Raw genomic sequence first — 72,089 nt, 5'->3', positions numbered from 1 at the left:
AGTTTGTTTGGATAGAATAATTTGAAAATGTATTATATTTTACATACAATGTTTAATTTCAGAGCGTACTTGGACGTTTTGAAAAAAATAGTTTTCAATAATTCTATGTGGTTAATATTATTTTTCATATTTTGGATTGGTACAAGTAATGTTAACATATTTTCTCTTGGCTATTTATGTGCTGGCACTTTATTCTTTTGGAAAGGTACATACTATTTTCTAATGCCATTGAACATGATACTTAAACAGTAAGTAAAACTATTAACATTTTCAATTTATTTAAAAATATAATAATTGTAAGTTAGCATAATTATTCACAAATAAAGAATAAAATTTCAAGCATAAACAAATGTGTTATAAAAAATATGTAACTAGATATTTATACAATTATACACATAGCTCTAGTGTTCTATAAAACAATAATAATGAAAAATTATCAACTATTAAATTTAAGAGTTATAGGTACCTACCGGATAGGTATTGTATTTTTTATATTAATTTTCAGTTGGAATGGTTTATTGAAATACACTATTACAGTGATGTTGAGTAAAGTACTATTTCATTTATTAGGATGTTGGCTTTTAAACTATTTCGAATGGCATTCATGTATTTTTATGCGTGTTTTTTCAATATTTTGTCCAGTACAAAATTCAAACGAACGTAAATATGATTCGTTAAAAATTTGTTTATTTACTTACTTTTTTTTTCTATTTTTTTAAATTAGAAATTTGTGGACCATTAAAAAATGATATTTGTTTATATATGGATGTGTTTATATTTATGTTGGTATTGTTTCAAAGACGGTTTTTTGAAAGTGGATACTTTCTTCAACTAATTGATGATACAAAAATAGTAGCCGTAGTCGCTGCCAAAATGTGTCATATAGTCAATGCATGGGAGCAATCTAAGAAAGATATGAGTCGTCAAATAGATTTAGATTCGCTGGAAAAAATCAAAGTAAAAGTTAATAAAATTAGAGAGTCAAAAAATCGACTAAGTAAAATGCAATCGAAACACGCCAGTGGTATTTTTAATCTTCTTATTTAAAAATGTACAGAATCATTAATATTCCTTTAAAATGGATATTTCACAGCTTGTTTAGATGGTGAATTTATGTTTGAGAAAATTTATGATGATGTATATTTAGTTGTAAAATATGACTCTAATATATTTTCTAAATACCATGGAGATTCTGTAAATGGCTCATGGCTATATCGACAGTTTGTTTACTTTGTGTATCATTTAATAGAAAAAATGAATAGATATTCTGAAGAACATAGGCAAATAATGGAAACATTAAACGCAGAAAAAAAATTACTTATGGTAGGTTTGTACCATTATTAGGTTTATAAGCATATTATACTGCCATCTATTACTATACCTACTTATTTTTTTCTGTTTCGACTGTGAATATATATTTGGTCTCACATTGTTTATTTAATATAAAATGTTCATCGAATTAGTCTCTCAGAGTTGACAGCACTATAGTCATTACCACAAATTTTAAGTGGGGGAATGTAGAGCATAACGTGGATTTATGGCGAAAAGCATTGGCGTTCCAATATTTATATCTCATACTGGTAACAATGTTTTAAAAACTGGATTTCGTCATAGACTTAAAAAACCTCCTATGTGCCAAATTTACGATTTTGAGGTGGGAGTGTCCCTAGATTAAGAAAAAGAAAATTATAATTTTATAATATCACTTATGGGTTATTGCCCATCTTCGTTGTAGAATAATGAAAAATAATAAATAAATCCTTCCATGTGTTACCTACTTTAAATCGTTTATGAAATACATCCCATGTAATTAAAAATGTATAATATAACACCAACTATATTCAAAATATTGTGTGATATTAAAAAAACAACCTATGGTACCTAAAGTTGGTAAAAAATATACTATGATAAAACATACAATATGTCATAATACAAACAATAAAATATTATTGTTCTATTTATTCTACTTTAGCGAATATAGAATGTTTACTCCAATTTTCAAATCAAGTATTTAAACAGACTTAAAGTTTTCTAGTTTCTGTAAATATTTGTCAATTTGTTTTTATATTTTAAACTTTTTTGTCTCTTTGACAAAATCAGGTTGTAGAATATTTTTGCATGTGGATAGTGATAGATAGAATCGTATAAGATTAGTAGGTGCAGAGTAGGACCGTGGATATATTCTTGTGTATTATATTACCTATGTATATAATATTAATTATATGCATAAAATGTGGATAAAAACAAGTTAAAAGTTTATAATTTTATTTATCAAAATAAATATTTTAACTTTGCAAGCATTTATTTTTCTTTATTATTTTACAATTATCGCATGAATACAATTATTTATATACAATAAAAGTAAGTAGGCACAACTTTATTAATTTAATTTCATCTACTATTTGACCCATATATGAAGCAAAATGGGGTAAAAATGACTTGTTATTTCTCTGAGACTAAAATTAATGGTTTTTCAATAATTCAATTGACTTGTGAGCTATGATAATATTAATTTACATATTATTAAAATCATATTGTACTTGTATTTATAGAAGTAGGTTTATCAAAAAAATTAAGGATTTAGACACATGCAAACCTTTACATCTCTGTTTCCCCCATGTTCCACTATTACTTTAAGCATATAAATTAAACTTATGAAAGAAAAACTGTGATGGCATTTTTTTCTGAATAGTAAAACTACCTAAGGAAAAACGAATGTAATTTTTTACATATCAGTTGAATTATTCTCCTATTGATGTTTTAATATAGAAAGATTCAGAACTGTTTAAATTGGGTCAACACAAAGGATCTTCAATGTTATGGACTCCGATACAAAATGTTTTAAACATTTCAAACTATGAGTATTTATATTTATTTATTAAATATATAGGTAGTATTTATGTTGGTTTTGTTTTGTATTTGTCACCATGTGTTCACTTTGTAGCATGCCCTATTACGAAGATATTAACAAACATAAGCACTGGTCAGTACAACTTATTTTGGCAATTTGGAATGTAATACAATCGTCTACACATGTGTTATGTTACTTCTCTATATTTTACAACGCAATTCAAAACTCAAACGATCTAATATCATTGATACCTGTCACAATGGTATTGTTGTGGGGACAGTTATCGGTACCCAGACCAACGAAAACATTTTGGATTGTTTTAATCACGTACATTCAAGTAAATGAAACAAATGCATCATAAACCATAAATGTGTACTACCTATATATTTTATTTTACCAGATCACAGGCTTAGTGAAGTATATTTGTTCTTTTCAAGAAATTCCGTGGATAAAAGAGGAAGAAGCATTACAGAAAATAAGTTTAGCAGAGTTTTATTTGTATCCAACCTTGCGCATCGGGATTGGAAACTACTCAAATACAATACTAAAAGATGTAGTTGTTTTATTACTATTGTTTTTACATAGGTAAATTGATATTATTTCATAATTATTCACAATAATACTGACAAAGTAAACTTATAGACGGACATTGGTAACATTAGGCCTTTGGACATGTAATGACCAGCATAAAGGATGGATTGTCAATAAGAAAATGTTAAAATATAAAAATGCAAAAATAGCATCATTAAGGATGATGATATTTAAGTAAATATAAGTTACATCAGCCATGTTTAGAATTGGAATGTTTTACGAAATTCTCGAAATTTAAATTTAAAATGTCTAATGTTGAATTAACCTTGCAAGTATCAAAACCCATTTAAGACCTGTAATTGAATTTTATCAAAACCTTCGGAAAAATCACACTGAAGGAACTGTGAATGTGTATCCAACTATGCTCTTATTACTAGCCATACAATTACCTCTATCGCTTATGAAATCAAGTGTAAGTCAATTATTTAAAAACCGCAGAAATTAGTAATAATTATTAGAAGTTTAAAAAATAATTACTAACAAAAGATTTTGACGTAATCAATTTAATAATTCATTCAGTCTTGTAATTTTGCAGGGAGTCGCGGAATCATTTGCTTTTGATCGAATAACTGCATCGTTTATACGTTCATCAGTTTTTGATTACCCAATAATCATAATCATAGATCGATGGTTCTATGCCAAACGTTTTGTCCAAGGGAAACTAATTTTTCACATACTATATATAACATTTTTATTATTTGATTTAAATAATTATGAGTAAGTGCCCAGATATTAAGTACTGATTAATTTTTATTAAATTGCAACAGTTGTTTCTTATTTATAGTTATAGAAACGTGGGATCTAATACATTTATAGAACAATTAATTCTATACATCAAATATTTGTACATCTTAGTTTCAGCCTATCAGATAAGGAACGGTTACTTGTATCGGCATGCAAGTTCATTTCTTTGGTCACGATATACAATATTCAACTTGATGGCTTACAAACTGTAAGATAATTTTAAATTGATATTAAAATAAATTATAAACAATTTAATATTTTAAAAGATATTACTATTGTCCATTTGTACACGAAATCCGCACAGTATTGGATTGGATATGGACGGATTCGTCGTTAACAATTATGGAATGGTTCAAAATGGATGAGCTTTTCACCCATGTGTGTTGTGTTAAGGTAGAAGAAGAATTATTATAAATTACCTAATTATGTAACTGGTCTCACTTAAATTGTAATTTATATTTAAATCATTTTAAATTTTAATGAAAATGTTGTTACTTTATTTATGTTTATAGTGCGTTTATAATTTTCGTCAGTTAGTAGACAATAAACGAGGTCAAAATGTACCCTGGAAATTTAAGCTATTTGTTGGTGGAGGGATTATAATAGCAATATTGTCAGTAATAATATTTCCATTAGTATGGTTTTCTATGTTTAAAAGTGAACCAGACACGCCGTCTTCAATGGAATTAACTGTAACATTTGGAGAAGATTCAACTGTGTTCTCCACCAAGTCAGATGACATACATAGGTATTCTAAGTTAAGCATTCTCTTTAATATAATAGATTACTAATAAATTATACAAAATAATGTAGTAACCATTATAATTGTTAAATTTTAAAATGTAGGTATTTGATCCATAAAATGAATCACTGTAAATAATCCATACAATAATTTTAATGTACAATATTTATAAAAAAAATAAAATGCATAATTAGTACTTAAACAAACCAATGAAAGTCAAATAACAGAAAATTTGCAGTTTTTACAAAACTTATTGATTTTCAGACTAGATAGATCAGATGTTAAATTAATGAATGACATTTACGATGAGTCGTCGAAAATAAATGAAGTCAACATCCGAGAATTTTCAGAACAATATGAATTTGACGAAATAAGCTCAATTAATGTAATACCCCAGTCGATAAATACATGGCCCATTACCGCTTATGAGTTCAAAAAGTTTCAAAAGCTTATTCATACAAGTAATTAAGTTTTTTTTCGTATACAAATATAACAAAGATAGTTATAACAATATTAATCTTAAATATTCTTTTACGGGAAAAATGTTAAATTATATTAATTTCGAAAAAAAGTATTTAATTATTTTGATTAGGAATAATTTTCAATTACATTTCCATATAATTAACTTTATCGCATATATATTTAAATCTTATGATAGGTGTTTGAATTTGTATTTATTGCTACAGGTTCCAGCATTAAAATTTCAGTAGAATGGGCATTGACACACCACGATGGTGTTAAGATAAGCCGCGGAAAAAACACAGTTATGATGGAAACTTATGTACATTCCATATTCACCGAGTGCCTGAAAGCATTAATTAAAAGTTCTAATACAGTACCGGGTTCTTGTAAGCAAGTGGTCATACCCAATCTAATACCGAAGTTTTTGATACTACATTTAAAATCTACTGAAACGTTAGTGAAATCAGAATTGATGATACATAACCCATGCAAGTCTATAATATTTATATAAGTTTCCTATTTATTTGAATTCGCTGGAGTGATTTATAGCTAAATAGTATGTAAGCTAATTGTTGAAATACGCCTTCTATTGTATATCTTGAGGGTGGTACATTTTCAACCATTTTTAAAAGTTTTTGATTTTCATGATTTAAAACAGAAATGACATCTAAAATCATTTTTTTTATATAGGTACTCGCCATCTGTATAGGTATGGGAGTTTTGCTCGAGCAATATTAAAGGAAATTACAAAACTTGCTTCTATAACACCATCTGCTTGGTTAGTTAGGTAGCATTTTCATAACATTAGTTTGTTTACCAAATTTTATTTTCATAGAACATACCCTATTTTGCCTCAAATCAAAACAGATAGGAAATTCTTTAGTTCTTTACTAAATATTCTGTGATTGTTTCGTAATGACGTTTTAAATCACTGACCTTAAACGGCGATAATGTAAGTTCTCATATGAGATAAAATGGTTAATCGTTTTTCTGTATGAAAAAGAAAGTACAGCTCTTCCCAATTCCCATTGTAATTTGAATTCCCGGTTTTTTTCTTCATATTTCAGTTTAACCGCTTTTTTTGAAATTGACATCGTAACTAACTTTCGCCATAATATGTATCGGTAAAATTTTACAAATATTTTACAAACAAATTAAGGTGTTTGGATCAGAAATATGCAACGCAGACTATTTTTACAACGATATAATTTCATAATGTACCTATTGGAATTCGTTAGAAAACTAGTAGGTAATCTAATAAAAACAAAATAATATTGAACTAATTCGTAATTTGATATGTTTATCCGGCTGCTAGCTATCTTTATTATTTTGTGTCTGAAGAGTACATATTCCATCAAATTATATAAATGTATTTACAAATATTTTGGCTTTTGATATCATTACATATTTGAATGTATATAAATGGCTCGTGAACATAATATTCATGTTGGCCGCCCCCGCTATGTACCATATCCATAATACATCTAAAAATAGATAAGTATGAACTATATGGTTGTGTCATAATGTCATATCTCCCCCTACCATGACAAAATCATTTGACCGCCACTGAACAACATCTATACAAAATTTTAATCATAAACATGGATCGTTACTGAAATCAGTGTCTTACACTTTGCAAATAGCAACTCTTAAAAACAAATACGTCATAGATCGTTTTGATTGAAGCTTTTTCAAACTTCATTATTATTTTAAGTTTTTCATTACTTTCGAAATTTTATTTTCAATTTCAAAATTATTAAACACAGTTAGCACTGTTTTATAATTATCTTCAGTTTTGCTGATTAACAGTATGTATCAAGGGTACACAAGTGCTGTTATTAATACCTCATAAAATTGACTCATTTATCGTAAATATTTGATTAAAAAATACCAGGACAGTCATTGAATCAGCAAGCCAACAATTTGGTTCCCTCAAGTAAATTCAATTCTAAACTGTTTTGAAATCATAGATGAAATTATCTTATTTGATTAAGCTTTTCAAAAGAAAAAAATGTATTGACATTTATGTTGAAGTGCCGATGGAGGTTTTTCCTTTTATATGTATTTTCACTTGGAAACTATACTGTACGAGTAGCACTGTAGGTCAAATGACAACCAATTAAACTGAACGATTAGACATTGAATGGAGTTAGACGTCCCGTTCAGCAGTGCGCTCTTTATTGGAATGGGGTATTACAATATTATAGTCGAAGAAAAGAAATACCTAAGGGGAGTGTGCGTATCTATTAAGCCATTTGGTACCTTTGCCATGGGTATCTTTTTATTTTGTCACGATATATGAGTAACCTTGGACGGAATTTTTTCTTCGATAAATTAAGTTTCGCCGACAAAGGCTTAAGCTTTTATTTCCGACCGGCCAAAAATCGCATTTCGGTGTTAATCTTTGCTTAACACGAGACGGGTTTTTTTTAATAATCAAAAGATGATCTTGAGAGCGTGGCAATCGGCTGAGTGTTACTCTTATATTATGAAATAGAGTATATTATTTGTACACAACCAATCCGAAAAAACAAATAGATTTATTATAAGTACCGCTGAAAAACAAAATAATAATTAAGTAAATATTATAATTACCTATAGCTAAACCATACATGGACGTCGGTTTAACATTTCATTACGACGATGTATCTAAACTTACGTACTGGTGGGACTTGGTAGAAATATGTCCGAACGACGATGAAAAGACCAGTTATTTGAGAAAGTTGCCGTATTCATCGTGCGCTGATATTGATATCAATATGATCCCAACTAATAACAGTCATAATACGAATAATATATATAATTTATATGTGTTTAGTGATAGATACTCGAGCACAATACGGTTTTTAGACGACAAAGGGTAATTGTTCTATTCTATATTTATAAAATATAATAATTTAATTATTCTATCATTATTGTTATTAAATAATCAAACTGCGAAACTGACCCTGTATCGTGCACTTATAATAATTCGAAAATAAACTAATTAAACTAATTTCAGAATATCCGGCTTGTACACGATAATTGTAGTCTATATTGGATATAAGTTGGCATTTGATATATTTCGATCTTTCAAATTCAAATTAGGATTCACCGAAACACCTTATCCTGACCGTATACTACAAGTAACACAAAGAATGCTAATTTGGAAATGCGTTTATTTATACTATGCATTATTTGTAGCTTTGTTACGAAATTTATATGGTAAGATTCTTCAAAGAATATGAAATGGAAGAAGATTTATACGCAATGTTAATATATTTGTTTCGATCACCAGAAACGTTGATTCGTTATACAAGACTACCAGAAGAGGATATACAAGAAACAATTGTTGAATAAATATAAATAATAAAATGAAATGTATTTTTTTGATAAGTTTAATTAAATTAAAGTAATTTTTTCAGACAATTACAGATTTCAAATTCTAATTTGTCGTTTTGAAAAAAATATTTTTTATGAATATTGTTATGAATTTTCATAAAAAATATTTGTATAAATATTTAAAATATTTTTTTTAATATTGTTATGAATTAAGGGAAAATATTACTGGGGATATTTTGTACATTAGATATTTTTAGTTGAGATATTTGTAGCGGGGATATTTTAAGGGCGAACCCGTCAGAATCTGCTACTCTATTCGGATTAAGACTTATCAAGAGTTGAATAAAAGTAACTAGACTTTCTCAACAACCTCACTAAAGTTAAAGGTGTTACTCAATGGCAGATCGTTACTCTTCAATGGGAACGTCCAACGTTTTTTGCTTCGAGCATCATTATTCTTATACATTTATCACAATGTAACTACCTGGCGATAGATTGTTTAACTGAGGTCTGAGAACGTTATCGCCAAGTGGTGTTGGCCGATCCGGAGTTTTGTGTACCCGGGCTAATCAACATGTTGATAGGGAATGACTTGTACCTACACGTTACAGTCTAAGACATTATTCACATTACGGGTTAAACAGTGATTACGGGTTAAACGATGATCTTCGTACACTTAGCAATCTCCTTGAACAAATAGCTATACCTGTACCCACCAATCTTAAGCTAATACGCCTAGGCAATAGTAATGCGAAGAAATCGAGACCTTTGAAGGTAATCTGCCAATCCAAGGCCGATGCTTCTAATCTTATTTTAAATTTTAATTCACAAACGCGGAATGGATTATTACCAGAACCTGGTTTTCGTATTGTTCGGGACAAAACCACGCTTGAACGGGAACTTTTGCGTAAAGCTCACTCCGATCTGCAACGTAAAATTGAAAGTGGCTCTTCAGATTTTACTATTTCATACGTCAATGGTGTACCTTCAGTGATTAAAGCCGGTCCAAAAAACATGAACCCCAGTGGAGGAAGCAATCATCGACCGAGTTCCACTCAGCATTTGCATTAGTTCCTGATTTCAACTCAGGTTTGCATGTTTATTGTAAAAATAATATTTGTTGTACCTTTTGCCGTTTTTCACATTCTACCTTTAACTCATTTTTATCTAAGTTTAATAATATTAAAAATAACTTGTCTTCTATACCCTACACTAAGTTTAATAATTTTAATGTTATGCCTAATATTGATCATTGTCTTAATATTTACTACCAAAATGTACGTGGCCTTCGTAGTAAATTGTTTAATCTCCGAACTAATTTTATTTTATTATCTTATGATGCTTATATTCTTACTGAGACTTGGCTTTCGGATGACATCGATAATTCTGAATTATGTTTTGATGGGTATTTAATCTTTAGGTGCGACAGAAATGTACGCACAAGTAACTGTCGTCGAGGAGGAGGTTCATTAATTGCTGTCAAAAAAGAGCTAAGACCAACCTTAATTACGACTTCATTTGACACTTGTGAGCAAGTTTTTGTTCGCCTCACTCTAGCCAGTGGTCTCTCTGTACTTTTAGCTGGAGTATATTTACCTCCTAGTACTAATTTGTCTGTGTATGAGAGTCATGTTGAGGCATTGGACCGGGTATGGAGTTCTTATAATTTTGATCTTGGTTTAGTATGTGGTGACTTCAATATGCCCAGTGTTGAATGGTCCGTCAGTGATTCGGGTCCTGTCTATACAGGTAATATCACTGATAAGGTCCGTCTTGTTGGTGATCTGTTTAGTTTCCTTCACTTTGTCCAGAAGAACCAAATACTTAATAACTCTGGATCTCTTCTTGACCTAATTTTCTCTAGTCATGAATCCACCATAGTCCAGCAGGCTACAGATTCATTAGTTCCATGTGACATTTACCACCCAGCACTGTCTATTTCCTGTCCCTTTCCTTCCGCTCTACCAATGCTAGATGCTCAACACACATATTATGATTTTAAAAATGCTAACTACGAGAGGATTATTCATAGACTTGAGAGCATTGATTGGTACAACACCTTAGATTCAAGATCCACGGACCTTTCTGCTGATTTTTTACAGAAATCACTGCTTGATGTTATTTGTGAATGCGTTCCATTACGAAACTTTCGTAACTCTACTTTTCCTATATGGGTCTCAAGTAAACTTAAGAAACTTCTCGCTATGAAAAAACAATCGCATAAACAATATAAAATGTTAGGTGGTCTTAATCGTTATTCAATCTTCTCTCAACTACGAGCCCAATGTAAATTTGAATCGAAGCGTCTCTATAATCACTATTTGCGTTACATACAGAATCGTCTATGTGCAGATCCTAAATCATTTTGGAAATTTGTTCGGAGTAAACGTGGTGTCTCTGCAATACCAGAAGAGGTTCATCTTGGGGAGTCTAAGGCCTCCGGTGACCAAGTTGCTTCTTTGTTTGCTTCTCATTTCTCATCTGTGTATAGTGACTCACGATTTACCTGTAATGGTTTATCCGATGAGTTTACTAACAACCAATTTTCACACCTTCCTTCCAAATTATCTATATCGATTGATGAAGTTAATACAGCGCTTAACTCTCTTTCAAATGTTCATAGTTCTGGCCCGGATGGCATCTCTGCTAACCTATTGTATCACTGCCGTGCCTCTCTCAGTTTACCGGTCACTTTAATTTTTAATAAATCACTTACAGAAGGTGTTTTCCCCTCTGCGTGGAAAATAAGTCGTGTTATGCCAATTTTCAAATCTGGGAATCCGGCTGATGTCGCTAACTATAGACCCATCTCCGGCCTTCCACTCCTGGGTAAACTGTTTGAATCTATAGTACTGAAACAAATCGAACGTTCTTTCTTAACCACCTTATCAATTGACCAACATGGGTTCTTTCCAGGTCGCTCGACTGCGACTAGTCATGTAGTTTTTGTTTCTTACCTTCACGCGGCGTTTGAATTAGGTAATCAAGTTGATGTGATATACACGGACTTTTCTAAAGCGTTTGACTCCATAGACCACAATGCACTTATTTATATCCTCGACAGACTTGGTGTTGGTGAGCCACTTTTATCATGGTTTAATTCTTACCTTAGTGACCGTCGACAATTTGTCAACCTCTTCGGGAAGTCATCTGATCTCTTCTGCGCACCGTCCGGTGTTCCACAAGGTAGCCATTTAGGACCCTTATTATTTAATATCTTCATTAATACTATGTGCTCAGTTGTTTCCCCTTGTCGTTTCCTACTTTTTGCTGATGACTCTAAAATTTTTCACACGATTACCTCTAATAATGATTGCCTCACTCTCCAAAACACCCTTGATAAATTCACCAATTGGTGTAGTACGTTTAATTTATCACTTAACATCTCCAAATGTAAAGTTATGACTTTCTATCGCTCTAAGGCAGTGATATCTTTTGACTATAGACTTGATGGTATATCTATTCAACGTGTTAGCCAGATCCATGATTTAGGCATTTTATTTGTACCTTCTCTCAATTTTAGCCCTCATATTGATTATATGACCAGCAAAGCCTTTCGTGCTTTGGGATTCATAAGGCGTCACTCAACCAATTTTAGTTCTGCCAATTGCCTTCTAGCACTCTATAATGCTTTAGTCCGTTCGGTCATTGAATATGGGTCTATTGTTTGGTCACCTTATACCACAGTTGACATTAGTCGGATAGATCGTGTACAAAACAGTTTTATGCGTTTCGCCGGTTATTGCCTCAATATTCCTCATCCTCCACATGATTATGGGCCAGTAAGCCAAGTTCTGAGAATAGTTCCCCTTTCTGTAAGGCGTGATAATTTTGATATCACTTTTATTCAGCGTCTGATCGAAGGTCAAGTTGATGCCCCAAGACTACTTGGAGAACTTAGCTTTCGAATTCCTAGTAACACTAGGCTTCAGTCTAATTTTTATATACCCGCCAATAAATCAAACTTCTCCAGGAATGCCCCACTTATAAGAATGATGCATAATTCAAATAATCATATAGACTATTAAGCAATATGTAGTACGAAGGCTCACATTCTTTTTTTTACTTACAAACTAATTCTTTTCTTCACTCCAATATTAAGTTAGTATAAGTTACGCGTCTTTATATACTGTAATATGTTTTAATTTTACTGTTATCCATGTACTTCTGGACTGTAATTTTGTAAAAGCCGTCTGGCGTTGATTATAATAAATAATAAATAATAAATAATAATAATAACCAAGTAAATTATAAGACCATAAAGATGGTTAGGTTAGGTTAGCCTAACCTATCCTAACGTAACGTACCGTTCATTCGGGTTAGTTCGGATTGAGTATAGGAGTCGAATTCTGCCGAGTGAGTGTAGCAATGACGCTTTGACTATCTTTCTCTCATCCTTAGTCGACTCGAGCCGACTTTACCCGAATGAGCGTTACATAGCCGAGCGTGATGGCTCAGTTCAATTCAGTACCCACAAAAACTGCTAAACGCGACTAAAGAAGTTTTCATTTCAATACTCAAAACAATATGATTATTGCAAATTAAGTCATACACTACTATAACAAAATATATGGATTATTCTAAAACCAATGATAGTGGTAATCAGTGGGAAATGCTTCTAAAACCATTCAACGTTAAAAACAAAATTAATTTTAAAATTTTTTTTTATTAATGAAATATAGTATTTAACAACAATATTGAGATAATATATATTCTAAAAGTATATACACAATAATTTTTAATAACTGTTCAAATAGTATAATATTTGTATCATAAATTGTGTCTATTTATATAAAACTACTAGACTCGCATGCATAGGTGTGTACAGACTGACGACGTGGCTATTGTTTTGACCACCTGCGACCCATCCTGTACAATTCACGCTGCCCCCCCCTCCTCAAAAAAGTTTAAGGACTAAAAACTTGTACAAATAAAACATACTTAAACAAAAAATTTAAGTTCAGATGTGATATAAAAATTAAATAACGCATTTCCTATATTCTGGATTGCAATGTCGTAGTTGTGATAAGACTTCTAAATTCAAAGAGTTAGGTAGAAAAGGCTTTATTACAGGGAAGGTAAATTTGTTTTAACATTATGTACCAAAAATGACTTTTTTTCTTACATGCTATTAAATTATGAAATTTATATATAAATAAGAAATAAATTATGGTCTTGTTATTTATTATTAATAATATAATTTTTAAGTCCCCAAAAATATCTTAAAATATCTCTGTTCAAGAGATAGTCTTTTCTGTACCCCACTTAAAAAGAAAAAACTGACTTTATAACTCTACAATCCACGCCCGTTCACACGCCTATGCTCACATGTCTAGATTTATTAAATTTAACAAAAAAAGAGAATATATTTAGAGCACAAGAATTATATAAATATTATTTATAATGATAAAGTATAATAAATTTATATTTAAGCAATATAATATGCTCACACACAGCATAGTAGTACTATAGAACAGTCAAAATGCTTTTAAAAAAGTATTTATTTTAAAACATTAAGATGAATTTTTATTTGCTAATAACATACTAAAAGTATTTTTGGAAAATAATGCCTGAACAATTTTTATAAACATTTTTTAAAGATATTTCCTATAAAACATTTTAAAAAGTTTGAGCTAAATTTAAAATTTTTTGTAAATGCTCTTTCATAAAAAAAAATAATACGTTTTTATGTATCAGCGTTTTTAAATACAATTGTTTACTAAATGTTGTATGGTAGGTACCTAATTTTATATATTGTAATTAATTCTAAAATTGTTCATAATAAGATTTCAGAATACAAAATAAACAATCGTTATACATGGTAACTCTTTATGTTTTAAAAAAATAAACATGTTCGCAAAAGCGTAAGCACAATCTAAGAAAAACAACAATAATACATTTAATTATTATTGCAGCTTTAGGTCACATGCATTCCAATTATAATTATTGCTTAGTAATGCAATAAATAAATATTTCAATTTATTATATAATATTTAAGTACCCTATGTTTAATTAACAAATTAGAACAGATATTAGTTAAATGTTATCATAAAAATTATTTAAAATGAATAAGTGGATTATGTTTTATTTAAATATAAATTACACTTTCTTTGACCAAAATCGAAGTTTGTCATAAATCATAACCACCATCCATTTTTTTTTTTTTGTACATCAAGTGTTACATTCAATACATTACATCAAAAGTACTTTTATATTTATTTATTACATACATGCGCCTTATTTATAAAAACAGAGTTCTTAAAATCTATAAGTAATAGTAACTATATGAAAGGGAGATATAATAATTATAACGAGAAACATCAATGAATAACACACTTTAACTCCAAAATTAATTAACGATGCATAAAATAAAAACAGAATATAAATTAAGGAATGTATTTTAAACCCCTAAAAGGCTAAATACGGTTTCACCGATTATTTGATGTTATGAGGTCAAGATATCACTGTTCGGTCTTGTAAATATTAGTATATGCTACTATATCTATATTTAAAATCGTAACAATTGAGGGAACATTAACCTGAATATATTTGTGTTTCATTCTTGAGCAAACCCTTCAGTCTCCTCAATAGCATAATTGAGTTTTTCAACTAGTTGGTCATAGCTCTTGTATGGCGGTAAGTCTAACCTGTTAAAGCATGTGTGCGATCGAGGTAACCATGTTTCCTTACCAACCTTTTCAATGCAAAACCTCTGCGCTCCATTGCTTCCTAAACAAAAGTATAATTGTATTTAATAATAGATACTAATCACAATATTAATCTAAAGAAAAATTAATTAACAATATTATTTTCAGTTTTTGGTTTAACTCACCCATAAGTTCAGCAAACCCTCCTACTGGAACTCTACATGTTCCAGTCACAAACTGAAGAAGTCTAGCTCGTTTTTCATTGTCAGCTTGTTTTACAAACTATATTTCAAAACAAAATATGTTAAAAATCATCAAAATCAAGTACAAATAAAAGCTGGCAGGATGAAGTTGTTTTATTAGTGAGTTTTGGAGGAACACACTTTCAGTAAGATAATAATGGTTTTGAATTCATAGGTCAATTTCTTAGAATATACAGATAGCATATTTTGGTTCATATTTAGTGACCGAAATACAAGTGTTTAAAAATGAAAAGGAAAATACTCATAATATAACCTAATTTTATAATGTATAAAACTCAATAAAAATTAAATATAAAATCTCAAATTACTTGTTAAATAAAGTTAAAATTATGAAATCATAATTGGACATTCAAAACTATATTTTTCAAATACTATTCAATTGTTTTTAATGAATTTATTGAATTGCTAAAGTTTTTAATACCATAATGTTTATTATTATATAATATTTGCAATTAATTTATTTAAACATTTTTTGGGATCCAAAATTAAAAATATCAAGCACAAATTTGAAAATTAATTTCATTAAAATATTTACATTTTAAAAATAAATTTAATAATTTAATATTGAAAAAATATATATTTAAAACAGTAGGAGCTGCTAATAAGGAACACTTTGTGACCAAAGTGAAATGTGTCATTTAACCGATTGTTCCTAATAAGCGATTAGTTTGTTCTATGAAAAAAATATATTTACCTAATACATATGTATTTAAAAATATATACAATGTATTATTAACTGCATATGTATAATTTGAAAAGTACCTACATGCATATATTTTACTATATTATTTAATATATGTATCTATCGATGTTTGACTTTTTGTGTGTAGTAACTCCATGACTACATTTTCAAATGAGTTATCATAACATATTTTTGGGAGCACATTGTACGACTGTATCAAGTCGCACTTCTGTTTCGAACTTAAATCTTGGCTTTTAGATTTTTAAAAAAACGTAGCGCTAACCTCCAAATACGCATGCCAAATCTGAACAAAAATACGTACACAAAAGAGCATTCTTAATTCTTACATAGGTACTATACATAGGATAAAGTACAGTAAAAATAAATGTAACGACAGCTAAGATGAGATTAAAGCAGTTAAAGAAGTTATTGCCGGATACCCTGTGTAATGAGTATTTACCCTTAGCCTAATTGTTTAAAATAACTAATGTGATGTTTCAATAATTCGATTAACTTTGAATATTCTGATATATTGCTGGTCTGCCCTGCGACCTTTAGTTTCAATAACGCTACTATAAAAATATCCCTGTTCCTAATAAGCAGCTTTTACTGTATATGGTTTAGAACTAATTTATTATTTTATTGGTTATATTTATTGTCATTAGAAAATATAATATGGATATAAATATAAAATTACACATTTAGGATTATTTTCAAAATGTTATGTTAGTCCTTTCACTGCTCCAAATGTACTATTACATACAAAACATTTAAATCATTCACTGGCCAAGCAAACTACATATTACATTTCTGTATATTAAAATATTATCATTTACTGGTAACCGTACAATTTTAGGGAGCCCTTGCATTATTTTAAACTTAAATAATTTGATTATATAGATCTCAAAGATTTGATTAAATAAAAAAAGAACATATATTAAAAATTTAAAAAAAAAAATTAAGTATTCTATTTAATGTAGCATACGCAAGATCCAGAAATAGTATAGCAGTGAAATGATTAATAATAAGAATATAAATTCAATTAGCTTTAGTACCTGCCAAAACCAGTTAATTTGCTTGCTAGTTCTATTATAGTGCCGATAAATTGTGTGCTGTTGCCAGTCTTCGACATCAATCTCTTGCATGCCACACAGCATGAGTTCAAGTTCACGTTCATCAAAATATTTTAACCATTCTAATGCTACTACTTCGTTAAATCCATCTAATAATGCTTGAGTCTGTTCTTCAATGCCACGTGTCATTCTCCATTCTGTCATTAATTTAATGTACTCTTCTTTGTTAGCATCAGTAACCTTCACTTTGTCACCATTTTCTATCAACTCGTGATGCACAACTTGGCCAAGTACTTCAAAATCAACTCCAAAGTACATTTCAATATCACTTTCTTCTAAATTATTGTCACTTATCCAAACCAATGAGTTATAAAATTCTGGGTCAATTGATTCAATATCTTTCATGGTAAGAGTTTTGTTCAGCATACGCTTGTAAAAGGGCATTGTGAAACCAGAATAAATAAAACGTCCATGGTATAAAGCCTACAATTTTAATCACACAATTTATAAAATATTCCACATAATTTAAAGCATATTTATTATAATACTTACCATAGCTATGAATCGTCCAATAAATTTGAAATATAACAAATGGTCTGGATTCACATATGAAGCAGGATTAATTTGTAGACTATAATTATTTTTGTTAGCATATTCAAATAAACAGTACATTGGGTTCAGTACTTCGTGGGAAAGTAAGAAGAACCATTCTCTGCAGAATTCAATAATTATATTATTATACTGGAATTTAATATTTTAATAAAGATTAGAAACTATGTACCGTGAAACACCACCATAATCTAAGCCTTCTTCGCCACGGAATACTATGTACAAACGTTTCCTCATTTCATATGCAGCAGATCTCATTATTTGATGATAGGAATCTTCAAACAATGTTTGTCTGGAAACTGTTATCTTAATGTGGCTTGATATTGCATTACTTTGACACAAATACCGGAACTGGCTTAATTTCCAACGGAATGATCTTTCATAAGCAGCAGGTACCCCATAAGGACCAGTAGAACTAAAATTATACATATTTTCATCATTTATAGTTCATAATACATAACTATTATAATTAATATTCTTTCTTATTATTTACCACTGAATGGGTGTTACATGGGCACGAGGGTCTTCAAATGTAGTTGTATGTGTATTATGATCAACAAAATATCTGATTCCATCAGTGGTTTTTCTTACTTCCCAACCAGTTGGTAAATCGGAATTTTCAATAATCAACTCGGTCCTAAAAAGATTAATTAACTTAAAATAGATCTTGAAATAAAATATTTCTTATTTATACCCTTGCGTTCGTGGATCTTCCCATTGGGTAATGCGACTCTTATGATTAACAAAATAATTTCTACCATCAGGTTGGATACGCTTTTCCCAACCGCTGGGTAATGGTTCCTCTTCAACAACAGGGGTTGGTGGAACTCCTGTTGTATGTCTATTATTTGGCCCAGAACCTGTTCCTAAAGCATGCTAAACATACCATACAGAAGAATTAGTTACATAGAAAAATATTATTAAAAATATATTCATTTTACCTGAGGATAAAGAAATCTTTGGTTTCCTTGTTGAACTACATGAGCTCTTTCACCTTGCCAATGTTGGTAATGCTGCAATCTTTCCATGTTTGGACGCTGCCATGTTGTAGTACGAGTATTGTGATCCACATAATAAATACGCCCACGGCTATCTCTTCTTATCTCCCAGCCAGTAGGTAATGGCTGTGGTCGTTCCCAAGAAGTTGATTTTGTGTTATGATCCACATAATATTGTCGTCCAAATGAATCAAATCTCATTTCCCAGCTACAATAAAATGTATAAATTAAATGTTCTAGCTCAAAAATAATATATTATTTGTTTTCACCAACCCAGGGGGCAAAGGTTCTTCTATTGGTAGTGTAACAGGACCATTTTGGTGATGAACAGTAATTGCCCCCTCGGCAGAATTATTGTGTGATGGTGGAGTTTGTGATGTCCGAATGTTATTTGTTAACGCATTATTTACAAGATTATTTGATACATTCATGTCTAAAATGTGTATAAATTAACTACATTACAAATCTGTTCTACAATGGTTCAAATAATAAAAAACAACTATTACCTATTGTTGGAACCGGTGAAGCAACAACAGCCGTTGTCGAGGTACGACTACGAGCTCTAACTCCGTTACTAAAATTGCCATCCGATAATCCTATTTAAAAATAATGAGTTAAATTGATTTTTCTTTTATATATTATGTATGAGTACCTCGATGATTATTAGTACTAGTGCCTGGTTCTCTAGATGGATTTGAAACTTGAGATATATCAATTTGGAAACCGTGTAATATAGTAATCAACTCTCCAACCTTGACCAAATTGTTAGAAGTGGATGAACTTGAAGATTGATGATCATGATGACGAGCTCGTATCAAATCAATTGTCAACTCCAAATTATCACAGACACCATTATAATTACATAAAATATCATAAAGACTAATACTCTTTTCAGCTATAAGCAAATCTTTTTGAAATTTGCAATAATCTAATACACGATAGTGCAATATTGAGTATGGAGTAACAAGTCTGGAAAAAAAATATTTCAGTACCAATTATAATTAAATTGAAACTTATAAATATAAAACTATTAACATACACAGTGAATTCTTCATTCCATTTTGGTTGATATGTATTTTTAATAACTTCAGTTTTATTTCTTTTGCAATCATCAACAATAAGTTCAACATAGGGATGCGGTTTAATCAATCCACCACTATTTTTCAAATTTGCTCTTTCAACTAAAACAACAATAAAAATTAAACTAACAATGAACCGTCATTCAAACTTAATTATCATAAAATGTATTTGGAATAAATAGTGCTATGTTAGTGATATTGCACAAGTTCTTTTCTTTTACGGTGAATATAACCTGGCTTAGCTCTAACTTTATTTGAAGTGTTTCCCATGCAAAACAACGTTAAATTAACAATTTATAAATGGTGGTATTCTGATAAAACACATTTTGAACTTACTTGTTACAATGAGTTGAAAAATTTGAATTTGATTTGAAGGAGCAATTACTCTATCCTGAGAGGATATTGAACAATTGGCCAAACTTTCTACAATAGTACCCATGGCAATAAGAACTTTTCACTTTACAGTGACTTAAAAAGCATCAAATATTTGACCACAATTATTTTGTTGGCTAATCTAAAAAAAAAACAAAAAAAAAGTTATAAATAAATTTAGTTCATATCAAATACCTAAGATAAATGATCTTCTATACACATTGTATCAAAACAGCTTATTAAAAGTAATAATTCATTTACACTTAATGTCTGACTAATAAATGCATTTTTTTTCAATAGATGCTTAATGAGAAATAAATAAGTACTAATAAATTATACCTTAATAGCTTATCAACATTATGTAATCTAATCTACCTTAAATAAATGTTACAATTTTATGAATTATTTTCATAAATTAATGAATATCAAATATAAAAATTTAAGTATAAGTTACAAATTCACAAGCAAATTAATTTATAATACCTAGTTTTACAAATTTAAATACTTACAAAAGAACAATAATATTCCTTGTAATTACTAATGACCAGAGAGCCTAGATAATCTATTATTTTATCAAGGCTCACTTAATATGACATAAAAGTTGGAATAGTAAAATTATATTTCTTGCGATTAAGTAGAGTTGTATATTATTATAAATGCAATTAATTAGGATATTGTATTACAAGTATGAAATTGGTATTAGGTATATTTTGTTTATTATTTATTAGCTACTAAATAATATAAATAGTTGTCATGATTGAATAGTATCTCACATAAATTAATAAAAGAATTATTAAAAAGGCAAAGTTAAAAAGGAAATACTTAAGTATTTTTGATTTTGAATCTTTATTCTGTACCTACATAATTATTATAATTTGATTTTCTTTTATTAAATTATGCCTTATCAAAACATTTCTAAAAAATGTTATTGCTACATAATAGTTACCCGAGTTATTATTAAAAATAAAAATGATTGTACTGCTAAAGATAAAAATAAATACTGATAATATCATTAATAAAAAAATTTAATTTAATAACCTAAGTTAAGTAAGATTAGAATTATTCTTTACTTATATAATATACAAATTGGTATGGGTATGTACCTATACATTACTATCTGCCTGATCTTCCTCTTGAATAAATTATTTTTTTATAATTTAATTTAAAAACACAAGACTATTTTTTGGCTATACAAATAATACAACGATTATAAAAAAAAAAAGAAAAAAAAAAGAAACAGACATCGTTATCGGTGGATATATGAAAATAATTGGTAATTAGTTAATTATTATTATTATTATAACGAGGGTTCAAAACCGGTTTCCTTTGTCTCCAAAATCAAGTTAGATTCGTATACACATAGAGAAGTTTTTCTTACTCCAGATGATCATAAACTTATATCAAAGATTAATCAAACAATAAACCACTTCTTATATGATACATGCGAAGGTCAAAAAATATAATAAATGTTGGTTTAGATTTAGACAACAAATATATCACGGAACAAAACTCTTAATTTATTAACTACCTCGTACCTACATATATAATTTGTGATCAGGGCTATGAATTAATGCACTCATACGCTCAAAAATAGATTCTAAATTATGCAAAATTATGCAAAATGTATCAAATAAAATTAATTAACACTTCAGTCTATGGCTTGTACTAACAAATAATACAAGTAGAATATTAAAAACGAGATTCAAAATACACAAGAATAAATATGCCCACCTAAATTAAATATGAGAAATAAACATTTATATTAAATTTGGTGGATCTATGCACTATATTACAAAATAAGGTACATTATATATATGTATATACCTATTATCCATTCATCATCAAATTCAATATCTACATATTGATATGCATTAACATCTAAAATATGCTAAATACAATTTTTTATTTAAAATGGTACCTAATATAACTAAGCAAATTTACATCTCACAGTCCAGTGTTTATGAATATAATAACAAATGAAACATATTAATTAATATTGACATATTGATAATAGGTAAAAAAAATAATTCAAAACATAGAAAACAATACGGCAAAAATCAATTAATCCTTAATTTATTTGTTTTATGTTTAGATTAAGATCAAGTACTATTCAAATAATTATTAATGTTAGACAGAGGGCTGGACAATGTAACAGAAGAGTAATAAAGGTAGGTAAAAAATTTAATTTTCATCTTTTAGACAGGTACTGTTTTACAATGTTAGCTATATGTGAGTTTTGTAAGCTAGTAGTAACATAGTCATCTTTCTTAGGTAATTAAAATTAAGCTACTAGAACTATACTCTGAGTTGGGAGAGAACATTGCTATTTTGTGCATGCAGATTAAAGGCAACAACCAGTCCAGGGTAAAATTTGTCCCACTTTAGGCCACAACGGTGTAGGTTGTATAAATGATATAAATTATAGAGTAAAGTGTTGCGGAACATACCAAACATTAACAAACTGTTGTTTCTGAATGGGGTGTAAGCAAAATCGGATGAGTTCTAGTTTAGGTCATTGTAATGTTCTTTGGTATGTGTTCTTGCTGCTGGTATAGCAGTAAAAATGGTTGTGTACCAATTTATATTTAACTAATTGCTTATGGATTTCAATCTGATTTGTTAAATTTGAAAGTTGAAATTACAAGATATCACATAAGTAAACAGTATATTTTACAGTCTTATAGTTAACAGGCTAATTCTGTTTTATAGTTGTAGTAGTCTATACCTACCTATCTCTTATCTAAAGAAATTCAAGTATCTAGGTACTCAACCAAAAAACCCATTTTGTCATCTTCAAAATATGATTCACAACATTCACAAAAGAAGTGATGATATACTGATCGTGAATCAAACTGCTAACAATAAATCCACATTAATTCAGTGACATCTAAATTAAGTTACTATAAAACCGTTTAGGTACAGTTAACTTAAGTAATACCCTGAGTCATACTGACATTATAATAGGTGTCTACAGTTAAAATAATAATTACCATCAGCAGCGAATGTATCAAACGAGAAGTGATTTATCCTATGATTTACTCACCCAATACAATCATATAGAACAAAAAAGAAAGACTGATAAAAGAGAAAATGGATTATGGGGTTTTAACACTTCAATCTTATATTTCTGAAGTGTAATAAAAAAGATAAGACCAAAGATCTAGGATAAAAACCCGTCAGTTTAACACGTTGTAATATGATAGCATTGTCTGAAACGCTCATCATAAGTCCTGACCAAGAAACAAAGATGATGGCCCGCGCCACGCTCGTCAGCCAGCTGAATACTCACCGACAGCGGATGGGAAAATAGTGCAGAGTGTGGTATGAAATTGTTTTTAATGTCAAGGCATGACGTCAGACATGCGAAAAGCGGCGAGCTTAGGGGATAGTGTGAGTCGCCTGGCCGACACCAAAAGCAAACTCGAGCAACACGATAAAGGAAGAAGACAACAAAACATTATAGTATAAATATAAATTATAATAACGAAAAAAATAAACGTATGAAACCGTAAATTTAGGTCGTGATGAAGGGGCGAGGGGGAGTGGCACTTACCGTGTATTGACAGCAGCTCAGGTGGCGGCAAGTTCACTCCAATACAATACTATAATATTTGCTTTAGTTCAGGACTGCGCTGCACTCGTCGGTGGAGGTAGTGTAGGGCTAGCGATCGAGTGAAACGGATAAGAGCAGGAAAAAAGTCGAAACGACTCTCCCGCCGTTATCGACGATTGCCGATCGTATTACGGCGGCGGACACGATGACGCCATGCGTGTTCATCAGCGCCACGCTAAATACGACGATTATGTCACTGTTGAGGCAGCAGCGGAGTTTTCGGCCACTGGACGACGGAGATCATTAATTTCTATCGATTATTATCTTTCGCAACGAATACGGGCGACCGTGATCCGTTTACACTACACGTCACATAATATCGCCATACGAATTGTGTTGTGTACGATTTAAAATAATAATTAACAATAGTGAATCGTAATGACAATGCCAGTAGTAATAATTGCGTGCGTGCGTGGGTTATTATTCCAAACCTATTTAACTAAAATACCAGCTATAGTTGTTTAAGCAGAGAGAGAGTGCGTTTTGGGTCGCGAACTCGCGAGCGGACGAGATAACACGACACGCGCGCGCGCACACATATGTTTTTGCGCACACACACACACACACAACAAGCTCACTTACACGCGCACACCACACTTTTGCGCGACTGTCGTTACACGAGCTGTGCGCTTAGTGCTTACCGCTAACCGTATTCGTAATTTGTATTAATATTTTACGGTACAATATTAAATCGTGCGACAATCGTACTACGTCAACGTTATTTCGTCAATTTATATCGTTTCGACACACGCGAATACACGATACGCATTATAATAATAGGTACTCTTCTTACTGCGATTGTAATATTATAATGTAATGATTACAATGGTATTTGTGATATATGTGAGAATGTGTACATATCGTGATAACGACGTAATCGTCTTTGAAGTTGATAAGATTAAGAAACGACAGGTGCTGCGTTGAGCTCTTTTTGACTTTTTGAGCAGCTGCGCAGCCACTGACTGGTTGTCTAGGTCGCAGGCATTTCCAAATAATATTAAATTCGTAGTTCGTGTTGTAGAAAATGTTGTTTGGACAACACCGCGTGAACTGGGGCGTGTCGAGCGATGCAGTTTTCGACGAAGAACGAACGGTTCGCACCGCTGCGAGGCGTCGGTATACCGACGATGACCAGCCGCGGAGTCACGCGACGAATGAGGTACCTACAGGCGTAACTATTTGAGTTACAACTCGCAGTACAACTTGAACTAGCTATTGTGACTGATTAAACAACTTCCCCTATCTACCAAAATTATTCACGTTTGTACAACATTTTCTCAACTCGAGTCACTATACACTATACAGTGTCTCAAAATGATAAACTGTACCTACATGACTACAGCTATGTTACTAGATAATATATATTATCAGACTTAGAGCAGAAGACATAATATATAGCCCTAAAAACCATAAATTAGATAGTATGCTACTCCCTACCTGCCTATGCAGTATGAGTATGGTATATGAATATGTAAAATAATATAAAATGTTTATTTAAAGCGGTTTGATTAATAAATATTAATTAGTATACGCATATTTTGGCTTCATAATTCGCCAGATTTGATCAGAGAAACGCTTCTTTTTGTATTCGTGGTTGTTAGGTGAAAATGTCTACTTTTAAACGGTTTATTTTTTTGTACAAATATTTAGCACGTTAATTAGCATGAATTTGCCTGACTAAAATTATAATTCACACGAAATTATTCAATGAGCTGAGTCCAAATTCGTATGTTTTTACCGTTGCGCAAGCCCGGCCCCATACTATATAGACTGACACTATAATATTATAGAAATTTAAAAATTATCCTAAAATAGTTAGTAGACGGTAGGTATTACAAAAATGTATGAAGGTGAATATAATAATGGTTGTAGTTTTTAAGACATTTTTTTTTTATTTTGTACGTATAGAGTACCTATATTATATACCCAATGTAGGTATATTAAAAAAAAAAAACCATTATCTATGGTTAATCAAAGGTTTTTTTTTCCAATGTGTACACGTCATATCCGGCAAAGATGTCTATGCTCAAAATCAACAAAAAATTATCACATTTTCAATTTAAAATAAAAAAAATGTATACATATTATATAACATGACAAATTTGTCATGTTATATAAGATTAATGTCTGTGATAAAATATATAGGTACCAAAGTACAGCTGTAACAAATTAATTTATCGAGTCACTACTCACTGTTTATAATCTACCCGAATGATGAATATAATACCTAGTCAATAAAGATACATATAATAATATTATTTATTAAGAAACTGATTTTTAACAGCTCGAATCTAATCGCCATTGTATTACCTACCGTAGCAACACACTTTTCAAATAATACGATGTACCTACCCATATATAGTAGGTATATATTAAATAGCCAAATAGGTATATACCAGTTGGCCCTTGAGCAATACTGCGTGCAGTCATCAAAATTAAATTGAATAAGAGATTATTTTCTACGACCTACAGTCGTTTTCGCGGTTGTTATATTAGCAAAAATGTGTTTGTTAGATGCGTATCCAATAAACACTGTTGCCCATGGTGTTTGTGAGTCGCGTATCCAGTGTAGAGGCGTTGGCCATTTAAACGTAATATCTAACAAAATAGGAAAGGCATTTTAAGTTGTAACGCAAAGTGATTGAGCGATGTCAAAAGCGGAAGCAATAACGTATCGTTTGGTGTGCGAATTATGGAATATGGTGCAGTATTTGATGAGCAAGAAGGATGTTGACATCAGAAATAAATAATAATATATATGATATCATCTTGGCATCTTGGCAAATCCAAACATTACGGCGAATGTATTTTTTTTATATCAAAGGGGCCTGCTCAGTGTTCGAAGTCTTTTTAATAAGGGGCAATATTTAGGCAATATTAAATTCCGTCGCCATCGCATATTATGGCATATTTAGTGTAAGTCGTAAACTCGTAAATTATGATTATTGTGGGTGTGGTTGTATTATATGGATATCAGACTTTCTACGCTCGAGCTGCATGCGTGCACAATAATAATAATATACCTACCACAGACTTAAAATGAAAAGCACGTTTTTTGGTCAAGACTGTAGAGTGGTCTGATTTCATTACTTAATTTGTTTAGTTAGACGAGGGTGATTTACTACAAGGTGCATTGGGCTTAAATTTTTAATATTTTTGCTTAAAAAAAAAAGGGTTATGAAAATATTTTTCTGTCATATTCAAAATTGTATTTTATGGTTTAGAAATAGAACTTAAAAACTGTCCAATGCACCCTGTCGGATCACTCTACGAGGTATGAGAGTTTTTCCTGAAATACATGTTTTGACCAAAAAAAAGATTATGTGCAGGTCCCTTAACAAATCTTAATTTATTGAATTTTAACAGTCTTTAAATTTATCATTTCATTGTTAATGTTGAGTTACCCAAATTCGCCTATATTCACTTACCTTAATTTCACCAAGTTTACAAAACAAAAAAAAAACACTATGAAGCTTTGACTCGTACCATATGCTGTACATATTGGTCGACTCTTATAACACTATAAATAAATAATACAAGCTATCAATTTGTATGTACTTAAAATTAACGATAAGACTCATAAATACGCTTTTGATTGTTATACCATGTGTAATTATTTTTTAAATATTTTAATTCTGTAACATATTAAATTAAAAAATATTTTAGTTGGAGATAGGTTGTATGTTTGGTGGGGCCCATTTTTACTATTTTCCTCAGGATCAATTATTTTATAAATCTGGGCTTGACTGTACTATACCTTCTAGTTGTTGAAAAATGTACCTACTACCCATTGAATATTAGATAAATAATAAAGAAACTGAAATCATTGAGAATAAAACATTGAGGGAAGACTATAAAAAACAAATAGTTGGTGTCACGTGATACATAATTCAAAATAAATTCCTAGCTCCATCATTACATGTTCTTTTAAAATGTGTCAAAAAATATGAAATCATTAACAACAGCAGTACTACATAGATGAAAGTTCAATTTCATTGAAATATAGGATCAGTTCTACAATAGGTGTTCAATCAACCACAATAATTAGTAGAAGAAGGTCAAAAATAACAATTCATCAAAAGGAAGTAAACGATTGCCAGTTGTTTGACCAAAAAGAAAAGTATTCAAAAACAATCGAAACTTGCAAAAAATTGTAAATAAAATATTTCAAGTACATAATCTCATAGAATTAATCATGTACTGTATGTAGGTATAAAAGCTAATAAACAAAGAATAAAATAAATTGAAATATACTAGTTACATTGTAAGAATAATAACCAAGTAATCACTGAATTACTCAATATTTATTAAGGTCATCAATAATTTATGATTTTATGGCAATTTTAAAAATCTAAATATTTTGGGAAAAAAATAACACATTATAAAGTAATATCCAACCTTTAAAAAAAAGTATCACAAAATCACAACTTAATAAACTTTTTGAAAGTATTAATTCTACCACATCACTTGCTTTAGGAATTGATTCTTAGTCATTAGTTCTAGTCTTACTCAAACTTATATGTAGTACATCTTTTAGAAAGAAAGCTTCTCAACCGTTTGCACATGATCTTAAGTTTTGTGAATGACCTTTCACAATATACCTGTCACCTGTTATACATACTAATGTTAAAGTATACTTATACAGTTATACAGTAAATAAAAATTAGAGTTAGACGCTGAGTGAAGTTAAAATGTATATACAATTTTAAAAGTGCACGGCACACAAGTTTTGCACTCTCTAGGTGTATCAGTTTCATTCTGTAATTTACTATCATCAAATTGTTCTTGGTTTAAACCACCAGGCACTGAATAGTGTGTTCGAACAAACCTCTTGTGGGAGTAGCTTGTTCCACGGTATTCATAAAAATAACTCAATAATTATTAATGCAACATAATCAAAAATATTATTGATAAATTATTTTAAAGGTTTTCCCTCATAATTATATAAAATCATAAAAGTTAATAGGAGACAATACTATCCGTAGTTAGGTACTCGATCAAACAAACGACAATAACAACTGTGTATCTGAATTTCATAAAATGAAAACATAACATTATAATTTATAACTATATGATTCGATATAATAGAGAACAAGAAAGTCCAAATTCTGATGACCATCTCCATAAGCTTAGTTATTTCTATCCAGACTTTTCTGGCATGGTAGTGATACATTTAATACACATTAACACATACATATGACATATGTATACATATATACTTATTCGTGCCCAAGCTATAGACTAATATAAATGAGGCAACCTCATTAAATTACATTTACTATACTAAAAATAAAATGGTCAATTATCATGATATCAATGTACTATTGAATATTGAGGGAGGAGTTTGCACTTAGCAGAGTAGCCAAAGGCTATGATAAAAAGCTATAAAAAGCCATGACTACCCCATGAGTAGCTTATGGTCAACTCCATAGAATAAAGATAATAATAATTTCCATCATAGATATTTACAGGAGTCAACGTCTCTAGTAGATATAACGGAAAGCAATAAAAAAAAAAATTACTTCTCAAATCGGCTCATAATTGCACAAAGATCATCTTGTTATTTAATTTTTTCTATTGGGTAAATTTACTGATAATTCTCTTTAATATATATGAAAACATGTCACAGAAGTCCATTATACATATCAGTAGGTATGGACATTATTATCTTGATTATATTTTCATTTTTAATAGGTCATACCAAAAACCTTACAGCCAAACCATAGACAAATATGACGAAAATTATACAGAATTATAGATGATTTTGAACACAACACATGATGGTAAATTATTATTTTAATTAATTTAAAATAAAAATTATCTAGTGCTTATGTAAATTTTATTTCTATTTAAAATAGATAAAGCTGCAGGCAATAAAACAGTAGAATCAAATTAATAATTATGAGGCTACTGATGATACTATTATGAACATTGACAAAAAGTTAACTGTTGATGTATATAACAGAGTATTTGATACAATATTATACAAAGTATGGAAAACCGATATACAAATAATAAAGAAATACTTATTAATCTAATATTATTATCACTTTTCATTTTGATTCATTTGTGAATGGACTACCTAAGAATGCTTTTGTTAAATTAATTGCAAAATTAAAACCATATTTTGACGAAGACAATGAAAATTAAATAAAAAATAAACTATCTGAAGAAAGTTTTTCAAAATCTTGGAAACACTTAAAGAAACCTGTAGATGATAAATATACTGCAGAACTGTACTTAAATAACAGTGTTTGGAAAGAACGTCATTCATGAACTCACATTCACAAGTTCATACTTAGTGAACAATAAGTAAACATCACTCGTTTTTTTCAAATTGAACGACATTTATAATTTAATAAATTTGAACAATTTTTAAGAAGCTCAATTTATTTTCCATTTTATAAATATATGTTTAAAATATATTAATTAATTATATTATATAACAATATTTTCTTCTTATAATTCATATAATAAAAAAATTTAATGAATGTCCTAGAGAACGCATTCATTTTTTCAATAAACTTGAATGTGTTCATTAGAAAAAACAAACGTGAAAGAGTTAATTTTTTTTAGTGAGCGTCCGAACACTGTTAACAGTGACACAGAAAATAAAGGTTAGATAACAACCGACGTATCAAAACCATCTAAAAATTGTAACACTCATTACAATGCATTAATTAAATATAATCTTTACTCTAATGCTCATCCAACATTATCCATTGCTTATCAGTATTTACTAACTTTGCCGGTAACCCAAGTGGCCAGTGAAAGGTCACTTTCTACTTTAAAATATTAAGAAAACTGTTTGAGAAATCCAATGACAAATGAACACTTTGAGTCTTTCATGTTGATGGCGATTGATCTACAAATTCTCTATGGTTTAGATAATATGATTATAAATAAATTCGATGAAAAATCCACATTATTCTCTAAATTACTCTTAAGTTATTAATTATACTTATTACTTGATGACATTTGTATATGTATGTTTTTATATATTAATATTAAATGAAAATATTAAAACAAAAAATGTATTTGTTAATTTTATGAGTTATTTAATGGATCAAAGTAACATTTTTTTCAAGTTTATGTTTGTTTGTTAGCCCTTAAAACATTCAGACAATGAGCAAATGGGAAGTCAAAATATGTTTTCTAGACCCGAAATTAAGATCTCCTCTGCCCCAGCTAACGTTCCAAAACATTTTCAACTTTATAATAAAATTGTGTAAAAATATTTTATTACATAAATTGAATGCTATCTAATTTAGAACAAAACATTTAACTTGGAAACAAAATATTCAAGGATATTAAAGCATAAAATCTCAATAATCTCAAAATTACTCATAAATCATAATAGAATTTTTTTCTCCATACTGTAACAAAGGTGTCAGTAACATTTTTCATTAACGTCAAAGGTCATAAACAGTATGACTATTTTTTTAGTGAGGAATTTGGAAGTTATAAATTAAAATATTAAAGATTTTAAATTTTTAACCGTGTTCACATAACAAAATATATTATACACTACAGTTTAAAAAAATATGTACAAATAACATGGTGTAACCATACATTTAACACTGTAGAATTCTGATTGTACAGGTACACTATTATGCACAAAGAACATGATTTAAGAATTACTAGTTTCACAATAACAACATAATAACTAAAATGCAAGGAGCACAAATGCACAATAATGTATTAATTTGGATTGCTCATATTTATTTTATTACAGCTTATATGGGATGACGATTTCCGCTGTAGCATATCCAAAAAAAAACTACTGGTAAAAATTGAAATTTCCATAAACATTTTTGCAGGCATATTGTTCTAGTATATAGCTTCATAGGTAAATTAGAATATCATGTTTCATTCAACAATAACTAGCAATTGTAATATCATTTTAAGTCAGTATTTGAATTTTATTTAATGATTTTTTATCACCAAAATACAAATTAAAGACCAAACACAAATATACAATATCAATTTTAATACGGTATTTCAGTCTTGCTGTAACAATTTATTTTGTTTGTTTTAAAAAAACATCAGAACATAAAAATGATAATATACCAACTAAAAGTAAAAAATAATTTTTTTAATGCTTAACTAGCATATTTAATGACATGATTAACCCAGCCATAATAATGAATTATGATATATATGATAGAGGTAGTTTTAAAAAGTATAAAATAGTAAAATTAAACATTATATTAAATTAATTAGATTTCAACAAAATTCCAAATTGACATCAATAGAATAATGCAATTTTGTTAAAATCGACATTAATTAAATGATAACTTATGTACATTGATTAGTTAACAATAATGTTTAACAACAGTATTTTCCATATGTTTTGACGTTTGGAATATAAAATCATGATTTTTTAATGCTTAACTTTGCATATTTTAGGATAATATTATAAACCAAGCAATAATAATGAATAATGATATCCGATAGAGGTAGTTTTAAAAAGTACAAAATAAAATATTAAAAAACTAAAATTTTAACATCATATATTAATTAGATTTCAACAAAATCCCAAATTAACACCAATCGCATAATGCAATTTTGTTAAAATCAATATTAATTAAATGCTAATTATTTACATGGGGACTAAGTCACAAACAATTTTTAATAACAACATTATTTTAAATTTGTTAAAATGTTTGTAAAATCAAGTCATGATAATAATGAGGATAATAAGAATAATTTTAATTATAATGATAATAGTAATGATAATAATAATTGTAATAAAAATAATAATAATAATAATTATTGTAACTGTAATAATAAAATAATAATAGAAAAAATTATAATAGTCGACAGTAAAATGTGAAAATATTATTTCCTGTAAAAATATTGTAGTTACTGGGAATTACTTTTTGATTCATCCATTAGAGATTGCAATGGTCTAAAGGAAAAAGAATGATTACTATTTGAAGAATCACCACTGCTACTACATGTGGAATCTGTAACTAAAGTTGCGCTCATTGTTGTAGGAACAATACCGGTCACTTGCATTGGTTCAGGCCTAAAATTTATTGAAATAATATTTAATAAAGAGTTAGCAAAATTAATAATGATTAACATGTAAGCATAACAAGTATAAGGATAAATACAAACAATACCTACATATTTTTTTTTAGAGTATCATTTGGTATCACTTCTACAGCTAACCAAAATAATGTTATGTCGAATCTTAGAGATTCTATTAAATAATAAAGACAGTCTTCATTTGACATGCATCTCATTTTTGAATTATTATACTAAGTACTTAAGAGTACACTACATGGACATATGCTGTCTCCGTCTTACAAGTGTGTAACATAACAAACGCTCAACCGTTAATAAACATAGGTTTAGCTCCTTTAGTTTAAAAATTAGAGTGAATCGACCTATTATGAAACTTAGTGGTAAGAACATTATCTATAAGTGGATTTTTACGATAATTCAAATTTTAAGCAAATTTTTTGTACATAATAAAGTGTAAATTAGAAATAGTCATGATTCACTTAAAAACTGAATTATCAAAAAAATACATTCCAACACAGATAACGTTCTTACCATCAAGTTTCATAATAGGTCAATTCACTCAAATGTTTAAACCAACGACACCAAATATGATCTTCTTAGTGTAAATTCGGTACGTTTCGCTCTTGTTAAACGGAGTCAACCCGTGTAACATCCTCATAGTTTAATCAAAACAAAACCTCGAGACTTAAATTAAAAAAAAATATTCTTATCATTTAATTTGTCTGTGTTATGTATTTATTATTTAATAAATATAGATTAACTCAGTGTTAATAGTGTTCTCCTAATTAAAAAAATGAAAGAATAAAATTAATTGTGTACCAAACAGTTTAAATTATTTAGTTAAATTATATGAGACAAGTGCTAATTCAATAATTGAAACTTAAATTAAAATATAAATAAGCATTAGCTTTAAGATGAAATATTTTATCAGAGCACAATAATCAACATTTTAATAATATGCGTACTGTACAGAACTTATTCGTTAACGCACTGTATCTTTATATGCACCTATATAAAAAGATACAACAAAATATAAAATTGTTTTAAATTTAAATTGACTAATGTTTAATTATTGTCAGTTGCACTAATTGAACGACAATGTAGTTTCATCAAAATGCATTTAATATTCTGATGCAAAATTATTTTGTTAATAAATAAATGGAATAAAAATGATATAACAAACCTATTATTGGTAATCAGCAATCCCCATTTCTTTGAAATTGGTTCATAGTCATCCATGTCACATTTCCTTTTAACAGGTCCTAAAGTGCTAGGACGCATTGAAATTGGACTCAAGCTTCGTCTAAAACATAAACTATGTAAACAATTATCAAATCTAAAATCTGTTAGCATATTAATATATTATACATAAAACAAATTGTGAGTATTAAGTATTTATAAATTCAGGCAATTACAGCAAGAGACACATTTATTTAAACTTTATTGTGCATTTTGTAGCACAATTAAACATCTTGACAATTCCTTACACGTTCATTAAGAACCGTTAAGGTTCAAGATAGATCTATCCATTTAATATTTTGGATGTAAATAAAAATATAAACAATTATAAGAATAATGTTATTAAAATTGTTAATGCAAATGAAAATGATATAACATAATTGTTAGTTCATTGAAAGTGGTTCAAACTTGAACAATGACTATTGCATTATAACGTTAACCTTTAAATAAAATATTTAAAAAATAATTACCCAGATGTAAAGGTTTTACGAGTTGGACTTGGCGATAAATTAGGTTTGAAAAGCGATGGTGATACGCAATGTCTCAATGATCTGGTTGGCGAAGGTGATGATGGAGCAGAAGTCATTGAAAAATTTAAATGCAGTGGATCATATATATTAGGTCTAACATGCATTCCACCTGGTTGTTTACCAAACTGTCCTTCATCTGGCTATAAAATTAAAAATATCATACACTTAATATAAATATCAGTTTTCTAATTAGGTATAGGTACAAGTTTTTGTATTAAAAAATTTAAATCCTGGCCAAAATGTTTAAAGATATTTATACCTCAAGTATCAATATACAAACACAATGTAATATCATTTTAATAGGTATTAATTGGTTATTGAACATTTTCATTAGTATTTATGTTTTAACTGACCACAACTAAAAGATAAATTTTAATCGAAGAACCATATTGACTAGTGAACACAAATCATAATACAGAACTATTAAATCATATAATAAGTATGTAGGAATAAATTATTAGACTACCTTTGTCGGTGAATCCATCATGATAGATAAATCTTCCCATGATTGAGATATTTGCATTGCAGAGTGTATTTCTCTTTCATGGGCCACTTCTCTATTAATCAAATCAACTGTTTCTTCCTGTCGCAGTTGATTAACTCTATGAACTAATTTTGGCGAAGTCTGAAATAAAGTTATTTATTTTAATATTTCAATACTTTTTAATAATTGAAGTTGTATATGTTAATATATTTCCAATAAATAGATATATTTTCTATCAGTACTAAATAATTTTGTTGTATGTATATTGTGTAAACATAAAAAGGGGATTTGATAACAAAATGTTTTCATTTTCATTCCATAAAACTAGACCCGTAAATGTAATACATTTATAATTTAATAAAAACCATACTAAAATCAAAAATGGGTAACTTAATATACACATATCATTTTTCAGATCATTTGAAAATTATATCAATTATTATTACATCAATATCATTAAATCAAGCTTACAACTAATGTTCTTTGCTAGCAAAAATTAATTTTGTAAATGTTTGAATTCAAATTCCAAAGATTGCCTCATAAACTACAGACAAAGATAAGTGCATATTATGTTGACAGAAGAACCATTAGTGACTTACATTTGGCATTACATTATGAGGACTTCCACTTGTGCTAAATCTACGAAAGCGTGGTTGTACTTGTACATTTCGTAAAAATATGTTACACGTATTTTCTCTGAAACAAAATAGAATCCAATTTAGTATAACGTTACATGATCATCATTCAGCACACTATTTATTGCTTGATTTTAAAAAATTTCTAATGGATACCTATTTATCGAAATGGTTTACATAGTTATTCAAAAGTTATTTAATACACCTGGCATAGGTAGCTGGACTAGAATAATAGTTATGTTCCAACACCAAACCAGGATTAAAATGTAAAAGGTCTTACTCAGTAATTGATGCTAGGTACTGAAAATATCTATGTAAACAATTCATTAAGTTAGTTAGGTACATACTGTAAGAACGGCATATAATAAAAGAGAAACGGTTATAATAGTAGACACCGGAGACTGTTAGAGTTACCGTCTGGATAATATAATAGTACCTACCTAGACAGAGTAGTGCATGGTAGTGACCCGACTATGGAAGCATTAATATCGTTGATCATCGGCGCACTGTTGGACCTTTTAAGATTTGACGGGCAGTCAACATCCATCTTGACGATAGGTCCGTCCTTGACTGACATCTCAATTTTCTAGCGAATCGGTAATAAACGCAGCCGACGTTTCGCACTAGACGATTACAACTAGACACGGTGCTCTAGCACATGGTCGTACCGCCGCAACAGTTGAGTGTGAAGTGCCAGCGAACACAGTGCCTTACGATTTATATGGTCAGATCGTCCGTGTCCGTGTCCGTGTCCGTGTCCGAGTCGTCGTCGGAGTCACCGTGTACCTCTTCGTCACCGAATTCGTCCACGGGGTTCACGGCAAACTGGATGATCGGCTCTCGCAATCGTTCGGCGGCCCGGGCTTCCGTCGTGACGGCAACAGTTAAATGATACCTGAACCGATCGGTTGCCAAAAAGAAGAGGAACGCTCCGACGGTGATGACACCGACACCGACGACGACGCGAGAGTCAAACGCGCTGGTCGACGGCGGCCGGTAGAACCGGAGTGACAAAAACTGGACGAGAAAGAGTGTCATATATTATATGTATTATTACGATTTTTCTAATGATAATAATGACATAATTAATAACAATATACGATGGGCACGTAAACGCGAGTGTGTGCGTTATTATAGAATATTGTTATGCGGGCACGCACGCACGCGGACAATTACGTACGGTCGCACGGAGACGCACATACACAGACACACACACGAGTGCGCGGACGGGCGGGCTCACGCTAAAACGAATTGTCCGGACTCCGGAGCGAGGAGAAATCGAACAAAACTTCGAGACGACGAGAAAGAAAAATACGAAACGTGCGCGCTCACTCGCGTGCGGTGGGGGGGAGGGGTGTTTGTTGACCGGCGGCGTGCAGGTTGCGGGCGGGCGGGCGGGTTGTCTGCTATCGGAAGAAAACGGTAACGGCGACGGACGAACGGAGCGAACGTGAATAATAATAATAATAATAATAATAATAATAATTGAATAATTAGCGAAAAGGAATAACAAATTAAACGGAATGAAGAGAGAGAGAGAGAGAGAGAGAGATAGCCAACAAGCGATTCTTATTAGAATTTATGTTATGCTATCTACGCGGTGCACCGACTACATCACATTTCGAATGGGGAAAAATAAAACATGTGTTGCGGTCGGTTCAAAATACGACTCGGTGCGATTGAGCAATATAGGCAGTGCGCACGCGCACAATTGTCTCTCCCGTCGTTATGCTACGGCTATGCCTGTTTTTCACACCACGCACAGCTGCTGCTGCTGCTGCTGCTGCCGCTAAAGACGCGATGTCGCGCGGCCGTGCGCGTGCGTGTAAGTGACCGAACCCGGCTTTATCACTGGCACGTTCCGACGTTCATGCTGTACGGCAACACGCCGGGCGGCTTGTCAAAAATTTCTGCCCGAGACCCGAATTTCTACCTACACGCATGGGTGCCACAACAATTTTGGATTAAATCCCCTTGTACTTTTCTCCAAATTTTTATTTTACAAAATGTTTGGATACCAAACTATTCCACTAGGCCAGAGAACCGTCTCTGTTCTCGTATACAATTTATGGTTTACCATTACATATTTAAATTGCTTGCATAATTAGTACATACATTTGCTGTCAACACTCCATAGAAATTATATCGTAGCATTGAGTATGCCATATTATACTCAATGATGATATTTGCACACAAACCGCTGTTAGCGACTCAATCGATTTTTTTTCTATTTTTCATAAAAATATAACAACATTTCAATTTTTTACTTCGGTATTTACAGTTTAAAATGATTAAGATAGGTATCTATTTCCTATAAGCGTTGACTGTACTGGAGATAAATAGTTAAACAATTTATCAAATTTAAAAAAAAAGTTCTTACACACAATCTAATTGTATTTTAAAAAATAAGATAATTATATACACAGTAACGTAGAGAGAGATAACAAAACAAAACTAGAAGTAACAATTATAACAAATTATTTTTACCGTATTTACCTACATAAATTAATAATAATCATACACAATACATTAATATTTAATACCATCGAGTAGGTATATTTGTAAGTATTATGTACTCATTACCTACCCAATATATGATGGGGGACAGCCGGTTCAGTCAAATTTAATATAGTATTTAACCTCGTACCTATAAATATTATAGTAATAAATACTAAATAGAACCTAAACCTACAGGAAAAAAAATCTCAATATTTTTTAATAGTTTTTTTGTGCTGTTTTGCCTTGTGGCCAATAAGAAAAAAAGTTATTAATAAGCTTGTTTGTACACTATATCTACAATCTATACGTGATGCAATGGATGTATTATGTCACCGTGATTGAAGATAATAAATTACCATGTATTTAAAACTTTAAACTGAACTAATGGAAAATAACTAATTATATAATAAAATAATTATTGTCATTCATTTCGGAAATTAAAATCCGTCAATAATATTCATTGCTCCAGTATCAGGTGACTAATAAACACGTTGCTTTCTAACGACTTGAAACCATGTACATTTTTTCTTCAAAACATTTATACTTTTTGAAATAATAAGCATAATGAAAAGATTAAAACATCACCCGTTATTAGCGAATATCAATCATAATATTATAAGTATAACTATTTGCACTGTACGCCTGTACGATTTAAAACATCAAGCAAAACATACAGCGTTTAACATTTAACAGCTACAGAGAATAGTGTTATCAAAATCAAATATATGAAAAAAAATGAAAATTAATATTTGAAGGATAAATTAATACAAGTGCGCAACCAAAAATAAATTATAATACAAGGCAAAAAAATATGCAAACGACAACATTTACGTTCATTTAAAAAACAATAATGTATAAATGTATAATCAATGGTATATAATGTATAAGATATATAATATGAAAAATTAACGTATATTGATATGTAGAATAGCATATATTATATATAGGTATTTTCAAAACTATTAATTTCTTTTACCTAGGTAGGTTCAATTTTTTATTTCACATGAATGAAACGTCGAAACCTAATATATAATTAAGAAACCTTTTTTTCATTTTAATAAGTAGAGGTGGAATATACATCTGCCATCTGGAATTATAAAGAGTAGTCAATACTATATTACAGTGTAAACTGTAAAGGTCCCCACACACTGCAGCGTTAGCGGTGGCACCTCCAAGGCTCCAAGACAATAGAATTTTGTACTTAGTTAATGATTTTAAAATAATTTCAACATCGATAATATTATCACTTTCAATATTAAGGATTGATAATTTAGAAAAGCATTCCTGTGTCATATTATACTCATATTAGATCTTAAATAATTATTTTTGATTCTTCTCATCGCCGAAAATGGCCGTTTACATGTATCAGAACTGACAGGAAGAATAATGGCTAATTGGATAATTTTAAAAAGATTTATTACCTTATCTGTTGATTTCATAGATAAATAATTTGGAACTTAAAAATAAATCCTTAAATCATTTGAAGTTTTTTAAAATAGTCTTCTTATATTTTCAAATTATTGGAAAAGATTGTAAACAAAGTCTATACGGAGTAAAACACAAATGTATAATTTCGATTGGAATGCATAAAAAAATAGAACTATAATTACTTAACAAAATAAAAAAGAGACAAGTACCTACCACATTATACTGATTTATAAGTACCTAATGAAAACATTTCAAAGTTCAATTTTAATAAGTTATTTACACAAGTAGCAATTTTAAAGCACTCGTCAGAAAATCGTTTTTTCTCTTTTCTATTAATAATAGTATCTGATACTGGATAAAAAGCATTTATCTTCCAATAATCATTTTGTTCTAATGTAGTTGTACTTATTATATTATCATTTATCAGTTTGCTGATTATTTTCAGCAGAAGTTGATGACATAACCACATAGTTTTTGAGATTATTCTACTGTCTTTTACTGCTATCCAAATAAAATATTATTTGAAAAAAGAAATGTATGCCACATACCACAAAAACAATCACGATAAGAATGTGAGATAAAGTCTTGGATAAATAACGATTATTTGTTTTTCCGTTGTACAATTTGCAATGTACTGTGTATAGCTGACAAATTGGCACACGTGTAATGTGAATTAATATTTAATACAGACGTTTTATATTATATTAAAGTACAAACGTATTAAACACGTTGATGAAACGTAGTTTTACATCACATTATTATGATGCCATCCATATTATATTTTGGTTTTTAAATACCTGCTTATTTGTTAACATATTGATCTAAAAAAAGTAATGACATTTAAAAAAATCCAAATCAATGCCTTTCTCGGTATAGCCAATTAGAATTAGATATCTTGGAAATCATTTCAGTCGGAAAATTTCTCGGAATACCGTTATCCACAGCCATTTGAGGTTATTTTAAAAAGTATAGAAAAATAGTTTAAGTATGATCAACCGATTTACCGTTCGTCTAAATACAGTCATTGTTGCAGCACCGCCATGATTCGCCCATAAAATATTATCTAATTTTTTTAGGTACCTGTAAATTGTAATGGAAGTTCTAGCAGCTAACTGATTTTCGTTTAACCCCTTCTCAGCCAAAATAGATTGACATCATACTTGTTGAATAAGTAATAAGCAATTGCTTATAATTAATCAAAATATTTTTATGTCATTGTGTACAGTAAAATTTATAATGTACGTACAATTGTTAAGTCCCCAGTCTCCACTAGCCCTCTCAAACATGAAATAATGTTTTTAAATTACAGCGAAATAATTATTGAAAAAAACAGTTTGCATTGTATTAGGAATTTTCAACGTTTCTGCTAAATTTGGATTTAAAGATGAATCATTTTATATACCTCTTACGATAAAACAATTCAGAGCGGAGACTGTCTATCAGTCATATATAGGTACTCATATTGATCAGATATATAATAACTACTGTGAAATAATAGATTAAAAAAATCAACTATTTGTTTCTTATTAAATTCATATACATTATTATTGACATAGTAATACACATTTATTATATTTACAGTTGGTTTGTTTTTATAGTATACACATATTGACATTGGAATCTCAGATATAATATAATATATACCTATGTGGCTATATGTGTTATGTTACACACATTTTATGATAGGATTATTTTTTCGGGAGCTTTATTTATTAGGGGATTCATATGTATAAAAGTTTAACAAGCTTATCCTGTATTTACGTTTTGAAATATTTGAGCACCCCTAGGTTCAACTCATTTTTGCCAATACCGACGCACGTACCGAAATGGTGTAAATATAGGCTTGTCGTTCATAAAACAGATAGCTTTAAATTAGTTTAAAATATATTTTTAAATGCCATTGTGTGAGTATTAGTATATATATATAATAGAAATAATAATAGATATACCTACGTCATCGTCATGGTCAAAAGTTTCTAAACTGTGATTAATAGTTTTTTTAATTCCCTATATGGTTAACTGTGATGTTACTAAATTAATTACTGAAAAAATCATTATTTTTTGTTTAAATATCTGTTTTTTGTTCTACGAATTTTGTAAATATTTTAACTTCAGACTCTCATAAGAAATTATTGTGGATTTACGCTTAATTTTTTTTTAATTTCCATCAACAACAACTTATAAAGAACCTTATATTAAACTATCAAGTTTTTAACAAAATAAAATTTTTTTTGACGTCATTAATTTAAAAAAAACTAATAATAATCTAAAATTTAATATGCCTACAAATTGCTCAACATGAGTCAAAATATTTTGAAATTCTTATAGTGTATAGAAAATTAAACTATAATTGATATTCAATGATGATTTCATGTATCTAATGTAATTTTTTTAATGTTACACCAAAAACCAAAATTGATTTTGTCAAAAACCTATTTTACGTAAAAATTCTATTTTTTCCTTTTTTTTTTGTTTTTCCCGCTGCTTTTTAAAACTACATGCAGGGAGTTTTAAATTCTTACCTCTCGATCGCAACAACTAGATTTTCCTGCACCGGAAAAGATACTGAAGTTGGACTTATCATGTACATAGAAATATAGAATACAGACACATATAAAAATAATACAAATCAATATTCAATTTATATCATTGTAAAATCAATATATTCATCGTTCCTTTCAGAATCTAAAATTATGGCATGAAAAAAGGTAAGTTCATAATTTTAAGTTTTATTCGATTTTGTGGTAATAAGTAATAACTGTCTATATGTTGGTAAAAAAAGTAATTAGAATATATAATATCTATATCTATATATGTGTTCACTATAAAAGTGTAAGTTATCCCAAATAATAATGAATTTAACGTTTTTCATTCTATAAATTCTAACAACTTTGAGTACACGGGTACGTGGTTGTTGAACTGGACCCTATTCATATACGTAATACAGAGGTTAGTTGTATGATCGAATATCGACATAATATTATAAGACGATATTATAATATATTAGAGTGGTGAAACTCCATTACAGCCGGACAAAGCAAACCAAAAGATTTAAATTTGAAAGTCAAAATTCACCCATTATGCGAATAATAAAGCTAATAACAGTAACACCTTCTTAATATTATAATATATTATAGGCATCTGGCATAACTGCACAAGGCACCACCACAATTATTATTTTCATGAGTTTTTTCGTTTTAATCTTTAACACGTGTGTTCCTACTTCCTTATCTCCGAGGGAATATAATATGCTTATTTTAACAACGCCGACTCTCGATGTTTAAACAAGCAACTACAGTGAAACCCATTATGGAAATATTATTAATTTTACACTCCGTCCTGAAACGTTAAATAAAAACATTAAATCAGCCGCCCAGCCAGTGTTATAAAGCAGACCATTCTTCAATAAATTGTTGTTTGTATATTATACAAAATACATACTATATTTAGTATTTGAATAAGTAATAATAATGAGTATAGAATCATTTTCAACAATTGTACGCATTTATGTAATTGGGTCCACTGTCCACAGAATAAATAATATCTAAAAATTAGTAATCTGTGTTATGTACGATTATTAAAATCAAGTATTTTTACATAAGCATATTGTTATCAAAACAATTTGGCTTGGACACATTCCGATTTATCTATTTTGAAACCAATTAAGTTCAAATTATTGACATAACCGTATATGTTATAAATAATTCCTTTGTCCAAATATAATTGTGAAACGACTAATGACTTTGATGAGTAATAATCTCACAGAGCTAGTTTTAATATTTTTTTTCTTTCAAGATAATTTCATGTAATGTATTTCCCGTTAATTTGAATTAATTATATGTATCAAATTATAATTATCTTTATTGGTATATAATATCTGTCAGTGAAAACGAATTTAACTACCGATTCAGTTTTAATTTAGGTTAGACCGATACGTCGCAACTCGTTAAACTATTATATCATAAATTACCATATCATATTGTCAATAATATAACATTTTGTTTTTGATTCATTGTTTATTGGTTAGTTAGGCGTAGCTACGCCTATAATATAAATACCAGCATAATATTACCCATAACGTTAATAACTTACTCGTGTAGACGTGTAGTGTAAATATAAATTCAACTATAACAGAACGATGATCGTTTTAATGAAACGAGTAGGTAGGTAACGACAAATTGTATAGTAAGTTTCCTATTTGATTTATTCCTGCGAACATGCGATGTCTATGATTTATTCATCAGGGTGTATATTATAAATAAAACAATATTTTGTCTATTTCTTAAATAAGGTTTGTAATAAGGTGAATAAGTTAGGTAGGTAGGTACCTCGTAGTCGTACCTATTATACAGTTGGGTACTTATACAATATACATATTAATATATTATACCTAAACGTACCTCCACCATATTATACGCGATGCACTTATGTAATAACTAGAATTATATTACTTGCATACTAAACTAGTTTAAAATTTAAATTTACATTATTTTCAGCTAGACGTAACAAACCGTGAGTGAGAGGGCAAAACACAAAAACACTAAAAATGGGTCAGATCGGGCGATGTACCTTCCTATTTATAAACGATTTGTACGAGTTAGGCCATGTTGGAGAGAACTATAATTTCAAACCACTGAGCAACTATGTCCACCACAATATACAATGGAAATTAAATACTACTAGTGGTTTTGACATAAATCATTACGGAAACCAGAGATCCGCTGAACGGCTGAACCAAAGCGTCGTATCGCGCTGGTCACAAGTTGCAACTGCCAACTGGTGCAACTTCTTCATTTGGCTTTAAAACAAAATTATAATAACACATTGTCACGTTTAGTGTTCACATCAACTATATTGTACAAATTGTATACTGTAAATTATGTAGGTACACGATCTATAATACATAACGTCCACGTTTTCCAATGATTGAAAATTAAATATATCCAATGGTGATCGCATGAAAAACTAAAAAAGTACTCAAAGGAATATCCACTCTCTTCAAAGGTTCACAAATTAGTATATAAGCATTTCCTAAATATGACAAATTGTGGAATCTTAATGAGCTATTTAGAAACATTTGAAATGTTCCACTTTTTTTGTTTTTTTTTTTTATTGTTCTTAATTAACATCGGCGAAAAAGGCCATTAGTTAAAATTATTCACAATTACATTTTTTAAAATTAAAATTAAAATTGTACTGTACAGATTTGTTTTGCTTAAGAATTTTTTTTTATTTGACTTATGAATGGTACAGTTTTAAATTAGTAAAAAAGCAGGAATATATTCTACAAGGTTTTAAGTTTCTCAAAAGTTTTCCTTTCAAGAATTTAATAAAAGATACATTTATTTTTTATGACGTTTTGAATTTAATACTTTGACGAAAGGTCAAATTGATTTAAAGGGGATTTAAAGTTTAAAGTTTAACACAGTGTTCATTACTACGATCTACTCAAAAATTCAATTAAGAGGTAAATAAACAATACTTGACACCTAATACCTAAGCTATACAGCAAGGCTACTTCGTCGGTTTTTTTATGGTTTTTGGACATGTATATATAGGTAATAATCTAACAATATAACTTGATATCAGTAAATAGGATATGCATGATGCCATGATATGTAATAAACAATAAAATAGATTGGACAAAAAATAATGAAAATTGATTCACCTCAAACATAAGCAAAATAAACAAAAACCCGAAGTGTTCTTTTTATTTGAATCCTACTGTAGTATTAGCTTATCGATCAATCTGCAGTTCATATAACAGGATGTAAATACATTGAAATCCTGCTCCTATATAAACATACAGTGACAATATGTTTAAGATCCCTGTATACTTATATAGTTACACATATATATTATACCTATTGGCTATTGAATATAGATGAAATGAACTGTTTACCGTTTACATATTATATCGGTTTTGTGATGTGCACGGTTCGAAAGGATTTCGGATTTGTAGGATTTTTTTTTACAACTCGTTAGAGCAAATACACCAAAATGGATGTATATTGTATATCGTTGACAATATAATATAATATAATATTATAGTAGCCAGTAGGTATCTATTTGTATGTATACAGTGCTTCATAAACAAAAACTTAAAGCTTAATATTGATACATACCCATCTACTTAATAATATGCCATTTACCGAAATGGGTAATGGATATACTGTATGTTTGTATACACATTATATACAAAGGTATATCCACCAAGAATATTTTTTAATGTAGGTTCTTAAAATAGATAAGGTTGTTAGTAAATACTTGAACGAAAAGATTTTCACTATTCAGACATTGAGTGGTTGTTTAAATACAAAATATATAATTATATAAATAGTAAATACTGTTAATTACTAAGTTTGCTATGATTGGTCTTCAAAATTACATTCACATGGGTATACCCTATATAGCCATATAGGTTGTAGCCTATAGGTACTATATGTATAAGAGAAGGTTTTTTTAAAATGTAGTCAATATAAAATCAACAAATTTTCAGTCCTTAAATAATAGTTATTTATTAAAGTTTATTAGTTATTTTAGTATTTTGTATTTTATAGTATAAGTGTATACTCTATAACACTATAATGACATAAAATAAGTTGGTATGTAAACATTTTTTTGTATGTATTTTCAATATAATATTTTTTACTAAAAAAAAGTACTTATATTTTAAGTGGTAGGTTTTCATATTATACGTATCATTAGATTATTAATTCAATTATAAATTTAACTTAATAGTTACCTAATGACTCAAATTTTTTTTGATGTTACAGAAAAACATTTTTCACTTTGTATTATATAATATTTTATAACACTGCAATTATTGTTGTATCATATTTAATATTTTATTGACCATACAACTTTATTATTTATTTATCAACACGCAGATTATCGCATCATAACATAATTACAATTAATAACTGCAGCTATCTTTTTTTGTTTAATAATAATTCTAATAATTTTGTTATCACTATATTATATTACAAGGAAATTAGCTATCAAATAATTAGACATACGACTATCGTGGAATTTTCATACGACGATGCTTCATATAAAACATAATAGTAATTATAAAATATAAATAATAATAGTATATTATACCATACTGTCCATACTGTATTATTATATATTATTATTATGTTCCAAGCGCGCTATTATCGTTAAAATGTCTGTATACAGTTTGTACATTGTTACATGTTATATATTATCATAAACTACACGCAATATAGTTTATAAACACAATAATATTGCATTATGCCATTATTGCCTCTGAATTATTGTTTTAGTAAATATTTATTATATTTATATTTATATACGATTTACAACCGTGTGTGAAAACTTTAGTCTTTATTCTCTGTATTAAAATCTACGATGTCGTATAATCAAATAGTATAATATTATTTTCGCTTTTTGGTCTAAATTAAAAATATGTTTAATCATTTTTGGTTGTGTTACACACAATATTATGTTATCTATATATTTTAACATCAAGCATGTTGGTAAATTGTAATTTTTATGTGCATAAATGTATGAGTGTCATTGATATCAAACATATTATTATAGGCACGGTATTCTTATCCTAATTTAACATAAATACACTTTTAGGCTAACACAAGAGAGGAAGAAACGATGGTTCTCACTCTCACAAAAGCCTCAGAGCTAAAAAAGGGAAGGCTAAAGGCAAAAAATCTACGGTTAAATAAAAGAATCGCAGAAAAAAGAGTATGTGAAAATGTTTAAGATTTTATTTTGAAATTTGAAATTGGTATTACTCCATCATTTTTGTTTTTTCATTGGGTCGCCTTTTGCATGTTGCCAAATATGTTGTGACTTTCCAAAACAGACTAAGTAAAAAATCAAATAATTATAGAGCAATACAAATTTCAGTATTCAAAATAAAATCTTAAAAATGTTCACGTGGTCACTTTTTGCGGGATCACGACGAGATATTACGACATTGAGATTGTTCATTTGTGCTGCCTTCTAGATTTTCAGTGCCACCTCCATACGTTTAAAATCAATGCTGAGTAGGTATCTTATATCTATATAAAATAATTCGTACAGTGGCAATACCTACTATTATTGACATTTTTTTAACAATAAATATTTTATTGGAATTTATGAGAAATGATAGCTGCTCGACTCCTACCTTTTCGAGTCTCGGAGGTATATTACCATTTGAAAAAATTTTACAATATTTTTATAAATTAGTCGAAACTTACCTACCTATTTATTTAAAATGTATTTGGGAGAAACATGACTTAATGTAGATTATATATTAATAGGTACCTACATTGTTTGTTTTTTTAAATTATTACAAAATATTTATACATGCGCGTGTATGGTAGGTATGTATAAAATGATTCAAATAATATGCATAACAAATTATTACAATTAATTAAAAAAATAGTATCAACAACTTAATATTATACGACCAAGGTGTCTGGCAAAATGTAATAATTTATACAGCAAGACGTACCTATAAATTATACAAAAATGCCGAGATAATAATCTTGATTATGGTCTATAAATAAACTATAATATTTTTTGTGTCCGAAGGTAAGTGTATGATTATAATTGTTTTATTTTTCGTCACCCATTACCCTATTACCTCACAAATATGTAAAATACGCGCAGGACAAAAACGGGCATTTTCCCTAAGATTTCCCAAGGGAAAATGGGCTAAAGATACGAAAAACGGGACTGTCCAGCTCTAAACGATACGCATATGGTCATCCTATAAAATATATACATCTCAATGTATATCTCTATTTTAATATTTACGCAATTACACAGCATATAGATGCTATTTGTAATTATTTTGATGTAAGACACATTTAGAATTTTTTATTTGAATTGTGTGTTTTGATTTTATAGAATTTTGAATTTAATTCTATGTAATGTTTTTATGTTCCAATTTATATTGGTTTTAATAAATTGTTGTGGTATCCTATTATTTTTTTGTGTGGAATCAGACTATACATTTTAATAAATCTGTGCGGTTTTGGATTATGTTTATGCGGTGATGGAAAACGCCGGTTTTATATGCTGTGCCAATATTGCCAATTATTGCTCGTTTTAAGTGCCTATTTATAAGTTCAAATATTGAGAAAGTAAGATCAGAATAATATACCTACTTCTCCTAGACCCACCCGTCCTCTCTTCTTTATAACTACAATTTGGTAAGGAATAAGATTCGTATACCTATATGAAACTAAATGTTAATAATATGTTATGATTTGACATTTAATAAATGTTAATATGACTATAGTATTATGTAGTTTTTGAGCTATAATTAGAAGTAGTTATAAGCTAAAAAAAAATGATTATAGCCTATATGTAATGCTTTAAGATTGGTAATACAAGTGACAAGTGTACTATATTGCCTTTATTAATAAAATGCTAATTGTATTATAGCATAGTGTGTATAATATACATTATGTTTAAGTAGTTTGAGGTAAAAAAAAATCCGGACAGTTTCCTACATCGTGATTCGTGGGTGCTAGGTACTAATTTCGTTTCACTCATTCCAGTAATCCAGTGTATAGTGTATATACTATATATTGTTTAGTGTTTACTGTTTAGGGTACAGACGGTACAGTACTGTTTGGCATACTTCTGTATGGGTATTAGATAAATTAAAAAGGAAAATTTAGATGAAAATAGAGTAATTGGATAGTTAGTGTGTTTTATAAATAAAAGTGTATAAATTATAAAAAGAAATAGAACATGTTTTTATAAATTTATAACAAAAATATGTTCTATTTTTACGCATGCAATGCAGATTAGTTGCATAGTGAGTAATTACTGATAACTGATAAGATATAGTGTATCTAATTATAAGTAAATTGGCTAAAATTGTGTTTAAATTATATAACATTTAATAATTCTATTAAATGATATTCAAATTAAACACCATATAGTTATTTGTACTCAATTAGGTATTTATTAATAACGAATAATTATTAAAGCTGAATATCAAATGTATCTATTAGCTGATTAGACGACGCATATTGTGCAATGAATAGGTATATTTTTAAATAGATGATTCGGTGATTTACTAACACTTACTAATTGCTCATAGTGCTGAATTTAAGCAATTTATTATTCATAGTCAATTTTTACACATCAAGGACCATTATATCGCTATCCTTTTAAAGTACAAATCAATAAATAAAAATAAGTTTAGAAAATAGTTGAGTTCTCAATTTGGTCAATCTATATTCTATACCTATGCATTACCTATCGCAATAAAAAAAAAACCAGGTAATTTGTGCCGTAGTAATGTTCATGAAAGGTTTCGACTTTCAATTGAACATCGTCATTGAGTAAATTATTGTGATGAATGGCTTAAATTATATATATATTTATGTGCCTTTTGAAAACATCGAAAATACATAGTCATAATATTTTTTATAAGCGTTTTAAGTTGACGAAAGTTGTCAAAACCGCAATATTTTACAAATTATTTTGTTGTTAGAAGTGCATAAGATTTTTTTTTCTACATCTAAGATTTGAAAATATGATGCAAGATTTTTCATAAGTTTTCTACCTTGAATAAAAAAAAAGTTAACTATAAAAAGTAAAATTACTTTTTTATGAGGGTTTGATTTAGCGAGGAACTCACTTTGAAGTTCTTAAAGTTCAAAATTTTTACAAAGTATACATTTATTGGTAAGTTTTTTTTATAAGCATTTAAAATTAAAATGTTGAAAAAATTCATAAAAATCTCATACATTTTCCAATTGTTTATATATTTTATCTTGTTAAATTTTAAGCAAGGTTTCTCATAAGTAATTAATACTGTTACCAAAAATATCTAAAAAATATATTAACACAGTATTTTTTAATATACATATACCTATATTATGTTTAAATTTTGTTGAAATTAGATATTTTTGATTTGGGCCGACAGACCACTTTTACTCGTTTTTCGTATACAATGATTTCATTTCATATATTGGAATTCAAATTTTGAGATTTTATACTTCATCGGCTTCTGCAGTGACCCTGATCCACACAATATCTACAGGTGGCAGTACAGCAATGTGGTACCTACCTGCTTGTTAAAATCATATTTTTTCTTTCTATTTGATATGTAATTTTCACTTAAATTATAAATAAGGACTGGGATGCTCTAAAAAATCTCAAAAATGATCTGAAAAACGCTTTATAGAAATTTCCTTAAATTTATTTATAACAGCTTAAAAATTGAAAAAAAATATATTACAAGTGTAGTTTTATTTTTTGATAGTATTTCACATATAAAGTACTAGCAATAGCTTAAGTTTTTTAATATAAATTAAAAAAAATGTTCTATACGTAGTTTAATATAGACAAAATTACTTTCATAAACTATCTCTTGATAAATGTTGTGAGGTAAATTGTTTTTGCAGCAGTAATTTCCATGTTGAATATCGCTGCAACACGATTGCGCAATTTTTCCTTTTTTCACCCGGTTAATTACACCACGATTGCGCAAAAAATTTGGAACACGATTGCGCCCCGATCCCTTTTTACCTGTTAAAATCACAACACCATTGCGCACCAAATGATATGTGTATATGCTATATACTATGTATAATAATTTATATACAACATAAAATAATGTATACATTCAATACATTTTCATATACACGCACTTGAACCATATAACTAGTTATTAGGTCTATGACTTAAACTTATTACCTATTAATAAATTAATATCAACATTGAGTATATTGACTTTAATATAATTCATAATAATATATATTTTCATTTGAAAAAGTTCATTTTGTGAATTTATAATTTGAGTGCATGTAATATGCAAGTTATAAAAAGTATGTATTGTATGTATATTGTATGCATTATTTTATGTTGTATATAAATTATTATTTATAGTATACACACATATCATTTGGTGCGCAATGGTGTTGTGATTTTAACAGGTAAAAAGGGATCGGGGCGCAATCGTTTTCCAAATTTTTTGCGCAATCGTGGTGTAATTAGTCGGGTCAAAAAAGGAAAATTTGCGCAATCGTGTTGTAGCCGTTGAATATATTACAGAATGGCCGTAGCCATTTTCCTCCAAAAACGGGATACCGTTTTCCTCCACTGTCCATTTTCCTCAAAAAAAAAAAAAAATAATTTTTGACCATTTTCCTCCACTTTCCATTTTCCTCCAATAAATAAAACAATAAAAAGGGATTGATGATAACGCAACCAGATAATATGTAAAATATAAAATATAGTAAAAAGATAATGAAAATAATAAAAAAGTATGCACGTCGATAAAAATGCATGAATCTATTAATAAAATAATAAATTAGTTAATAATATACTATGTAAAATAAAAGATATTAAATATAGTAAAATCACTGCAGTAAATAATATTAGATTTTTTTTTAATTATAAGACATCTCGGCAACAAATGAATACCTGTTGGAAGAAAATAAAAATTAGATATAATATGAATAATTATTTCACTTTTTTAAATTAGGTACATACCTAGACATTTCTCCGTTTTGTAATTTAATAATAGCATCGTCAATTGCTCCACGACGCTTGTTTGCTCGGTAATCCTTTGATTTTTTTGGAACATGTATACTTCTTATTTTACAATAAATATTAGTTTGAGTTTGCTTAATGATATTAAGCCACATAAATATATTAGGCTTTTCTTTATAAAAGTTTTCTTTGAAATGAGAGTGGAAAGACTTGCATGCATTAGTGGTTCTTGATAACGAAGAAGACGATTCTGCCCAAATAACTGGTGGAAATATAGAATTTTCCGAAATATACGTATCGGTTAAATAATCAGCGTACTGACTCACTCTTCGATCGTTTGGTATAATACTCATAAAGTCTTCAATAAAACATTTGGAAACGTTTTGTGGTTTTAGAAATGTGAGTCCAAACGTGTTTCTTATCCAAGACCCAATTTCAGAATTTTTTTCTTTATAGTATTGAACTAAACCGAGATTTTGGATTTTCCGAAACCATGATTGTGTCAGGTGAAACCTACAGCCAACTATTTGTGTATCAGGCCATACTATAGAAACAGCATCATGAATAGCTTGCTCGAAATCAATAGTGATTGATTTTGGATTTATTGTCAATTTTAATTCAATACATTTAAGTATAATATGTTTAAATGTATTAACATATGTTTCAGTTGATTTATTAACTAGAAGACAAAACACAACTGGTATATAATGTCCGTTTTTAAAGCCATGTATTGTAAACATTTGGTTAAAATGTTTAGCACTGTATGTAAATGTACCATCGCAATAAATATTTTCAGATTCACATAAAAATTTCAAGTTTTGGTAACAAGAAAATATTAACACATTTTTATTATCATCATTAACAAGTAAAAATTGTTCTTCGGAAGTAGTTTTAATATCCATATTGTTGATTGCTAAATGTACCTCTTCAATATTTTTCGGCAGGTTCGGCAGCAAAGATTGACGGGCTGCATAAATATTTTTCCTGATTTTATGAATATCGGTTTCATCAAAATTTGAACAGTCGGCAGAACTTTGTCCTAATTCCTTAAGTATCACCTTTTTCGGTCGTGAGAATAAATCGTCAATTGCTTTTCGCTTACATGCATTATTTACTATTTGTCGATTTACTTTTTCAAGTTACAATCGACTGTTATAAACCGCGTGTGCTGTCAGACACTTGGACTAGCGTTTTTCCCTAGCCGATAAGAACGCGACTAGAATTTAATCAACAGATACGCGCAAAATGTGATCCTAGCCATACTCTATTTTTATAATAAAAACACTGACTAAAATATTGGAGGAAAATAGACATTATTTTAGTCAAAAATAATGTGGAGGAAAATGGAAACCAACCTTTTTTGTTTTTGGCGGAAAATGGACAGTGGAGGAAAACGGTATCTCGTTTTTGGAGGAAAATGGTCCCGCCCTTACAGAATAACACCAACCCGCCGGTAGAAAACAAGTTCAAAATAAAAATGGGTTAAAAAATTATTTATTAGAGTTTAAAAATTATATTATAAAAATCATGTTACTGTACATAATATTTGATTTCATTTATTTGACATAATTATAATAAAGTACCTGTACCTATCTATTACAGGTTTAATATTTACATTTCGTTTTATTTTATTATAATTTAATTTATTTTTAACTACACATTCGATTATCTGATAAAATAGGTAGGGCCGATAATCGATATGCTCGTACCTATTTATTACTAGTATTTAATCAATTAAGTGGATCACATACTAAACGTGCATGTTTTGAGTGATCAGACGTCAAAATGCGTGATCAAATTGCCTAATTTTAAGAGCTCATAGATAAATCCTGAAAAATACCATTATGTACAATTAAGGCGAACATAATATTATATACCTTGTGTACAATTCTATCGCCAAGTTAAGAGTATATTCATCAAAAAGCACGTTTATCTGGCATATGCAGGATTTTACATTTTTTTTTTCATTTAAATATTATTTAATATAATTGTGATTTGTGAATCATTGTAATAATATAACCATTAATAATTTATTATATATAAATGGTTAAATGGAACAAGACCAACAACAAACATAACCATTGAATATTGTATTTAATAATATCAATATTTCGTGGACTTGGTGTGCATCTGTCATAAGGTACCAACGAAATATCCCTCTTAGATTTTGAGCGGAACGATGAATGTATTGATTTTACAATGATGTGTGTTTTTATATTTACATACAAATTTTTTTTTTTTGTGTGTCTGTCAACACGGTTTCTTGCAGTAAAAACTAAAAGTGCTTCGATTTTCTTCAACAGCAACCTTTCTGGTAGGAAATTGAAACTAGTTGGTACACTCGGGAGATCAAAATTCAAAATTCCCAATAGTTTTCAAAGTCGTTACGAAAAACAAATAAAAAATTAAGAAAAAACGGAAATTTTTCCACAGAACCAGTTTTCGAAAAAAATGATTTTGGTTTTTTAGTGTAAGGTGTAACTCTAACAAAAATGACATTATAGAAACATGCAATTTTCAATTATTATTTGTTTTTTTTAAGCTAAGGTCGATGGTAAAATTTTCATAATATTTTGACTCATTTTGAGCGGTTGACGGACATTTTCAATTTTATTTTTTTCATTTTTTTTTTTATAAATGTCAATAAAATTTCTATCGGTTGCGTTAAAAAGCATGAAAATTTAATACAAGACTCTTAGTAAATTGTTACAATAGCAGTTGAAAAATATTAAAAATACATAGGCACGATTTTTTTTTATGAGTATTTAAAGTTCAAATTTTGATACAATTTATGAAATCGAAAGTTAAAAATGTATACAATTTTCAATTTTTATAGCTAAGGATTGACATTTTAAAACAAGGTTTCGCTTAAGTAGTTTTTTCCGTAACTAAAAAACCCAAAAAATATATGAATACATTTATTTTTTTCAAACATTTTAAGTTCAAATTTGGATAATATTGCATATTAAGACAAAGAATAATGGTTATCATTTTGTTGTAATTCGGTTCCATAACAGCCCAATTTTACATAGGTATATATTTAATATTTTTCCAGCATCACTGATAATTTTAGAATAATATTAATTCAACTTACCGGCTGCCATATTAATAATAAGTAATAACAATATAAAATATCCTAGACTGACTTAGAACCGTTTTTCGAATACAATAATATTCTATCATTGAATACAAATTTAATACCATCCATTACAGAGACCTCTTAGACCCCTAATGCACAGCAGAATGACATCCACTTATACGTTTTTTTTTTGTTTTGAAGTTGCTGCTTGAAATTATAAAACTATATTTTTTATGGGTAATTTGTTTAAAAAAAAATATTGAATTGGATAATTTTTATCGTAATAAGAGTGTCAAGTGTACATTACAGTGTATATTTGTATTTTTTTTTTGTGACAGTCATTAATTAAATGAACTCAACCCATGATTACACTGTCATATTGATATAGTGTATAAATAAATGTCCGGGACGTGAAATTGATATATAGATACCTATTAATATGTAATTGGATATAGTCATATAGACATAGTGAGCACCTACCTATATAGAACATAGTACCCGGCCATTGGCTGTTGTCAATGTGTTAAATTATTATTTTTTAATACAATGACCTGTAATATAGCTATTACGAACGAACTGTAAGTTCGAGTTCAAATTTAATTTTATTAAAGTATTTTTGTTGCTATTAAGTTTGCCAAATGTACTTTCGAGTGTCTTAAATAAATTATTAATAAAAGAAACTAGTATAAATAAGCGTGTTAGTCACAGAAGTGAGAAAATTTATCAACTGTCATAACTCATAATTCAATACCGTGAGTACCTACTTCGTGTTTTCGTGTAATTTTGTAATAATGTGAAGAAAACATAATAAAAACACGTACAATAATATATACCTATAGTCTTATACGTAATGGTCAACTGAGACAAAGTATATTTTAATATTACAATTAAGATAAAACTACAATTAATTTAATACAATTAGCAATTAAACTAATTATTTCTATATATATTGCTGTCATAATAAATAGATTATAGTGTAATTACATTGGTAGGTGTATAACTGAGAATATTAAGTTACCAATATTATCAGTAACATGTAGAGCTGTAAATTTAGTTTGATATTTTTTTTTTACGTTGATTTGTAGTTATTTTTTTTTAAAGCTTTTCAAAGTTACAGACCATTTGTTAATTTAACACAAAACTTACCTACCGTCAACCGACAATATAGTTTTAGGTACCACTATATAGTTTGTAGTTTGTATATACAAACTATCACACTGATATCAGTATCGTTGGGCGTTATTGTAATAATGATCAAAGCTTTTGTTATTACTACTAAATACTTAATATTGCCAACTTTTAATACTATTATAACATACTCCGAGTTGGAAACCCTACTACGGCTTACGTTTACCTTTATCGGAATTCATGTACCTAACATAGAATTGAATTGTATCAGTGAGTTGCTTTAATTCCAATTTAACATATTTTCGTACATCTACCCATATTATGAAATATAATATAATACACTTGTGACGTACCTTTGTGATGTCTTGTATCAGTTGTATCATTTGGTCCATATAGGTAGGTACTTATAAGATTTGAAATTTTAATTGTGTATCGTTGGTATATAATATTTATAAATTATAATACCTATTATAATTCATAGTATTGTAATATATTATTAAAATACTATCCTCGTATTGGAATTTTCGTTTGTTATCTCAAAAACTATATTTTGGGTTTCGTCCGAACGATTGACTAGTTTATGAAATTATTATTATCATTTAGTAATATAGATTATAGCATACGTACCTAACTACGTCATCGCACCTTCCTACCTAACTGCACTTTTGTCGAGAACATGCGCACCTATGTAGATAATAGGTTGGTTTAGGTACTGCTGAACGGATTGCACGAAATGGATGTGAATTATTTGCTTGGCGTTGACGTGTTTACAAGTTCATTACCTGTTTACACGCACACAAAGTCGAATACGTGTACCGCACGTGAACATAATAATACAGAATGATTCATTAATTATTAATTGCCAACACAAATAATCAGCTGTACTTTGTATTTATCATATTTTTGAAAAAAATTAGTTGTGTAGCTCGAAATTCCGATAAATTCATAAAACTTAATTTTTTCAAAAACACTCTTTTCTCTCACAGTTTCACTACCTCCTTTGAAATTATTGCGTTTTGTTAATTTTTAATTACATTTAATATTATATTCAGGGAGAAGCAATGAATGTATTTGTTGTACACTTATACGTGTTTTTATTATTATTTTGGTTGTCACCGCTCAGCTTTTGGAGCAGTTAAAATACTCCGGTCTTAAAATTCCATAGGTGGATTTAGTTGACTGTTGGTGCTACTAGAAGGGAACTTGGAAGGAATTAAATTTTTCCTGAACCTCAAATTTTGGCCCTCGGTGTATAGCCTATTTTCCAACCTTCCTAAATGCGTTACCTTGATTAACTTATAACGGTAAAATATAAGTCACTTAAAATAAAATAACAATCCACCTACCTCATGTATAATAGGTTAGATATCTATTGAATAGTAAAATAATTTTGATCTGTTTTTCTAGTCCTAGCAATTTTCCCCCAAAAATGAGATACTTTGGAGGAAATATTGTTTATTTCATATAAAAAAAACAAATCATGACAATTATCCTCCACTATCGAAGTAAGAAATTATCTCACTTTTATTAATTTAAATAGTTATTTATCATTTTCTAGTCAAAAGTGTTTACCGCTCATGTTCAGTATTATACATTTTGTGTATGTACCTACCTAAACATCAAACATGAAATGAATTGAAATTAAAAATCATTATGGTAAAATGTATGAAAATAATATTTTTTTATGATAATTAAGAATTAAAATAACATAAAATTAAAATAATATGGTACTCAAGTTATTGTCAATTTTAGGTTTATTACTTAATTATTATATTTGTATTGCTTTTGCCATCTTTTCTTCCAAGTATATGATTTAAGATTTTATCAGGGCTGTTATGAGTTTTTTTTAGTAATACTTACGTGAGTAAATTTTGAAATAGGTGAATAGAAGTATTTATTATATTCTGTGGTATTTTTTCCCGTGTTTTTATAATTTCATATAATTATACCATCATATTTTGAATGTACTTATTTGTGATTTGAGTTTTCCTTGAAGTAACATTTTAGCTAATTACATAATATTAACAATGTATTATAGGATCTGTATCTATGTCTTATACTATGCTTAGTCAAAGAACAAAATATTCAAATAAATATTTAATCAGGTATTACTGTACAATATAAATTATTATTATAGGTACTTGTATAGTTGTATTTCATTATTGTTTATTATTGTATTATATTACAGTGTTTTCTTTGGTTAATTAATAGATGGAATGTGCAAATAACACAATTTACATGTGTATTTAATTTAAACTAAAATATGTAAAAAAGTATTTAATTATCACTATTGTCTATTGATACAACAGTACTCAGTAGATAGATACCTATTAAGTAAGAAGTAGGTATTCATTAACAGTGTTTATTAATTGTGATATCTTTTATGGTTACACAGCTTACCTGTGTGCTTAATTAAAATAATGTAACGTCTGTTAATATCAGATAGGTACCTAATAGAATTATTAATTAGTTATTATTTACAAAACCACCATAATTACCTATTGTTTCCCGCCGTATATAATTTAAATCAATATAATGTACTCGTTGTGTTTGTGGTAATATTTGATTATCACACTTTAAACTAGTTGAGTTCACGGATCAGTTATAACTTAAAAAAACATAAAAACATAATTATGGTATATATTATTTAGATACTCAGTGACTCAGATGAACATTTTTACTGCATTATAGACATTTATAGCAACAATAATTTATATATTATTATATAAAAACTTGTAATTATAATCTTTATAATAAATTCAATGTAATGAAGTACCTAATAAGTCTAGTGGACATTTAGTTGATACGGTTAAAGTGTATGTATTCGATATTACTATTAGTATTATTATTGTAAAAAATCAATTATTGTTATTTAATATTATGTAATTGTTCAGTTATACTTTTATAATGTTTATATGTTTTATTGTTTTCTTTATTAAACGTGTGAAAAACGGATAATTACGCAGAAATAGGTATTAAATATATCGAATCAATAAACAGTAGAGCAAAATTGCACATAGGCACATAGCTCATAGGGTAATTTTCAGAGAGGTGGGGACAAAAAGAAACTAGATTCTAAAACCTATTATTCTGTACGAACATAACATTTTTAGTTCACTATAAGGGATAAGTATCTACTATCTATGGTACAAATCTATGTCATAGACTCTATGGTATTAAATTATGATATTTATATTAGTACTATTTCAATTAATAGGAATTTAAGGAATTTGCATAATGTGTTATTGTTTTATTGTTTTATTTATTATAACAAAGCATTATAAAAAAAAAAATTGTGAGTATGTGTTTACTTTTCGATTGAGTCAAACATTTTTTTTGATAAATATTTGAAGAAAAAAAAATGTTTTAATTTTAAATGTCTTACTTTTTCCAACAAGTGAACCACATTAGAATGTTAAAGTATTTAAAATTGTATGTTATCCTTCGCTAATAAGTACTTTAATTTATATACAAAGTTTAAACTTTAAGATTACGGACGTGATCATATAATTATGTAAGTTAATCATTGTATGACCAGTGTTTGGCTAAAGACTAAATTATTTACTCACAGTTTATTAGTATGTGTTTTTTCATTCAATTTTAGAGGTTATACATTTTTTTATTCATAGAATCATGTGAACAAAAAATTATTTTTAAAATCAATTCCATAAATTAAATAAAAATTTCACTAAGAAATTATTTTAGGGGGAAGGGGCTACTTTAGGCAATTATATATGCCGATTTACATTACAATTTACTGTCCTACCAAATTATCGGAAGGATGAGAACAACAGTAACAGTTGGATTCCAAATTAAATGAATATTATTTCATAATAAAATATTGAGATCTTTATCGGCTTATATACCGTAGAGATAATTGTCAATTGAAATATTTTACAGCTAAATACGGTTCTGTTAATTTACTTGTCCAATCAATTTATTATGAAAACGCCAAAATACAGATTATCACCTGAATTATTTTTAGATATTATAAGAACTTCCTTTTTCTCAAACGATTTTTGACATATTTTCGTAATCAGAGCCAGATTTAGAGTTGTGGGAGCCCTAATATTTTTTAAAAATAGGTTAAATCATTTTTTTCTTTCTTGAGTTTTAATAATGTACTGCAAAAAAAATAAAATAAAATCACAAAAAAAAAATAAATACAAGAAATAAACCAAATTAAGATATTATGACTTTAACGAATGACATCTTGACAGCTTTTTTCGAAATCTAGCTCTCAGAGTAAATCACTCTCATTGCTGAGTAGTTATAACATTGATAAGACCTAAGTAACTGTATAATATACAAATATTGTGATCTATATTAAAATATGTCCATTTAAAATGGTTGTAGGTACCTATGTAATAATAGAAAAACCACTTGGATGAAAAATAAAATTTCAAGGTAGAAAATTACTAGAAATGTTTTGTTTTATATTGACCAACTACAACCTACATAATATTTTATAAAATATAGGTATAACCGCTGACTTGGACAATTATTGTGTAGCTACAGTAAAATATACCATTCTGTATACTTATATTATAGTTCTGTAATGTAGTTAACAGTTTTGAACGTCTGTTGCTAACCTCCCAGGGAGAGGACTTCAAAACTTTTCGTTCCAGACGTCGAAATTTGAAAACCATCACTAACGAGTGTGCACATATATTTTAAGTATTATATATAGCATAATATATTATATAATATATATTATACATATATTGGCGTGTTTTCCCGTATACAATTAACACGAGAGTTGCGGGCGGGCAGGTGGCCCGGAATTTCCTTGAATAAATTATAGTCACTCTGTAAGTGAAAAGTAATGTTGTTGTCTGTTGAACGAGGGTTGTTTGTTGATGGCGAATAAATTAACCGTCCCGGTGTTGTATTACAGGCATGCACGCCAAACGATGAGCAAGTCGAGAGATGAGTAGACAGTGCGCAGCAAATTGATCGCCACGTTTAGTGGTTTCTGTATCAGGGAAATTATCTTGCTGGCAATATATAATATGCATATATAAAATATACATAGATATATAATATATTTAGGTATATAATACATATATAACTTGAGCAGCTCTCGTGCACGCCGTACATCTTCTTCAAACTTCAGCTAACATTGATTTAAATTCAAAATTGATATAACTGCCTTTTGTACAACCCTTAAACTATTACAAGTTTATTTCACAACCATAAACAAAATTAAATTAAATTTGTACAAGTGAAGTCAAAACAATTTAGGCATTGGTACTACTATAGAACGATACCTACCATTTTTAAGGATTAAATATGAGCAATTTTCTACATTCGATTTAAGAGCATGCAGATTATCGGGTTACTATGTGTGCTACAGGATTTTGTGCAAGGTTTTTTAGTTTTTTTTTATTCCAAAAAATGGAAAAAAAAACCGTGTATAACTAAACTTTATACGCATAGTCATACACAATTGAAATAATCAACATAATACAAGTAAGTACACCTAAAATAATATTTCGCAGTCTGGTTTCTTGTTAATTTTTACTCTTGAAAAAAAATGTTTGATACCTATACATTATCACATCTTCTTATTTTACAAAAAATTAAACAATAATCACTAGTCACTACAGTAATAATAACAATATTTATAAAGATAATGAATAATAATACAAAATATATGTATGTGTATGAAAATAAATGACATTTTGTATTGAATTATAATTATACCAAATTACAAAATAATGTACCATTGTACCTGTACTATTACAATAATTTAAACATTCCCAACACAAATTAACTTTTTTTTTGTACATATCACCCTTATGATTCTTTTAGTAGCTTAAATGTTCAAACTATTAAATCCAATCATTAAACTATATTATGTACCATTTGCTTCAACTTTTCTCTTTGTTATCTTGTAATTATTACAATGTCATACATAACTGTCGAATTTTAAGAGGATGCGCATCAGCACACTATTTGTTTTCTCTATATCTATCTGACCCGTGCCTAAACGTTATACATTTTTGTGTAGTAGAACCAACCTAGTTTGTGTGGTTAGCTTTAGTATTAGAGTTTATTGACCCATTATGAAACTTAAAGTTACGAACATTAAGAATATGTGTTTAATATTTGATACGATATTTAAATTTTAAAATGAGCATTTTTCAGCTATTATATTTTACATACTCATAACATGCATATAATATGAAAAAAATAAAAGTACAAACAAAGATAATGTTCCTTACTGAACGCAAATAAATTTTCCAAGTTACGCGTGGGTTAGAGAGAGAAAACAAATGTAGTGCGCTGACATCCTCTTTAATAATTATTATTTCGTACGACCCTAGAAAATCGTATAAAACATTACCTATATAACCGTAGTTCTTTGCTATCGAAACCTGAAGGCTGAAATACTTATTTATGTTATGAATTATTTACTGTTTATATATTTTAGTAAACATTTTGTAATTTTCTGTTCTTTGCAAGCGTTATATAAAATGGGCATTATGTGACCTATTATAGTATTATCTAAGGTTTAATCAACAAAGGAGTGTTATTATAATATGAAAGACCAGCAATAGTTTCATAAAAAATCACTTAAACTCCATGTTAATGCAGAAATATTATTAAAATTATTCTTCAGAATAGTAACGGGAAATCAATAACTTTTAACTTCTCAAAGTACCAGCATGCTGGTATAGTGGTATATTGCAATATCTATAGTTTCGATTGAGTATTTTACCAAGTAAATGCAACAATTGTGTTCGTTTTGGGCATACACATAATAATCACAGTTTTTGCAATATTTTATCGGATTCGTGTTATTTACTGTAGCGCACTAAAAATATGACATTATTCAAATTGATGATGGGTGTATCTCCATACTGTCATACTATTATTGTGTCTGATTTTTACACATCGTATCGCTTCATCGTAAATTATGTCGATTCAACAAAATATGATGTTGGTACGTCAAAAACATATTATGTTATAATATAGCAATACCTATGTATTATAAAAATGATTGTCGGGACTGAAATTGGGACCAGGATGAAAGAAAGGGGCCTGAGATTATAGAGGTTTGCGAGTGACGAGTGATGTGATACCATAGTATACAAAAAGCAATCTGCAGTTGTCGCAGCACTTTAACCTCGCACACCATTGAAGCATAAACGATTTCCGAGGTACTTAAATATAAAATCATTATATAATATAGCAAATACTATAGGCATATACAAACGTATAGATTCAAAAAATGGTACAGGGAAAATATCTAAAATTATGCATAGATTAATGTTCACCAAGCAAGTTCCATTCAATTGAAACAAATATGTCAATAAACATAATGTATATTATTTGTCACTAATCAATAATACATTATTCTGATATAGTACACAACCTTTAATTTTGGGCTCTTATGTGTAACAATGGAATTCAAACATTGACAGTATCGAAGACTGATTGGCGATACCTGCAGAGAAGAGGATTATAGAGTTATTTGGTCACTTATACTGGTGATACGGACATTTTTGGTATCAAGTCATGATGCCAAGTCTTCAGATAACTCTTTCAAATAATATTATTATTCCCAAAGATCGGTAAAAATAATCCTGGAGACCATGTAACTTAATTGAATTTGAGAAATTTAAATAAATATAAACATGTCTATTATAATAAAAACAATAATTTATTATCTCAATACAGTTGCTTGAACAACTTAAAACGGCCACACAGTTATTTTGTAAATGTTATAGTATCGTATTCCTTTTATTGTGTTTTGTTGAAACTATACATATGTATATATTTGTACAATTTGTGGTTAGTGGATTCTCATCTCGTTAATGCAAGTCGAGCAGGGGATTCGCATGATGGTATATTGGTATACAATTGGTATCAAACCTATACCTACCTCATAACATGTAGGTATAAACCACGAGTGTATGTTCTCGTATTCAAAATAATATCTTATATTACAATATCGGGAATGTGTTATTCGTATTGATTTACAATATTTAAGACAGGACCATAAGTATACTCTTCATGCTCACTCAAGCAAGTGTCTGTGATAGAGTACGAGGATCCGAGAGTGAACATCTGAGGAGACACGCTGGGTGAGTCACACGTATGATAGCCCTGTTGTTCCTGCCGATGATCTTCCTTTGATTTAATCTTGATGTATCGTTGCCGTGGAGCTTCCCTGTTTATTATGACAACAGATTATAAAAACTGATAATTTCAAATTCTTATTCTTGTTTTGTGGAAAATATGATTACTGTCCTGTAGTATAATATGATGGACTTCTTATTGATTTTGCTGGTCGATAGTGTTTCGGATTGAATAAGCGTAAGTATATGGTACAATAATCTAAACATACATTGGCATGTTTATTATAGGTACAAATTACTATTTATATTTTTTTTTTGAGCTTTGCATTTTGCTATCATCTTTCATAGTTTATTCATAAATAATTAGTCACCTAAGTCGCACAACTGGATTTAGTGATAAATGAGTGGATCCTCGTAATTTATTAACAAATGTAAAAATTGTTTCGGCCTTACAAGTCTTTGGGGTCAAGCTAAGAAACAAATCAATAACATATTTTTTGATATTCAAGGGTTTGACGCATCTAAACGCACGATTGGTAATTTTTATTAAATTTGATAACAATTTATAATACCTAGCTAGTCCATATTTATATGTATGATCATCGGAATCTTTTTTAAATATTAACCGGTAAAAGTGTACTATTGATATTTATAGAAAATAAATCAAAATTGACAAATGACAATAAACACTATGTACACAGTTTAAAAATAGTCAAAATATTTTTTAAGAGATTTTTTTATTTCAAAGAAATTCTAATATAAACATTTTGTAAAAATTTAAAGTTTCAACAGTTACTAAATTTGTTTTTGAGTTAAAAGGATAAAAACATAGATATCATCAAGAATCATTTATTATTTTTGTTTTTCCTCGTTATTTTAATATATTTTTAAATTTTAAAAAAAGTCTAAAGTCACGATGAATAGTAATGTAGGTAGGTGTTTATTTTTTTAAATCACTCATTGTGACTTTTATACCTTATATTTTCATTTTCAGAAAATAATTATTTTCAAAGAACCCATAAATTGGAAGGACTGAATCATGTGGATGGAACTAACCTTCTGTTTATTTGTGACAGCAATTTTGGTATTGGTGCTTTTTATCTTGAATATAGATTCCGCGGAAGGTGACGATGTACCTAAATCCCGATGGTCTAGACTGCAGAAGTTATGGGACGAAGGCACATTTAAAAATAAACCATTGAAAGTTTCCAAGGATGTGATATATGCTATGATGCAGAGAGGAATTTACTCACTAAATTCCGACGTCGAAAGAGACGACGATGGCGGTGAGGTGCGTCTGTGGACCCGTGAGATGCTCGAAAAGTCGTTTTTCAAACTAGAGCAAAGTCAACCTAATATTTTGTTGCTTAAGAAAATTGCAAATGATTTTGTTGAAAACGTGGAGAAAAGTATTGAAGAATATGAGGTCAGTGTCTTTATTTTATTAATGTTAGGTACTTACAATTGTTCACAATACACACTATATACATATTATACCTGATATAACATATTATTTTGGTTATTTTTGTTATTGGTATACCTGGAAAAAATATAATAAGAGAGTATTGAAGAGGATTGAATATAAATAGAAGCTAATAACTATTATAACGGTGTGTTCATTGTCTTCCTCATCCCATGTTACATTTTCCTTTTACATTGGAAAAAGAAAGAATTTACAATAAATTAATTTACACTAAATTATTTAATTATTACTAAATATTCGTATATACAGAGTATCCCGTGAGGATTTACCCATTGCGATATATCCTGTGATAATCCAAGCTATTATGTAGAGTTCATTTTTTTGAAAATATTGTTGTTTCAACATTTTAATTTCATTAATCTCCTGATTTCTAATAATTTTTCAAGTTTGAGAAATACTGAGAATTATTTGAGACCGTCCTACTATTATAGTAGTGTTATGGACTATGTTGAAACGTCAATATTTTTAGAAAAATGAACTCTACAAAATGGCTATATTCAATTTTTTTTCAATAATTAATTAAAAAAACATATTTTTTAACTTTTTTACCAAAACATTAAAAAAAATTAAAACATAAATTATTTGTAGTGCTTGTTCCTGTGAGTCTTAATAAAAAACCCGAATTATGATTTCTCATTATTTCAGGAGATATCGCAATGGGTAAGTCCTCACGGGACACCCTGTATGTACATTGTTTTCTTAGGTACCTAACAATTTTAAACGAGATAGATTAGTTCTGTTTCGTTGATGAAATTGATTAATTTTTTGGACGTCTCGGGAGTGTGTGCTAGTATCTTATATAGGGTCTCCAGTAATTCCAGTTTGATTTTGAATTTTATTGAACTGGCGACATTCGAGTAGTATGTACTTGACCGTAGGGCATGAGGGTGAGCTTTCTTTGGCCATGAGGTATCCGTGTGTCATGCGGGTGTGGACTATTTGTAGACGGACAATAATTACCTCGTCCCTTCTAGACAAATTATTATTAAGGTTAATTCATTGGAAAAGTTAGTCGGAAATATAATATTTCCAATTACATAATCACAACCGAATGTAAGTAAATATGGAAAACTGAATTTCACTATGTTGTATTTAAATCTTAGTAAGATACCTAGTATAGTAGTATACACCGAACAGCGTATGAAAAAAAACCAACTAGAAAACAATAGATATTTAAGTATAAATTAAAAATAATGTATATTATATTGTGCAATATATATATATTATTACAAATTGTAGGTACCTACTGGCTACTATGTATATAGATAAAAATATATTATAATATAGTATTATTCATTTCTTTTAAAATTATAATTATAGTATAATTTTCAATCGTTATACTAGTATATTTATTATATTTTCTATACAACGGATTTAATTATTATATTGATAAAAAGGATAATCTATGCAAATTGAATAACGATTTGGGGTGGATCACTGAGGCTCATCAGCTCATAAAGAAGGAGATCCAAAAACAATTGTGCGAGACAGAGAAGAAAATCCCAATAAGCGACAACTGCAAACAAACCTGGATAGCGCCATTGCCATCCTTTCGATGCCCAATAATTGCAGACGCCAAAGCTGAGGACGACTTCTTGACCACATTAGATCAATTTGAGAAATCAAGAGGAATCCCATAGTTAGCATTTGTATGACTAACAGCAAATATAACTACAGGACATTTATATTAGTGATATAACACTTTATTTTAAATCGTAACATTTTTTATTCAATAATAATAATTACTATTGCTATTTTAATTGATTCAAATATTTATAATAATTTTGTTAGTTTTATGTAGCTTTAATTCAAAAATATGCATTTTGAATTATTTCATACTTATATACTTTCGATAATGATGAAAAAATGAACTACCTTTTTTAATTTTTAATTAAGGTCCATGCCCAATCTTAATATCTAACTATCTATGCTTAACCTTAAAGTTACATCTTAATAATTATTGTCACCTAGTGCCGACTATGCTGATGAAAAGTTATACGATCAATACATAATCATTCGTTAATTGTCTCAAGAAATTTACAATCTCGTTTAAATTTACTTTCTGAATGGTACGCAAAATGGTGACTAAAATTAAACCAAGGAAAATTTGGTCATCCTTCATTATAAGACTGGAGTTTGTCCAAATATCAACCGTAAATAACCTACATATTCCTCCTCTCGAAACTGTAAAATATTAACGTCTAAATCTCAATAAAAGACAAACTAGGCAAAATTATATTAATTAAAGACGATTAATCCTTAATGCACGCTCCCGATATTTAAAAATGTAGCTTTCAAAAAATAAATTCACTACTTTAAAAACTAAATTATTAATATATAAATTGCTCTTAAGGCTGTCATATGGAAGTAAGGAATAAAAGTATGGACATAGGTTAAAAAACCAAAAAACCACTAAAATTTACTATTTAATAAAATTTAACATATCTCGTCACTCCCAGAAAATCCTCGCCATAGGCTTAAAAGCAAACTCAAGTGAATCCAAACCAAGTATACCTATCGCCTATCACTAGTGGGCGACTCCTTAATACCGCAACCCCAATAATGGTTTTATCCCTTACCAAACATATAATTATTGTTTGTGTAGATCTATATTTCATACATAAATAAAAAATAATTTTTTTAATTCTATACTATATCAACATTATTAATCATAAATATAATTATTGGTATTTTAATTTTTGATGTGAGCTATACCGAAGAAAGAATATTTGGTAATCATAATCTTTTATGAAGATTTTATTCTTTCAAATTCAGAATGATAATTAAAATTTTATTTCTGAAATATTTGACATAAATATTTAACTCCATAAATTGAATTTGGATTAAATTGATTACCAAAAAATACTAGTTTTTTAATGCATTATATATTTCATTATTAAGCACAATTATTATTTTTTTAACATCAAAATCCTCTAATATCTAATATCTAATCTCCATAATCCCTCTAACCCTATTAACCCACTACGTCGACTCAAAAGAAACTGGGCTAGAGACCTTCTGTAACTCATCTTAGTACAAATTAGTTTCCAATACTATTTTTCTTTCTTTTTTTGAAGTGGTGTCAATGGGCTCCTTCTTCATGCACGATATTCATGCGTTGTAACTTATTGTTCAGACATTTTTACTTATTGTATTATGTATACAGATTGTAATATTTTCTTAATAAAATAAAAAAAAAAACATCAAGATTTATTGTAACATTTAACTCTAATTTATTCATTTATAATTTTTAAAATTCTTTTAAAAAAAAATTAATTTAAGTATAATAAAATTTAATTAAGCAGTATTTCTATTCTAAAATCACCTACCTATTTCAATAACTTTTTTTCATACAGATTATCCTAGTTTGCATGTAACTTAATTCGAGTAATGAAATTAATTAAGTTTCTTTAAATGTCGATAAAAATGTTTTCACTCTGTCAAAACATTAAAAAAATGAATACAAGGTTCCTCATAAGTGGTTCATATTATTATATACTATTTAATAAACATGGAAAATACTGAGCCAAAATCTAGAAAATTTGCAAATTACATTGTAGCAAGAAATTCATAAAAATCAAAGATTTATGTGGTTCAATTAAAAACTGTAATCATTTTTGATTTGTTCAAGAAGTTTACTTTGAATCGGTTGGATCAATATTTTTAATAGTTTTATGCGTATTTAAAAAAAGAATAGATTTAAAACGTTTATCAACATCAAGAATTCCTAAAATTTGCTAAAATCTAGTTGTTATACTTAAAGGGTTATAAGTGAAAAATTCCTAGTACCTACTTATTAAGATTTCCGAGACAAAAAATGAAAAAAAAAACAGGTATACGCATACCCTTAATTTAATTTTTAATTATAACTTTTACCTTATAAAATTAATTTGATTTTTAAGTACATTAAAAACGAATGGTCTTAGGTTTTTTTGTTAACTCTTAAATGTTTTTGATCCAATTGTTTGAAATCTAAGCTACCTTTTTACTTTATATTTATCGGTCTAATAGAAATGTATCTGAAGATTTTACATTTAAATCATTGATTTATAAATTTTACTAATGTATATTATGTACCTACACTTCAACGATATTTTTAAAAAATTCATGTTAACTCACGGCGCTCTGTGTATGTAATTTAACAGCACATTACACGAATTTCATGATATCCAATAACTAAACTTGCAGTGAAGTTGATAGATATTAAAAATACATTATTTTTTTTACAGGCATTTAAAGTTCAAATTATGTTAAAATGTATAAAATGCTCAAATTGTATAGCTAAGTATTGGAAATTCAAACCTATAGGTCCAACCGTAGGTAGGTTATTCTGTTACCAAAAAACATAAACAAAGTTTTTTTTTTACTTATTTTATGTGAAAATTTGGACGAAATTACTTATTAAATAACCAAGTTGAATGATTAAAAAAAATGATTGAAAAAATGTTATTCGTAGATACTTGAAATGTTAGAGTATATTATTATATTTGATACACACAATTATTTTTTTGTGAAAATGAATTTAACCTACTGCAGTAATCACTAATGCTTAATAGTAAAATCAATTTCTTTAATCTCAATAATACCATCAAATGCACTAAATTACTAAGTAATAATATAAGCTGACATACTGTATTTACTCAGAACCGTATACAATGATTTTATATAATTGAATTTACATTTAACACAATGCATTGCAGTGACCCACTTGTAACCTACTGCAGAGCGACACCTGACCTTTAACGAGCAAAGATTTGTTTTTTTTTCTAAGTATATTTGTCAAAAAATTTAAGTTCCATATTTCTGAGACGGATTTATAGTGCTTTGCGCCTTCGTATATCCAGTGACTTTTCGTAGGTAAAAAGTATAAGGCTGAAAGCTGTGTTTGAGTGTCATCCCAAGTTAAAATCAATTAACTTGGAACTTATCCACCAAGTTAGGCAATCTTAGTATATTTAATAATGTGACAACTTCGACAAAGTTAGTATAGTACAAAGAACCTTGATCAACCAAACAAAATACAAAATATATCAAATGTAATTTACGTATCTGAACGTCAATAAGCATTGTATTGGTTACATAATGTATTTATGTACAACAAAAATGAGTGTATATATTCAGTATTATTATAAATACTATAAATTATTTTTATTTTTTGTGTCTGTGTACATAATAAGTAGTCGAAATAATACTTCTATTTTCAAGTTCAGTACCTTTTGTGGAGGGAAGATGAATTTAGTTGGTGCATTCAAGAGATCAAAATTGAAAATTTCCAGTAGTTTTCAAAAGAAACGGAAAAAAAGGCAGAAGGGAATTTTTTTTACCCAAAATCAGTTTTCGATAAAACCAATTTTTTGTTTCTTGATGCGATTCAAAAACGATTTACTATAAATATAATAGACAATAACAGTCAAACGTGGCATAATTATGTTTACTATATAAATTCATTACAATAAAGGTCATTGGAAATTTAACTAATCAAATATTACAATCCTTTTACAATCGATATTGTTAAAGCTTATTGAATATTATTACCATTTACCAAATGAAATTTTTGTACGTTTGACGTGTGTATATGTTTTAATTAATGCCTGGCAGTACCTATTGGCTATTATTAATTATTAAGGGCCGATTTCACCAACACAGTTAATCACGATTAAAGTTAACCGCGGAGTTAATCGGCCGAATTTGGCTGGTTAAATATCTGTTATCAGCCGATTAAGCGTTAACCGTGATTAACTGTGTTGGTGAAATCGGCCCTAAGTAGTAATAACTAATAAGTACAGTAAAAAATCAAAGTTATTAGTAACTACTATACACAGAGTATCATTGTTTTCTTCATTGTTCACGAAAAAAAAGACAGTTACGTAGACATTATAAATATATTATAATATTATGGTTATGTTAAAAACTGAAATACTAAATTAT

General features: G+C 28.8%; 5 protein-coding genes and 1 long non-coding RNA gene across 7 annotated transcripts; 4 read left to right on the top strand and 2 right to left on the bottom strand.

Moving 5' to 3' along the window:
* Positions 1–4,163: 4,163 nt before the first annotated feature.
* On the top strand, positions 4,164–4,977 carry LOC111027117. Its single transcript, XM_022305338.1, has 2 exons — positions 4,164–4,579; positions 4,699–4,977. Exons 1-2 carry the CDS (start codon positions 4,529–4,531, stop codon positions 4,975–4,977), a joined length of 330 nt encoding a protein of 109 aa, XP_022161030.1. The 5' UTR covers positions 4,164–4,528.
* Positions 4,978–5,202: 225 nt separating this feature from the next.
* LOC111027132 lies at positions 5,203–6,748 on the top strand. The gene is made up of 2 exons (XM_022305354.1): positions 5,203–5,389; positions 5,615–6,748. The coding sequence occupies exons 1-2, from the start codon at positions 5,218–5,220 to the stop codon at positions 5,899–5,901; spliced, it is 459 nt and encodes a 152-aa protein (XP_022161046.1). The 5' UTR covers positions 5,203–5,217; the 3' UTR covers positions 5,902–6,748.
* An 8,045-nt stretch (positions 6,749–14,793) lies between these two features.
* Positions 14,794–24,490, bottom strand: LOC111027120 (E3 ubiquitin-protein ligase Su(dx)). Its single transcript, XM_022305340.1, has 14 exons — positions 23,988–24,490; positions 20,399–20,576; positions 20,023–20,164; positions 19,636–19,952; positions 19,490–19,579; positions 19,257–19,416; positions 18,927–19,191; positions 18,680–18,861; positions 18,479–18,622; positions 18,158–18,400; positions 17,929–18,088; positions 17,359–17,859; positions 15,544–15,640; positions 14,794–15,440 (listed from the first exon to the last, which is right to left on the bottom strand). Exons 2-14 carry the CDS (start codon positions 20,499–20,501, stop codon positions 15,268–15,270), a joined length of 2,577 nt encoding a protein of 858 aa, XP_022161032.1. The 5' UTR covers positions 20,502–20,576; positions 23,988–24,490; the 3' UTR covers positions 14,794–15,267.
* Positions 24,491–25,079: 589 nt separating this feature from the next.
* Positions 25,080–30,424, top strand: LOC111027121. The gene is made up of 3 exons (XR_002603757.1): positions 25,080–25,206; positions 29,742–29,830; positions 29,906–30,424. It is a non-coding gene; the product is annotated as an uncharacterized LOC111027121 (long non-coding RNA).
* A 2,397-nt stretch (positions 30,425–32,821) lies between these two features.
* Positions 32,822–37,011, bottom strand: LOC111027126 (protein FAM122A). Of its 2 annotated transcripts, none has more exons than XM_022305346.1 (6): positions 36,409–36,545; positions 35,933–36,029; positions 35,316–35,474; positions 34,790–34,989; positions 34,264–34,395; positions 32,822–33,078 (listed from the first exon to the last, which is right to left on the bottom strand). In XM_022305346.1, the coding sequence occupies exons 1-6, from the start codon at positions 36,543–36,545 to the stop codon at positions 32,913–32,915; spliced, it is 891 nt and encodes a 296-aa protein (XP_022161038.1). In that variant the 3' UTR covers positions 32,822–32,912. The 2 variants fall into 2 exon arrangements, with proteins under 2 accessions (XP_022161038.1, XP_022161039.1); XM_022305347.1 differs by having other exon boundaries at positions 32,823–33,078; positions 34,264–34,383; positions 36,409–37,011.
* Positions 37,012–65,678: 28,667 nt separating this feature from the next.
* On the top strand, positions 65,679–67,801 carry LOC111027134. The gene is made up of 2 exons (XM_022305356.1): positions 65,679–66,104; positions 67,559–67,801. Exons 1-2 carry the CDS (start codon positions 65,718–65,720, stop codon positions 67,799–67,801), a joined length of 630 nt encoding a protein of 209 aa, XP_022161048.1. The 5' UTR covers positions 65,679–65,717.
* Positions 67,802–72,089: the final 4,288 nt, after the last annotated feature.

The sequence above is a fragment of the Myzus persicae genome, unplaced genomic scaffold (assembly GCF_001856785.1).
Source record: "Myzus persicae strain clone G006 unplaced genomic scaffold, MPER_G0061.0, whole genome shotgun sequence".
Lineage (NCBI taxonomy): Eukaryota > Metazoa > Arthropoda > Insecta > Hemiptera > Aphididae > Myzus > Myzus persicae.
Note: the sequence above shows the minus strand (reverse complement) of the source record. Positions and strands in the feature narration are given on the sequence as shown.

What these genes read in the sequence shown, in the direction of transcription:
- LOC111027117 (XM_022305338.1), top strand. Translation starts at nt 4,529, where the DNA reads ATGGAATGGTTCAAAATGGATGAGCTTTTCACCCATGTGTGTTGTGTT. An exon ending in CCCATGTGTGTTGTGTTAAG is followed by an intron (nt 4,580 to 4,698) that starts GTAGAAGAAGAA and finishes TTATGTTTATAG; the next exon opens with TGCGTTTATAATTTTCGTCA.
- LOC111027132 (XM_022305354.1), top strand. Translation starts at nt 5,218, where the DNA reads ATGAATGACATTTACGATGAGTCGTCGAAAATAAATGAAGTCAACATC. An exon ending in TCAAAAGCTTATTCATACAA is followed by an intron (nt 5,390 to 5,614) that starts GTAATTAAGTTT and finishes TTATTGCTACAG; the next exon opens with GTTCCAGCATTAAAATTTCA.
- LOC111027120 (XM_022305340.1), bottom strand. Translation starts at nt 20,501, where the DNA reads ATGGGTACTATTGTAGAAAGTTTGGCCAATTGTTCAATATCCTCTCAG. An exon ending in TGGAATGAAGAATTCACTGT is followed by an intron (nt 19,953 to 20,022) that starts GTATGTTAATAG and finishes TTTTTTTTCCAG; the next exon opens with ACTTGTTACTCCATACTCAA. An exon ending in CATGTAACACCCATTCAGTG is followed by an intron (nt 18,401 to 18,478) that starts GTAAATAATAAG and finishes GTATAATTTTAG; the next exon opens with TTCTACTGGTCCTTATGGGG.
- LOC111027126 (XM_022305346.1), bottom strand. Translation starts at nt 36,545, where the DNA reads ATGTCAGTCAAGGACGGACCTATCGTCAAGATGGATGTTGACTGCCCG. An exon ending in CCATGCACTACTCTGTCTAG is followed by an intron (nt 36,030 to 36,408) that starts GTAGGTACTATT and finishes ATTTTGTTTCAG; the next exon opens with AGAAAATACGTGTAACATAT. An exon ending in CGTAAAACCTTTACATCTGG is followed by an intron (nt 34,396 to 34,789) that starts GTAATTATTTTT and finishes TTGTTTACATAG; the next exon opens with TTTATGTTTTAGACGAAGCT.
- LOC111027134 (XM_022305356.1), top strand. Translation starts at nt 65,718, where the DNA reads ATGTGGATGGAACTAACCTTCTGTTTATTTGTGACAGCAATTTTGGTA. An exon ending in AAAGTATTGAAGAATATGAG is followed by an intron (nt 66,105 to 67,558) that starts GTCAGTGTCTTT and finishes ATTGATAAAAAG; the next exon opens with GATAATCTATGCAAATTGAA.